Source organism: Gasterosteus aculeatus, chromosome 9 (genome assembly GCF_964276395.1).
Source record: "Gasterosteus aculeatus chromosome 9, fGasAcu3.hap1.1, whole genome shotgun sequence".
Classification (NCBI taxonomy): Eukaryota; Metazoa; Chordata; class Actinopteri; order Perciformes; family Gasterosteidae; genus Gasterosteus; species Gasterosteus aculeatus.
Window position 1 is genome coordinate 4,236,549 of NC_135696.1, and position 68,363 is coordinate 4,304,911.

At 40.0% G+C, this 68,363-nt stretch overlaps 1 protein-coding gene and 1 long non-coding RNA gene across 2 annotated transcripts; both read left to right on the forward strand.

Moving 5' to 3' along the window:
• Positions 1–6,078: 6,078 nt before the first annotated feature.
• LOC120825806 (uncharacterized) lies at positions 6,079–7,923 on the forward strand. The gene is made up of 2 exons (XR_005713151.2): positions 6,079–7,631; positions 7,721–7,923. It is a non-coding gene; the product is annotated as an uncharacterized LOC120825806 (long non-coding RNA).
• A 37,076-nt stretch (positions 7,924–44,999) lies between these two features.
• On the forward strand, positions 45,000–53,499 carry hand2 (heart and neural crest derivatives expressed 2). The gene is made up of 2 exons (XM_040187662.2): positions 45,000–46,168; positions 52,107–53,499. The coding sequence occupies exons 1-2, from the start codon at positions 45,551–45,553 to the stop codon at positions 52,230–52,232; spliced, it is 744 nt and encodes a 247-aa protein (XP_040043596.1). The 5' UTR covers positions 45,000–45,550; the 3' UTR covers positions 52,233–53,499.
• The last annotated feature ends 14,864 nt before the right edge of the window (positions 53,500–68,363 follow it).

The window sequence follows — 68,363 nt, forward strand, 5'->3', positions numbered from 1 at the left end:
GTTATTGTTTGTAATATCCGTATGGCCTGATAAAGCAAACAGCTTGAAGCTTTTCCAGCCTCCATCAAGCTGCTGATCTCTAATGCTAAATGTTCGTGCAGCATGAGGAATGTGCAATACATACATTTTTTCAGCTGCTGTGTTCTCAATGTACAATGTGTCCATGTTTTAAGATGTTTTTATATTGTTTTTACAATGTTATATGTGCAAAGCAACGTTTTCCCTCTGGTCTAATAAATTATGAACAAGAGCTGTTTCTGCCTCTTGATCATTTTTTCACACTCTGATTCAGTAAACTACGGAAACAGACATTACATGAAGGTCTTCACATCTGTAACTGATGTGTGTTACATTAAAGCACATTTTTGAGTCTATATCACGTTTCATATTATTTATAAATGGTTCGTACTGCACTTCTGCACATTCCTTGCAAAGGGTTTCAGGTTTCACAAACCTACTTTTAGAAATAACAGTAGTATTAGTAATAGTATTTATATATTTATGTTTCATATTTTTGGCAAGACTTGATTTCATTATTTTCAACTTCACAAACGCATTGAGTGAAATCCATTGCCTGGTGAAACCTTTCTGAGGAGCTTGTGATTGGCATATGAACAGCGTTGCATTGTGGCATCAATGGTGGCATTAACTATGTAACAACTAAACTATTCTCAGATGACATTCTTTGGGTGTTTCGGTCCGATGTGGATTTATTGGGTCCATGACAGTTGGGGAAAATCTGGTTTACCTCCACGGGTTGTCTCAGTGCCTCCTGCAACAGTTCCTTAATCAGAAAATAAGTAAAACACACACACACAATATGTTGCAGACCGAATAATGTAAAGAAACAAAGTGGATGAAAGCTGCACGCAGACAGGCTCCTATGTGAGCGCAAGGCCGCGCACCCGCGCACCCGCGCACCCGCGCACTGCAACCAGACCGGCGCACGTGTGCGTGCTTTTCTACGTGTACTTTTTTCCATTTGTAATGGACTTCCACTATAGGCTGTCATTCATCATCTTTAAGTTCTTCTGCAGGTACACATCTCTCTCTCACACACACACACACACACACACACACACACACACACACACACACACACACACACACACACACACACACACACACACACACACACACACACACACACACACACACACACACACACACAGGGTCAACCACTTAACCCGCTTTAATCACAGGCGCCATTAACATCAACACGGTATTTTGTGGAAATCAACGCCGAGACATAAACTTTCTGTCACTTTCATATTTCAAAAGAAAATGCTCTAATTATCAATCAGCCTCGCGCACTGATTGTACCACCGCGCATTTGGTCAGATCTCAAAACCTAAAAACGTTTGGGATTGACTTTTCAATATATGGCTCTGACTATTTCTTGTTTAGTTAATTGTCGTAATGCGGCGATCACGTGCAGCAATATGATTCACATCCTCTTTAGTTTGATGATCACGTATACGACTTGTGAAAAAATATTTTAAACACCTATTATCCATGAAATGCAAGCATTATACACATGTTCGTATAAACGTTAGAAGCTGTCTAGGTTTCAACAAAAGCTGATCATATTTTTTGTAGAATATTATATCAACATATTTTATTGTGTAACAGCTTCCACTCTATATGTTAAGGTCAGTGCATAGTGATGAAAATGCAATATGTATATAGTAATTAATGTATTGGACAGATTGTGAAGCCTTCTGAAGCAAATCTGTAATTTGTGATTTTGGGCTAAAGAAATAAATTGAATTGAATTGAATTGATATACATTAACATTTGACCGGCACGCTATGTCAATTTTTGGAATGTATTGAAGCTAGATGGTTATAAAATAGTGTTAATAATAGTGTTGATAGCGAATGTATTGAAATTCAAGGACAATTTTATTAGAAAATGATTTCCACTTTACATACGTATTACAATATTATATAACATGAAGCCATATACAACGGAAGTAATTTTCGTATTCAGAAATCCTTAATTTAAGAAGAGGCGTTTTTTTTCTTTTTCACCATGAACCTTACATCATAGATAAATGAATATTGTTGGGTAAAGACCTCTCCTCTTGGGCCTGCGTTTGGCTGCTCGCGCGCAGGGAACGCGTGGCTCCCTAAACCCACAGTGTCACGAGCCCGCTGATTCACGACGGATTAAACGGATTCGCGCAAAGAAATTCTCCATAACAGGGCGCGCGCGCGACCCCCATTTATACGCATAATTGGAGCTATTCAATTGTTCAGTAGCTCTGAACTGTGTCTTTCCGTGTCCTCTCTGTCCGAAAGCTCAAATGCGCTGCAGACACAGCACGAGCCTGATCAGAACGTTTGGGTAAAACTCTAAAAGCGTCAAAGGACCCAGTAGCAGAAAGATAAGGACAGTTCTCACTAGGAATCCTTCATGTATCCTCACGTGGATGTATGTTTAGATTGCATCCGTTTGTCCCACAGAATGAGTGCAGCCAGCTGGCTCATGAGTCGGTGTGGGACCTACCTGCAGTCCAGTCCTGGGTGTCAGAGCAGAGCTGCTGAGGACTGTGATTGGCCTGGAAGACTGTTGGACCATGCAGGGACACAGAGTCCACATTTTAACCACAGACACAGACGCAGGGACACTTTCTGCCCCAGATGAAGGAAGGAGCCGAACATGCAGGACTCCTCCGGACTGCAGTCTCTTTGGTCATTGACGGTAAAAAGCTTGTTGCTCCACTTTTTGCTGTCGAAGGATGGCCCCCACTCCCCACAAGTGAGAGGCATTTAAATAACTACTGCATATATAAAACATTTGGATAATAACTCATGTATCCAGATAAAACAAGTTGAATTACCAAAGTGTATACAGGGTTTACGTCCCAATGATTCATGTGACCACCACTGCATTTGTGTAGTGTCCCCGGGTCTCCAAAGTCAATATTCTTCTTTAAATCCTGAATCCTTAAATTCATACTTATTTAGTGTTTTGGACATTCGTGTCATTAATGTTTAGGGGATTGGCATTATTTTTGCTGCATGAATAAAATCACATTAACATTTATATATGAGTAATGGCTAACTTGGCCTCTTGAATGCATTTGATGAGAACCACATACTTTAGACGTTTGTATGATTTTCGTTTTTTGGTATATGGGGTAAAGTAATATTCTTTTACTCACATTTTATGTGTTCTCGATTTATCTTTCGTCAAATTATTTTAATCTATTTTGGACAATCTCGCATTGAATGTTTCAATCATAGCTCCTTCTACAAAAATGTGATTCCACACCATTCTTGTTTCAGCATTTCAGTTAAAAAACAAAAAGGATTAGAAGAATTAAGGATTAGAGTTACCTTTTGGATTGGATTTTGGAATATAAAATGACTTCTCTTGTTTTTCTCTTGACAGTCAAAGGGTTGACATTTTATATAATATGTGCACAATATTACACTGTTGTTGTTGCCCCAATTTTGAAATCTACTACCAATGGTCCCTTGAACGGGTACTCCTGTAAAATTCTAAAATACATTCTAAATAAATTATGCCATGATGTAGTACGCGCCGCCCAACCACAGACCTCGGCAACCAACATATATGGTATCTTTTATTCATTTAATTCTAGTGTCGTAAAAAGGTGTAAGCCTCAACATTTTGTTATCTTTAAGTCTTTATGCTACGCATGTTGATTCTGTCCCTTACATTCTCTGTTTCCATGTGTGGCTGTATCAGAATTCACGTATATGTATGTGTGTGGGAGGGGGCAAGGGGGGGGGGGGGGGGGGGTGTAAGGGATATCCTCTTGGCCTTGGGAAAAAAAAATCTGTGTGCACAAACTGACAGAAAACAGACTGTGGCATAGAGCTTCCTCTCAACTAATGAATTCCTGATCACATTCACACACACACACACACACACACACGCACGCACGCACGCGCACACACACACACACACACACACACACACACACACACACACACATGCACGACACATACATGCAGACAAAAGCCTTTTTAGCTGCCAGCCCACAGACCTTAGTCAAGGAGAGTTTCTTTCAAGGAGTAGTGAGATCAAATAATAATGCAGTATTTTTAGGTGGTTGATGTACAACTTAAAATACTTCTTGTTAATTTGCTGCTCTTATGGTGATTAATTATTGACTATTTATAACTTCAGCACTGCAAAATTAAAAACGTTTCAGTTGGAACAAATGGATTTAATTCATATTGTGTTGATTTTTTGAATTGGGTCCCAAATGTTGGATGCGTAAAACTAGTTTCATTACACATGAAAACATTGAAACATTGAAGGACATTATAAGTCGGCTCGTGCAGAGTTCAAGTAGGCGAAGGAAGACGGATCATCTTCACTGCCGGTGTCTTATGAGGTGGTTTTCAGTTCAGTTTGACAAGGGAGAAGACGGATGTTGTGTCAGTGTGCAGTGTCCTCTCTGTCCAGCAGGGAGCAGAGTAAAGTCCTTCTTAAGTCTACCAGATGACGTGAGAAAACTAGTACGAGAAATACTGCTGATACGACTAATAGTGCTGTTACTTCTGCTACTACCATGATGGTACATATTAGTGTTAGAGCAACTTAAAATGTGACCCCTTTTATCGATTCCATAGCAAATAGATGTTGGATGTTACATAGACGAACTCTGAATCCCATACATATTCTCCATATGGGCCTTCCATGAACTTAACTCTTAAGCAAAATAACCTCCGTGTCTGCAAACACGTGCATGCAAAATCTACTCAATAACCAATCAAAAGTAAGTGTAAAAAAATAAATGTTTAAAATAAGCCAGGTCAGCTTCTGCAATAACTTTAGCAAAATTTGGACACAGAGCTAAAAAAATAGTGGTAGTAGTAGTAGTAGTAGTAATAGTAATAGTTTGGCACAGGCTTAAAATCCACCAGAAAACGCTGAAACCGGATTTGAGCCCAATATCCTGTAAAAAAAAAGTAAATACAATTTGATAATCCAATGCAACTAGCAATATTAATAAAAGAATCACTGCAGTTTCAGGCTTTAAGGCAACCTTGGGGGGGAGGGGTGGGCACTCCTCAGAGAGTCCCAGTGCTTTTCCTAACAAACGGAAATAAATTGAAAATAAATAAGACATAACAACAGAACGATCCATTGACAGAGTTAATAAAAGGAGACATAAAACATATATTTTACATATTTTCTGCTGTATATTGGGGGGGACAAATTGGTATTTTCTCAATATTGGGGGGGACACAACCCCCCCAAATAATGCGTGGCTACACCCTTGATATTGTCACAAGGCTATTTACTAAAGTCAATAAAACTAAATCTGGGGTCAAATTGTCCCCCATATTTCGGTGTATATTTGTACTCAGTTAACTCAGGGTGAACATTCCACGTAACAAAACCCGATACAAAATGGAGTTGAAAAAAAAAATGGAGAAAAAAATGCAGAAAAAATGTGGGATAAATCTAGCTGCTAGAATTGGTTTGGTTTTCTAAATACAACCAAGCCTCAAACCACTGTTGTTCCAACCACTTTTATAAATGGCAGAGAGACTCAAAGTTTGAGGTTGATTTTTCCATCATTGCCCAGCGCAATAAGCAGTCCCGTTTTGCTACATAGGTGAAGAGAAAACGAAATAAATTGTTTTATGGTGGCGTACAAGTCAATGAGTCTCTCAGACTGCGCTGTAATCTGGTGGTACGTCAAGGGTTAATCCTTTATCTCTCCTGTATCAGATGGCAGCACCTCACCATGCCAATATCTCTGGTTTCTGCTTCTTACGTTTTTGTCTGCTGTGACTTCTCAAACACTCAGACTTCTAAAACGGAAATGTTTACTCTTAGTTGAAAAGATGAGAAAAAACACCTCCTCTAGTTTTAAGAAGGTTCACAACAGTTAACCTGAAGCCACATCCCTCCGTATAACGCAGTTCACCAGGCAATTTCCAGAGCAATTTCCAGAGCAGTACAAAGGCTGCATGCAGTTCCCATAAACCTCTCCCTCTCAGCACTTCTGAGAAATCTGAGAAAAAATGGAGCTTCAGTTGCAGGGCTGATGATTCCCCCTTTTTACTGACTTCAATATGCCCATCTGCCAACAAGCTGAACAAAAGGCAGACAATCAATCTAAGCTGGATGTGTCTCTCTGCCCTGAAAATACCAACAGTCCCCCCACAACACTATGCATGTTTCTGCTGTGGGTCTCGGACTGATCAAACAGGTTTTATGTTGGAGCCTCTAGTTTGAAAACCTTCTGTGTTAAGGTCAGTGATAATGAAGGAAATGAAATACCAGGATTATGTCTCTGTTTGAAGTTGCTTGGCACACAAACTATACCTACACGACTGAGGCCACCACTGTGTTTTTATAACGTGAGACCTGTCTACACACACACACACACACACACACACACACACACAATGTTTGGGAGGGTGGTTAGTAGCAGTGTTCTGGTTTAATGGGGTACTTACCTGAACCAGCCACCAATAAATCCTCTGGTACAAAAGGTTTTTCATTTTCAGCTTGAGAGACTAAACTGGAATGACTTAATTGACATACTAATGTTTAAAATAGACTAGCCTTAGTGGACAAAAAGAGACACCTGGACAAACCTGTCAGCCTATATGGATCAAAAAAGTAAATACAGTTTCATCATTGCTACGACAAACCAAGATTAAATTCCTTCCAATTTATCAGAAGTATCAGGAGTTGTCTAACTATCACTGATTTCAAGTTTACATGGCATTGGAATTTGTTGGCCTTGTGTTTTTTGGAAATGGGTTAGGGTTGTGTGGAAATCCATACAACTGGTTTGTGTTCTGCATGGTAAAATGCCTTTTTTTCCGTTAATGAAGTCAATTATTTTATTTTGTATAGCCCAAAATCGCAAATTACAAATTTGCCTTAGAGGGCTTTAAAGTCTGTGCACATGCAACATTCCCTGTCCCAAAACCCTCACGCAAGCACTGGAAAAACTCTCAAAAAAATGAAAAAACCCTTGATGGGGAGAAAAAAGAGAAGAAACCTTAGGGGGACCAGCAAAGAAGAATTCCCCTCCCAAGATGGACAAATTGCAATGGATGTTATGTGTAAAGAATGAACAGATGAAAGACATACAGTAGTTCAATTCATACGACACAATATTTTCAAATTTTGAGAATAGTAAGCCAGGTGTACAGCAGGACCACTGCAGGGACAACCACCATCATATACAACCACCATCAGATATTACATTACATTTAGCTGACGCTTTTATCCAAAGTGACTTACATTGCATTTTTAACAATTTTGCCCGGGTAGCAATTAGGGGTTAGGTGTCTTGCTCAGGGATACTTTGACTTGGAGAAACCAGGGCTTGAACCGTGATCCTTGCGGTTCCCAGCGGTTAGGGTTAGGCGCACCCTCTCTACCCCATGCGCCACCCACACAACCATAACCATAATAATGATAGTGATGGTGATAGTCATAGGTGTGTTTTGTTGTCATCTTATCCCTGCCTGTCTTTTTCCGGTGGCCATGACAACGGGGCGTGGACTTTGAGGACGCGCAGCTGCTTCGAATCAGTCACCTGACTCCCGTTCCCTATCAGGGGGGTATTTAGGAGCAACCCGGAGATCCAGTCCCTGCCGGATCGTTAGATGCCAATAGTAGGTGTTAGTGAAGAGATCGAGAGAATGAGTTAGTCTTGAAAGTTCCGTGGTTAGAGATTGATTTAACTCTCATTGTTCCCCCCCAGGGTTATACCTTGTACGACCATTGTTCACCCTGCCGGACTTCGCCTCACCTAACTTCGAATCACCTGACACGCCATTATCTCTCGTTGGGTCAAGGACTCTGTGAAGGGACCCACTCCAGGAACCAGAAAGTTGCAGACTACTGGTGGTTTTCTGCTTTGTTGTTTTTGTTGTTTGACTCACGGAATTAAACCTTTTGTTTCAACCCTCCGGTCTGCGTCTGGGTCCTGTCCGAGCAAACTGACACTAGAAGTAATAATCGCATGATTTCTTTTTCTGCATAACAGATGTTTGATTTGTGTCTGAGTTTAGCATCAGAAAGTGCTAAAGTTTGGGAACGATCTAATAAATACAACTTCAACCAGCTCGGTGCTGTTTCTTTAATACCAATCAAATGTTCTAGTCTCTGCAACAGGATTGGGGTCCAGCAAGACGACAACAGAGACAAGTCCTTTGTCACATGCAAGTACACTTGAAATCCTCTCTGAAAATCCTCATTTATCAGGGCCCACAGCTGCATCCAAAGTTCTCACACCCGAGGACTGGTTGCCATTGGTTAAAGGCAGGAGATCATCAATTTTCTAATAGTTAGAATCTTAATAAAAAAGTTCATGAAGTCGTTACTAGTCGACCACTGAGGTCCAAAGGAATACACGGCTCAACAGAGCTGTGGCTCTCTCAGTCTGGCTACACTGCTGAGAGAAACCTGGGGCTGTCTCGTCAAAATAACCTAGATTTTTTTAAATTGGTGGAACGCCAGAACTGTTCAAGTTGCTGCACAGTTTGCTCTAAGTTGCAGGCTTGGGAGGCTTTGTGTTTCTTATCAAAAAGGTTCAGTTGGATTATTATCACAAATTCTAAGCACATTTACGGAGCTTCATTAGAATAGTCTTTTTAGCAATTGCAGTTTTTGGGTTCGTTTTTTTTTTATGTCAATGTGATTGCAGAAGTTGTCGCAAAATTTTACACTGAGCCTCCAGCACCGACAACCGTTTATTGGTGATCTTACAACATTAGATGATAAAAAACTGTAGAACAATCCTCTATTTCTTTTTACCTTATCTTTGATAAAGGGCTTTCATATTTGAAGTGCCTTTCATCTGAATAATAGATCCGTAAAATGATTGCAAAAGCTGCTATGCTCTTGTGATAAAACTCCTTTATGCTACATCGTAGACAAAGACACACAGAGACTCTCAGTCAGACCTTAAACATCTGTCATCGGTACGTCTGTGGCTCGCAGAGCTGCTTTATTAACTGCTGGACATGCACTCATACACAAACACATACAGAGAGAGGGAACATATCAGTCACATCTTGGCCAAATTCAGTTAACCTTTGGTTTTGTGGGCCAGAGACACAGGGCCAGAGCCAGGGGCCAACGCACACACAGCCACACAGCCACACACACACACACACACACACACACACACAGTCACAGACACACACAGGCCTGTGGTACACAGTAAATGAATTAACGATAGTCCAGAACCTAGTCTGGACATCGTCACTGAGGCATCTGGTCAGCACGGCTGCTCTCTGCTGATGATCTCTTATTTGTCTCTTGTTTAGCCAGAGCTGCATTCTCCAAACAACAACTTTATCTTGTGCTAATGCATGCAGCATCTCTAAAACAAGCAGGATTGTGGAAGTAGCCATTTTCAGATATCAAATAGTACAGATTTAGCATGTATCGGTGAGTGGTTGAGGTGCTGGTAAGTGGGTTTTGTTACCTTTGGACCGAGCGAGCCAAACAATGTATCTCTGTTTCCAGGTTACATGCGGCGTGTGTAGCTCATTCACTTTTTAGTGTGTAATGTGCTTGACTGAAAGAGCTGTTCTTTTCCACTCACTGACCCCAGCTGTCCCAGAGAACTGCAGCCCCATAGAGCATAAATACTGCACTAATCAAGGTTAAGACGCTTTCTGTACTTGTATATTTTTAACACGTTTCTCACAGGTTTGAAGTAGGAGGGACTCGGCTGGAAAAACTGAATAATAAAACTGAACATAAGAATAGAAAAATAAATAATCTTTATTATTTTTTAATGAAAAAAAACAGCTGTTTGAAACAGCTAATTGACAGCTCTGAACAATGACTGCGAGGAAATAATAAATAAACTACGGGGTTAGGCATGGAAGAGTGTATACTGCTCATATCTGAATATGCGAGTTTCATGTCCATAAAACGTGTGTTTATAAATCCAGTGGTTGATTGAATTTCACTGCTTCAAAGTGCTGAGCAGCTGTCACTGTGATGCTATGCTTTACGTTGTTACTGTCTGGGTGAGGGCCGCCTTCCTTATACGAGAAGGGAAGGAGACAATGATGACACACTGGCTGATCCATATCAGCCCATATACGTACTTGAACAGTTTCACTGTGTTTTTTCACTTGCTCATGGTGGATTTCATGATGAAAATAGCCAAAATAGAGCAAAGATGTGTTGTAAAGAAATTATTTGTGAGACAATATATGTCTGCACTGTAAGTTGCCACAAAATACGGTATACAAACAAAACACATATGAGTGCATTTGGAATGTAATTTGATAGAAGTTTATAATGTAATATTCAGCAGGTAATTTAAGAAACCAACAACATAAACATGATTAGCTAAGAAATTGTGAAACTATTGCATGAGTTTAATGTTTTCAGTCACTGAAAACATCAAAAACATTTGTCTAAACGCCCTTGTATTTGTACACGAGGATACACTTTAACAATGTTCAACAGATGCTTAACCTTTAATTTTGTCAATCAAATATTCTTCACATCATATCACCTGCAGATATAGATCAGACACATCATTGGTGAATTCACCAATGCAAGCTGGTTTGTCAACTGAATGGTTGTCAAAGTGTATTTTTCTGGAAATAAATCAAAGTAGTTTGCATATTGTAAACCCATTGATAACGGTATAGCTTGTCGTGGAGTGAGATAACAGAAGACGTACAGAATAGGATGAATTTCAGGAGTTGGCACAAGTCGAGCCGGAACATTTTTTCCCCTTTATGCATAGCTAAATGTTTGATGGTTGTATAAATATAGTGAATGACTAATGAACATGGTAAAGCTAAATATGGACAGGTTTTAATCTGAGGCCGCCAGCCAACTGTAATATTTACACACTAACAATGGGGGGGTGGGGAGCATGTGAATGCCAAAGTAAAAAAGCTGAGGTGGTTATAAGTTTATGTTTCTCTCACTCTCTTTTGCTCTCTCTCACACATGCCCAGTGGCAGCTAAAACATTTTAAGTGTATATTTGTCTCAGTGCCAGTTTCCTTCCATTAAGTACGGAGCAGTTGGCATTCAAATCCTCACATAACCTGCAGTGAGCTATGGACAATCTCTCAGTGCCTCAATGTGGCATGGTCAAACACTCAACCATAACCCTGTACAACTTGTATTATTGCATGTGACTCTTACCCAGAGCCATAGGTAACCTGTTTAATGCTAAAATTGGACCGTTGCCTGTATGGAACAACCACATAGTCACCCATATCTTGGTGGACTGCCGTCTTTAAAGCTTTAATTGATTTTCTTCTGAAAAGAAATAACCATATTTGGAATGCCTTTATAGCTCTGCAGTAGCAGTGACCTGTTAATGACAGTACTCCTGCCCAGAAGCATACTCAATTTTTTGGCCCATCATGTGATGTGTTTGTGGATTATAAATTGTGTTTGCACTCCATTGCTCTGCTAAATTGAATATATCACTTACTTTTTCATAATTAGTAATTCATAACACTGATAATACTTGATAATGCACAATAAGGTAAAGTGTACAAAGAAGTCATTAAATCAAAACAGAAATAATTATTTCATAATTTAGACTTATATATATATATATTTGAAGAAAACTGTTTTAGATTTTCTTTGAAAATCTTATATCAACAGTTCCGTTAACTGTTTACTGCTAATAATTTGTATACATTAGGAAACATGACATTCCTCATGTCCATTGTCCCAAAGTATTGTGCATGATTGTAAACAAAGTAGATTTAGCTGAATAGAGCCAGAACTTGCCACAGTGCAGGTGTGCAGTTCCTTCAAAAGTTTGGACTCATCGAGTCACTCACTGATATCTGTGCAAAAGGTTTGCTTTTCCTGCACATCCTCTCTGCCTGTCTGCATGTCTCAGCAGCGCAGAGAAATGGCCCATAAGACGGTGGTCTCTGAATCAGCTTAGCGAATTGTTGGTTAAAGGTATACCTGTGTAACATGAAATCCGTCCAATTAGCCTCAAATATTTATTTATATTTTTGACGAATATTCTACAAATTTATTTGGAGGTAAATAAATTGTATAATTATTATTTGTATAATAATTACCTTGAGACTTTGGTAATAGTTAGCCCAAACCTGGGGGATTGTTTCCCCCTGATCCTCTGACAACATGTTCCTGTTTCTTGCCCTGCCATTACTTGGGGTTGACCTGTGATCTCAGATCTTACTGTGCTGAGAGTAATATCATCATCTCTTATAGACAACAAAAACACAGTTGTAATAAATCACAATTTTACTTTCAACTTCAGCTCATAACATTTGCTACATTTTGTAGTCTGTGTTTCTTTGCAATAGAGAACAATGCATTCTGAGTTGGTTAACAAACAATTACACAATTAGTGTTTGAACATAACAGCCTGAATTCACTTTTAAAGTTTAAATTTGTTGGTGTGTATGTGCTTGTGTATGCACAAGTATGCTTTTGTGTGTGTCCAATGGATAAGAAATGCTATCTTAACTTACTCTTTCCACGATGAGGTCACTGAAACACACAAGCGCTGTGCAGTTGTGTGTGTGCGGGCTGGAATAATTGAACAGACAGTTAGGCCTGCAGTCTGGTTCCCATGGTATTAGTTGTAGTGGAGCAGGGCAGGAGATATGAGTGTGTGTGTGTGTGTGTGTGTGTGTGTGTGTGTGTGTGTGTGTGTGTGTGTGTGTGTGTGTGTGTGTGTGTGTGTGTGTGTGTGTGTGTGTGTGTGTGTGTGTGTGTGTGTGTGTTAGAGAGGTGCCAGTATTATCAGCAGAGCAGTAGGAAGGTTACGCTACACTAACAGGAATGTCTCTCATCATTCCTGACACAGTCCAGCTGTCCCTCAGCGCACCTTCCACCCCTTTCTCTCTCTGCCCCTCTCTTTCTCTCTCTCACACATCCCCATTTCACAACACAATCCACAATAAGAAATTAATGAGATGAAGTTTTTCTGGATGTGTGTAATTTGTTACAATAACATTGTTTTGAAAAATAACCATACCTGACATTATCTCAAGATACTTTTCATAGAGCAGGTCTTGGCCAAACTCAATCAGAGAGCAAAAAAATACTCTTTAAGATGGTTATGCATCTACAACAACCAAGTGTGTAATTGGTTGACTGCCGTTGAAGCAATTACATCATCTACAATAATTACATAAACTATTTCTTAATTTTTAACATTAACATTTTAACAGTGATGAGTTTGTTATAGTATTTGGTGAAGGATCTTTGAGGTGTAATAAACACAGTTACAGTTTTGAGGTTTTGTGGTATTCTTTTGTTCGAAGATTAAGAAATTCAAGCATAATTTATAATCATTATGCAACACAGAGTTGCACTACAACATGTAGTGTTAGTCCATTTGCTACACAAAGTAGCGTTTTGCTGGTTGTTGATGTAAGCAGAATCCGTGCTTGCCTGTCAGGTGGATCTTGATAAGGGATGCCACAAGGTCTTTGTAAAAATGTGGGGAAAACCTACACTTCTCTTTCCAATGTTAAACGAGTGTAACCCTACATAGGCCTCAAGTACTCCAGAAATATAAACAAAGAGACCACATTAAAATTGAGACAAATTAAAAATCCATTCGAGCTGGGGGAACTCTGCCCCCTCACATTTCCTGTGTGTCTTAACTGTAAAACAAAGGATAAGTGTCTTCCAACACGGTCAATACCTCCAGTGAAGTGAAGCCAATGTGGGGTTACCTCTGTCATGCAGTCTTTCAAAAGGCAATCAGAGGAAGACCCCTCTGAAGCCCAGCCGCGTTCCGATACCATACACAGGTGCTGTTGTGTTTGCACCCTGAACCTCATACCAGTAGCTAATTGAGAATTATTATAATACAGCCCTTGTTTAGATGTCCAGGAAACACACCGACCAATACGATGCATTGTATTGGTCGGTGTGACATGACAATACCCGGCATGTCAAACATGTGTATTCCAATAATTATCGCCCATGACTCAATCGAGATGAACACACACACAGTAGAGACCCAACAGAGACGTTTTTTTACTCGGCCTTGTGGACAACGAAACCAGAGCCGTTAACCAGGACTAGACAAACTACAAGTGCAGTTCAAAAGCACGATGTGTCACTTGTTCAAAGGACCTATTGTGAAGTTCCACTACAAGACAAAGCACAACACTTTAGAGCAAATGTACCCAGTCAAACCCAAAATGAAGGCAGAGAAAATAAACACTCAAAGAACCCAATAGGATCAGAATCCAAACATAACATTTCTAACTGGTTCATTGAATTCAACTCGTTCAATGGCGTTAACAGAGCAGAATGGAACGGAAATAGAAGAATAAAACATAATTACTTTTTGGGAGGCCAAACTCTTAATTAAATTAATGAAATGAATTAAATTAATTTACAGTACAATAAGAACAATTCTGTTTACTGCAACTACAAGATTTTTTTACAAAGTTCACTAGCTATTTTGATAATGGTGGCACTAAATTGTAGTGCACGTTCGACATTATTGGAATCTCCTTGATCTTTGCATTAGGAAATGCTCTAAGTGGACCTTGTTGAATATCAATTGAATACCGCTGCCAAATGGCCTTCCTTAAAAGGTTATTAAGACGATAGATTAATTAGCATTTAAATATGTTTATAAAGGCAGTGTACTCATTCTTCAAAATCAAAAATGATCATTAGATGTAATAATTGAAACCAAATCATGAGCATTTTCACTTCAGCAAAGTTGAGAATATCAAAACATGTTTTAACGTGTTATACCTATCCATATCTTCTGAGAGGGGAAAGGGACCATGCTTTGATAAGTGTGTTCATGTGTGTGTCTGGCTGGGTGTGGGGGGAGGTGGTGGGGGCACACTTACCTGTTTTAGATCCATGAAGATGATGGCATCCATCAAACCAAACACAGGAAACTGATTTGGCTTAACAGCGTAATCACTGGCGCCAGACATGGCACAGAGGGCATGCGTCTGTGTCTTTGAGTATGTGTGGAACCTCCGCTTAGCAAACAAACAAAATACAGTGATGAAGATATGAGAGGGTCTTAGTCTTAGTCTTCTAGGTAGGATGCTCATAAATAATCTAACCTGCAATGAAGCAAAACACACATTTATTTCAGAGGTAGTGGCCCCATTTCTTTTAGTTGAGTTAATCATTATTGTTAGTATTAGTTGTGTGCTTTTGAAATCTCCTTAAATAACACCAGAAATTACCTCAAATAGTTCCTGGCAACAGTTTAGGTGCCAAATAGTTCAACTTTTCTCTCTTTGTTATCGAAAATAATTAAAAGAAGGATTATTTTTGAATTCCTAAAGCTTTATTAAGTGCCTTCATAATACAATCAGTGAAACCATTTAGTTTTGTTTTGAAATAGAATAAGATAGAATTCCCTTTGCTAAGAATGTTTGTTGAATGGAATTCAGACTTTATTGAGACTTTGCGCTTACATTACACGTTAGATTAAAAAAGAAATAGACTCATAAATAATGTGTTCTTACTCAGTAGTATTTGATGATGAAGGGAATTATTATAGTATGTAAGTATTTAGTTGTAAAATGAAATATCTGTGGTCAGTGTTTTTTAAGATGTGGCTCTTAGCAACCACCTCAATAGGGCAGGTAATGTGACCTGTTGTCATCAATTATCTAATAATGGTCAAGATGAGAGGCTTGTTTAGACTACAGAGACAAAGAGACAGAAAGAGAGGAGGGAGTGGAGAGCGTGTGTCTGTGTGTGAGTCTTTTATAATTTGCAGTGGCTCCAGTCTGACACCTTTAAATGGCTGCCATCAGAAACCACATGTCAAACACACACACACACACACACACACACACACACACACACACGGACACACAGGCACACAGGCACAGACACACAGCAGTGTTTAGCTGTAATAGGCCTCTCAGCAGTAATCTGTCTAAAGCTAAATCCTCTTCACTTTCAATTGGCAGGAACCCCAAACTGCCAGGAATTGCCTATCTTTATATTTTTGTCCATCCATCTAACTATGCAAAGGCAACAGTAATAGAGTTAAGTTACCGTTGGGGCCACATCATTTTAATATTTACTAACACACAATGGAGACAGTTTGCGTGGACTAAAATATGATGCACACGGCTGAGACCCACTTGCTGTTGTTTTTTTTTGTCTCATGCAGCTAATGAACCAATTTATCTGTGATAGCAAATTAGCTAAAATGTACATACTTTGTGGTTTATATGCATGATTAAGATCTCATAGCAGATATCGGATGTTAACCTAGCAGTCTTGTTTCACTTCCAAACTCTAGTGTTCCTTTGCTTACATATTTGGTTGATTTCTTCTTTTACTTGTTTTGTGTAATTGAAAACACAAATTCAAACTTGTTTGTTGTATTCTTATGGTGTGATTGCGTGCATTCGCATTGTGACATTTTTTTTAATTTGTGGATTTTTCTATTAAAAACATTGACATGTTTGTATCTTTAAAGGTAGTCGCAGTAACTTAAAAGTGTGCTGTTACAATTACAGATAATGAACCATAGATTAAAAATACATATATATGACATTTTTGTAATATTGTGCGAATAATCCCTGTTCACAATACTACAGAAATGCTTTTAAATGCACAGACAATGTAATTTAAATATTTTGCAGGAAAATGCAGGACCACTGTCTGGTCGATATGTGCAATGCATTGAGTGGGCAGGGCGCCCTGTATTGAGTGGGCCAGTCTGACAGTAACTCCTGGGCCACTTTTTCCCCCGAGTCCGTCCCTGGTAGCGTCTCAAATCAAGTGGTGGTCAGTGTCCGAGGAGGCCAACCGGACCCACTTATTGCCGAGAATACGAACCCAGCTCCTACTGCAGTCATACAGTTCTTGCGAATCCCGTATCCGTCTGCAACGCTACCAAGATTTCTAAACTAAGTTCAGTCAGCGTTCATATTCCTACGAGGATTTCCTCCAGCAATACCAAGAATTAACTGATCACAACATTGAACATTTTAGAGCAACCAATTCCAAACCAGTGCAGATATGTTTATTCGTTTTTTTCAAAACTTTCAATTTGACACATTATCATGTTACCCATTAAAACACATATTTATGTGATTTAACCAAAATGCAATAATTACTTAAAACCTAATTATTTGCTGCCAGTGCTTTTCATGAAGCACCGAGGAGGGGCTCACTAAAGGTCTGAGGCCTGCCATATGACAGGGCCCCCGAACTCCCACCTTATATGTATGCAAAAACTAAGAGCAAAGGGATGCTGCTTCTACTGGTTGATGAAGAAGGCCACGTTTGGTATCTCTTCACCATGTCACAAGTTCTAACAGGCGGTAGCGCTAATGATGTGCTGCTGTGAGTGGCTCTGGCCCAATAACCTTCAAACAAAAGATTGTTAATATATGTTGATAAACTAAAATACAAACCACTATTTTGAATATGCAAAACGAACAACAATGCAAACAACTGAAACTTATATCATATAACTATATATTATGTATGATATCCTGAGTATATCCAAATGGCCATTAAATATCTGGAACTATGAAGCTCTTTTTCACAGTTTGCACCAATGTTTTTGTCAGGCCATGTTGGTTGCTTATACAAGTCAAAAACTAGGTGAGGCTTTAACTTTGTCCACAGCAACTGCACATGTGAGTGTGTGTGCATGTTTGTGTGTGTGTGCACGTGTGCATATGTGTGTGCTTAGAGGGCACAAAGGTTATTCCAGTTCAGAGGGTTAAAACAGATAGACGGAAAGTTTGTGACCTTTGACCCTGGCTTGTGCCTAGGTCAAAAAGTGTATAGGCTTCCTGTTGAACACACACACATGCAAAAATACACACCTCCCTTGTTAATGGCTATGTTGTGTGGTCTATTTCTAGGCTGTGTCTCTGGTATAAATAGACTCACCTTTGCCCTAACACACAGACAATAAGAGTGACTAGAAAACGCATTTCCTGCTGAAAATGCGTTGGAATGCTCAAATGAATTTCCATAAAATGGTGAAAATACAGACATGAAAAAAGCTGATAAGAAATTAAAAAAAACGCTGCTAATTCAGAAATGAGAAAAGTGGTGCAAACAAGTAGCGGTAACCAAACAGAACAACACCACTAACGTTGCATACCGTGAGAGCAAAAAAAATCAATATAAAAAACAACGAGCCTCTTAACTGTCAGAAGAAAAGGAACCTTCACAACCATTCCAGACATTCCTGGTCATTACCTTCCTCGGATGACTTGCACTGATTGGAGTCAGCCAGGGTTGCTTTTGAATTAAGTTAAATGTGCCGCCCGTTAGTAAGCAAGGATGGCTAATTATGACTACCAAGTTTTCCATTAGCTCCCGCAGCCGACCGCAGTTGCGTGATGACCCGACGTGATTTTCTTTCCAATTGCAGGCGATCTACCGACCGCTGTACAAGGCTATGAAAACAGGGCAATATGGTACTTATATGTTTGCTGCCAGTTATCTGTTACTGACACAATGGGTCATCGTATGTGAAAGTTACATAGTTTAGAACTACATTGTTGGGTTAAGAAATAGTTCAGCTAAAGACTAATGCAAAAAAGTACTGCGACATAACAAAAGAAAGAAAGACAAAAGAAAGGGGGAAGTGATGACAAGTGAAATGAATAGAAAAGGGCCAACAGGCAGAATGTCAGTTAACTGACTGACAACTAAGACAGAGATCATTTTCAGCCTCATTACTGCAGACATCACCTGCCTCAGCTTGAGGCATACACACAACACACTCACACACAGATGAATATCTCAAATAGCTCACGGCCAAAGCACTTTCCCATGGCTGCTCACGCTGTTGTTTAAACCGTTTCTGCTTTAGCACAGTTGTTGAATGACAGAAACCCTTTTAAAATAACTTTTATCAGCAAAGTGCTTTTGTGTTCAACTGACCAATGACTAGCTCTGACTTTAGTGATCTGCAGCTGTTGTAACACTTTACATTCTCCTAATCAGGTGGATTAACTAATCGCACTGTTGCATCAAATCACAGTGGTGGCTGCTTCTTTGACAAAATCGCATCTCCCATAAAGTACTAGGCAGCAAGACTAAGTTGAATACTCACGGTAAGGTTACATGTTGTTAATCTTGCAGAAATCCTGAACTGAGACGTTTTTTTAGGCCTTTAGACGTGATGTGTTTCATACGTAGGAACAACAAGTGGACCGTGTACTGCTTTCAGGAATGGCAAAGAGCTACCTGTACATCCCAGCAACAAGTGCACTATATCTTTGCATCCTCCTAATCAGGTGGATTAATTTATCGCATGTTGCATCAAATCACAGTGGTGGCTGCTTCTTTGATGGACTGAATTGAGGGTAATGATTACAGTAAGGATCCTTATCGCATCAGCCAGTAATAGAGATGTACATCCCTAATGTGTACAGTTCTTCTGCAAAGACAAACAAAGAACTGGAGGCATCTCCATGCGTGGTACACATTACAATGTGAGTCACGGTTCATTTTGTCCAAAACGTTAAGGTGCCATCAGAAGAGCACTTGAGAGCGGACTGCGGTGTGTGTGTGTGTGTGTGTGTGTGTGTGTGTGTGTGTGTGTGTGTGTGTGTGTGTGTGTGTGTGTGTGTGTGTGTGTGTGTGTGTGTATGTGTGTGTTGGCCTATTGGTTTTCAATGGGTAAAAAGGGCTGGTGCCAAAGATAAAAAAACACTCTCACGCAGTCTTGAAGAAAACAAAACATTCTGGGTATTCCAACTAGCAGATAACCAGTAAAAACATATCTGTGTATATATGTCTACACCACTGGACTGGAAAGAATTTGACGAAGCAAACTCTTTTCTTCTTTACAGTATGACTAGCATCATAATATTTTTATCAATTATTTTAGAATACAACTTTGAAAGGGATTGTCAGGGACAAAGATTACATTAGATCATCAATATCTTATTATTAACAAACAAATTAATTAATTAAATTAATGAATAAGCAAAAAGTAAAGATGTGTACAGTATACTGACTTGATAACCAGATGAAAGAGGGTTGAGAAATCTTTATCAGGATTTATTATACTATGCTGGATTTGAGAACTTCTACTAATGCAACTGATTGTCAGTAACGAAAGTACAAATTCCCTTCTTTGTATATCCTCACTGGAAATAACCACTACAAGCAGTCCACTCATACTATGTGTCCCACTATAACCAGTCCACTCACCCTATGTGTCCCACTATAACCAGTCTACTCACCCTATGTGTCCCGCTATAAGCAGTCCACTCATACTATGTGTCCCACTATAACCAGTCCACTCATTCTATGTGTCCCACCACAACCAGTCCACTCATCCTATGTGTCCCACCACAACCAGTCCACTCATCCTATGTGTCCCACCACAACCAGTCTTCTCATCCTATGCGTCCCACTACAACCAGTCCACTCATCCTATGTCACCCAGAACAACTAGTCCACTAATCCTCCACTCCAGGTACTGTGCAGTTGACAAGAAAAAAGTGGCCTGCATTGGGTAAACAGAAATTGCTGGAAAGTGGATGTTTGTGTACAGTGCATTCAGAAAGTACTCAGACCCTTTACTTTGTCAACATTGATTTTGTATCGAAGCCTCATGTTAAAAGGATTTCAATACATTGAATGTTCCTCTCAATGTACACATTTTACAATTTGTTTATCTTTATGTATATTGAAAATAAAAAGCTGGTAGTAACCAGTTATTTAAATCAAAGGTAAACTGTTGAGGATTTCAACTAAGTAATTTACTAAAAGTTAAAACCTGTAACACACAAGCATCACCAAATTGGGTTTGGAACGGAGCCAGAACCAACTTCCAACAGGAATATCATGCACTCATCAGGAACAAATATATGAATGAACATTAGAGGCTTGGCTATAATTTCCACTTATTCATTTGCTCTAAACACAACTCCAATAAGTTATAAAATATGTAGTGAAAATTAATCCAAATAATCACCACACGGCAGTGCTCATTTACACTTTTTTCATTGAAGCTAGAAGCTGACAAAGATTAGCCCAGACGACGCTAAATCAAATGATTTCTCCATCATTTCTCTCAGACAAACCTTGCCAAAACCAGAGCGATAATAACCACCAAGCATATGAATCATAAATGCCCCATACTTTTGACGTTTTGAAACAAATTATGAAATGAATCTTTTTATTTTTTGCTAGATATGAGCATCACAAGCAATTTTGGTGCCTTCCGTGCCGGTTTTGGTGGTTAGGGGTTGGGGTTCTCAGCCAGTCATCACTTTTGAGGGTCTTTTTACGCAATACCCTTTTTGGCTTCTGAGTGGCCATTGATGCTGTTGGTTTAATTGGAATGATCAGATGATTCGAAAAAAAAGATCTGAAAGAAGTAAATCTTAAGCCTGGTCGACGCACTCATTTCAATTCATGGTTCTAAAAGTCTTGTGTGTGTTGCAAAGCAATTCACCGCCAGAACAACAGGTGGAGTAACGTTTTTTGTTGAAGACGACCTGGAGAGTCACGTCTTTGTGTGTAGAAGTCGTTGGTTTATTTATCTATTTATCATAAACTTTATTGCCCCGTGCATCGCCACTGCTGCTTTTCATCGCCTTTTTTTCGCGGACATATTTGTCCCGTATTTTCCTCGGCAAGTTTGTGCACCCCTCGACCGACAAACCGACGTTTGCGGAGATCTCCCTCCATAAATTGGAGGCCATCCGCGCGTCTTCATAGTCCGCCAATGACGGGTTGTATAACTGGTCATATTTTAGTATTTCTTCCGACAAAAGCTCTTCAATCTGATTAATTTAAAAAAAACTTTGTTTTAGTAATGGCGGTATTGTGCTATGAAACCAGAAATGTGAGACTCCGGAAAGGAAGTAGTTAGCAGACCAATCACAGCCTTGCGGGCTGCGTGAGGCTTGCATAGCTTTTGACGCTCGTCTAGAAACAGCAAGCACACAAGGAGGTGTGAAAAGTGATTTTGCGTATGCGTCCTTGCGTTTCTCTGAAAACGCAAAAGCATAAACTGGCTTTAGACAAAAAAGATTTTGACTGTGGTTTGTCTGCCGCGAGGCCTGTCCTAGAGAGGTTTTCAGTACTCTGTGAACTTTCTATTGTGTCATTTCTATTCTTTCTATTCTTACTGGCATGTTGATGTGGTTTTTCAGGATTTATAGGACTTAGAAGGCCGTTAGTGATTTTATTTCAGGCTATTGACAAAGATATTTTGCCCGTAACATATGAACTTTTACACATCGGAACACCCACAGGGGATCCCCTTTATCCTGACTAAAAAGAAAAAAATGTCCAGATAGACAAAGTAGTAACAGTTATTGCACTTTTTATAATGATATTGCCGTTACTAAACAAAAAAATACAAATACAGATAAATAAACTATAACAATGTTTAAAAATGAATAAACCAAACCACCCAATCACACATCTTGGTGTAACAAACATTTTATACAAAAGTAACATTGTAACTTCAGTGAGATTCAGAAGGTTCAGAAGAACCTCTGTTGGTCATTATGGGGTGGTTGAGAATGCTTCCTGTATGTCGTCTTTATGCTGTAAAGCTGGCTGCTCGGTTGATCATCCAGACAGGACATAAAGGCTGGGTGGCCTTCGATTGGCCTGGTGTCTCCTCCACTCGAGATCAGGGGCCACCTGATCCTCATAAAAAATGGGTTTATTACCTACTCAACATGTGTGTGTGTCTGTGTGTGTGTGTGTGTGTGTGTGTGTGTGTGTGTGTGTGTGTGTGTGTGTGTGTGTGTGTGTGTGGGCACCATACTGGTGTTTTCTTTGATATTCTAGCATTTATTATTGTTATTGCTGAATGCAAAAAAAGATAACCATGGACATTTTTTAATATTCTCTTCAAAATGCACTACACAAAGATTACACTATGTTTGATTTCCTCTTATTTTAACACATGTCAAGATCAGTATATTTAGATCATAGTATTAGCAGTATAATTATATCCATCCTGAAATAATACACATAAAATAAACTTCTAACATTTAAAGCAAATTATTCTAACTGGTAACAGTGCTATTAAACCAACTATGAAATAAGACATTTCAGGGCTACACTTGGCCAATTATATATGACTGTTGGATAATGTTGCGTTTTGAGAAAGCAAAAATATTTTGAGCAGACCATTATGATATTTCTCATGTTATCCGTTCTCACATAGAATCCAAAAGGAAAGGAAGATGAGGATAGTAGGCGGTGGGCCATATACTATCAATTATATAAATAAATGTCCTCCAACAAATACAGAGATTCCAAAAGAGAGGAAAAAATATGTAAGGGGTGTAAGATGATAAAAGAGAAATAATCAGAGTTACCGTTAAAAGTAAATATTAGTGAAGCAATCTATGATTCATATCACTTCTGGAAAAGGTCAACTCATTTTAAGAAAAATATGTTATGCTTCCTTCATCAGAGAATAGAACTAGTCTGTTACTGAACAAGAAAGGACCCGGAGATTCCACACGTGTGGCATGAATAAATGGCATCAAGCAAAGACCTGTTCTCCGCATTGGGCCGAAAGGGGAAATCACAGAAGCAACTCCAGCAGTACCTGTGTTTCTAGCACCAAGTAAAACTGTGTCATTCTTGGCTGAGCCTTTTCGTTTAAATGAAAAGAAACGCTAATAATGCACCGTTTTATACAGTATATATGGATATATACATAATATAATTACTATCATTATTGTTATTATTATCAACAATGCTAATTGTTGGCAGGCTTAATTTTGGCATGTAATTCTTGATGAGCAGCACAGTGCTGAAGAAAAATAATAAATAAATAAAATTTAAAATAATAATCAGCAGAAGCTTTCAGTTGCCGATTGTGACCATGGAGACATTGTGTCCTCGCAACGCAAAACAGTGAAGTACATTATGTACGCATTGTATAACACCTGCCAAAGTAATACACTATGTAATCTCATAGTTTGAATGCAGCATGAGGAAGTGGCAGTCTTTTCTTTATGGTAGAGGTAGATAAGAACATGTGTATTGTGACAACGTGATTTGGGCCACACATCCACAAAGGTGACCCCTAGCTAACCCTTTCACTAATACCAGCTGACATTAACACTGGCTAGTTCTGTGTCCTAATTGGTTGTTCAAACACTTTGTTGTCCAGTCAGATTTAGGGGCGGGATGAGGGTGACACACAGACCAACTGGCAGTGTAATTACAATAATAACACTAATACTACTACCGCTTCTTGTGTGTGCCTGTATGTGTGTGTGTGCGTGTGTGTGTGTGTGTGTGTGTGTGTGTGTGTGTGTGTGTGTGTGTGTGTGTGTGTGTGTGTGTGTATTTCTGCATGTACGTGTGTGTGTGTGTGTGTGTGAGAGAGAGAGACTGCAGCTTTAAGCTATTACCAGTCTTTTGGGGATGTATTTTTTTCTCTCAAGACCTTGACCTGAGTTGTGTCCCCCCCCCCCCCCCCCCCCCCCCCACCCCCCCTCTATTCCAAAACCACATACAAACACTCACACACACACACACACACACACACACACACACACACACACAAACTCACACATACACTGACACACACACACACACACACACACATCCAGCAAAAAAAGCAGTATAAAAGGATTCAGTCCAATCCAACACCAGTTGTGCAAGTCCCGTTTTATTCCACTATATGGTTGTTAATAATTTGCCATTACAATGTTTTTTCCATTCTCCTACATGCACTCCATATAAACTATTTATATTTTCTAAAATGTCACTGTTGTTTTTGAATTAAGCATATCACAAACACGGATTACTTGTTGAGCAGCAGAGCACATGAAAATAAGAATAAATCATGTGAATAATTTAGTCATCTAAAACACTGTTTTGTGTTACCACAGTCGATGAGGTCTCTTAAGACCATAATGAAGTGCTAAGCCTGCTCAATGCCCATCATCTCCCTCCCTTGCCCTACTGGGGGTTTGAGTGCCTGTGCATGAGTAAGAGATGTGTGTGAGTGACAGATGTGAACAGTTTTATCTGCCTCCAAACTTCAGATAAAGAGACAACAGGGGAGTGAACAAGGAGTGTTCCCTCTATACCAATATTCTGGCTTCAGCTGAGACTTAATAGCATCAGTTTCATTTAATACAAACTTGAGCTTAAGTCTATGATATGCCAATTCAGAGATTTAGTCCGTAAATAGTCTGTTGAGGCGTGGCACATTTGATGGCAGTGAAGTTTAGCTGGTCTACAACCTTGTCCAAAACTAAAATATTTCCACATCAAGTCATTTTAATTTGTCCAAAATTGGACAAGGTTGGCTTCAGATCTGTATGGGGTCCACCAAAGGTACTGTTTTAGACTTGCCATTGCTTTAGAGACCCCAGTCAGATCCAACCATGTGTTATGTTCCATACTTATTGGGAATGAGCAGTAAGATACATTATTTTTTATGTGTACGAAATGAAATTCTACCTAACTTCTTTTTGGAACATTGGAAATAAGCTAATTCCTGCTCTACAGCACCCAAAGGAAAAGACGGCTATTGTTATGCTTGTTTATAGTTTTATCACCTTGTTTCCTGTTTGTGACATCGATCAAGGTAAGCAGCGAGCTAGACCGCGTGCAGTTTGCTAAAAGGAAATAGTTGGCTGGGCTGTTTTTGTATAGAATATGGCTTTATCCGACCAGTAACGATATTCAACGGATGAAGTTCAGCCCCTCCGCGGAGCCATTTGTTAAGTTAATTTTCTGTAGACTGACACCAGTGGGCTTCGCAGACAGCGTTTTCAAAACAAAAAACAGAATTGATGTTGTTTTAGTATGGAGTTACCATTGAAAATAAGTCAATGTTGTGGGTAAAAGTTCTTAGACACACCCTTTCAACCCAGACTGGATTGATTTGGTTTGTATGTTGAATTTGTTGGAAAAAAAGCATTGCTCTTCTTGGATGCCGCATGCTTGTATTGTTTTGTCTATCCGTCTGATATATTCTACTGGGAGAGAGCGAGTACTTGTATCTGCAGGCCACATGTTAAAAACGAACATTAACGAAGACAAATGATCCTTTTAGCCTAAAATGTGCTATATGGCTGCACATGGACACACACACTGGACATGTAGCCTAGCTCATCAGTGTGTGAATGGCTTCTCTGACATTTGGGTCTTTCTCTGTTACAAGGGACTTGGACACTAATCACTAAGGCGGCGCTGCCACACAGCACAATAGGTTGCTGTGAACGCGTGGGTGTGCGCGATGGTGGTCTGGTGATTCTTTCATGGCTTAATGAGGTAAGCAACAACATGCCTGAGGCCACGCTGGAGACAGGACACACACACAGAAGCTGGGCTAAAGATAGTTGCTATTCGAGTTGTCAGACTTCAGGGGAGTGAATCATGGGGTCAAACAGAGTTAGCCTCGTTCGACAAGGGTAGGCTGCTAGAAATAATTAGTGATACGTTTTATTCACTATCATACGCTTTATGACACGGTTATAACACCTGATGACAGCTCCATTTGAACAAAATACGCTTGCTGCCTTTTTATATTTATTATGTCTTGCATTATTCCAGCTACATAGTATATTACATAGATCACACAATAAGTGTGTATTTTTGGATTAACTACATCTATCCAACACTACTGTTTTATGGGTGAACAATGATCTAAGTGTTTATGGTGATTAAATTATCTCAACGTGCTGCAGTCATAACACATTGAGCTACAGTTTAGCTGCGGAAGAGTAAAATGATTTTAGTAAATAAAAAACAATCCATTCATTCACACTGAGGATAACAGCTGAACAAATGAAAATGTTTACTTGGGATTCTATTGTGCTTACTTCATTAGCTTTGAGAATAGAAAGAAATCCCGATGAATCTCACAGTAAAAATAATTGAATCCCACATATGAATCCATATCCCTTGTGCTATAACACAGCCACAGCCCCACCACAGGGGAATTGATGTGACTTTTATCTTCCTCCTGCACAACATGTGTTGTGATGATGTTATGGCAGCAGGGCAGTACTCTATAAAAAGTTGAAATCATGAAATATGATGAAGAAGTTTGTGGGGGGCATTGACAATTCCATCTGTAACTCCTCCAGTCCTGATGCCTAAGACAAATTGAAGGGTGTGTGAATGTGTGTGATCATTTAGATTGGATCCTGATGGCAGGTGGCACCTTGTATGGCAGCCCTTAGCATCAGTGAATGACTGTGAATGTTGGCATTTAGTGTCATAAGACTAGAAAGGAGCCATAAGTGTAAGTCCATTTGCTTGATATCAAAGCTGCACAGTAACCTTCCCAATACTGACAGAAAACCATTCTTATCTGGCTGTGCAACCCTTTTGGGTCAAACCATGCACACTCGTACACACACATACATAGGGCTGTGAGGACATTAGGGGTCATTAGCAGTGCCGGCGCTGTCCTGTGCCACAAGGTCAGACTGCTAATTACATTGGCCTTACGATGAGACACAGAGCCAATACAGTAGTCCTATACAGCAGGCAAGAATGGGTAATGTGATTATGATAATGACTGGACATCAAACATGAAATATGACTCAGTGGACCACCAAGGGAGAGACATAGACAGCCAAAGAAAGAAAGAACAAATATAAATGGGAAAGTATAGTGAGACATGGAAGTAGACAGAAGACATACAGGACCCCAGAGGGAGATTTATTGATAACATGTATTTCATGTTTTATCTTGATACTGCTATTATTTGTATTGCCCCAGATAGCTAAGGTTTTAAAGAATTTGGACCCAGAATAATTAACAGATTAGAGCTTTATATTGATTGTGACTGAATAACTGTCCAAAGGCCCTTTAAAATTGTGAAAATAACAAAAAACGAGCATGATTTTAAAGCTTTCAAATGGGGGGGCATCCAACGTGACCTTCTGTTCTGTTTGATTAGTTCAGTGTTTACTGAAGTTTTTGCAGAGCAGACGTATTCCTGCTGTCAGTAGCTTTGGTTAAAAGCTTGTTACATTTTCTCTATTGGGTACTTTGGCCTGTCCATGGACTCAATTCAATTCAGTTCATTTTATTTTGTATAGCCCAAATTTACAAATGACAATTTTTTACAGTGACATGACATCCTCTGTCATGACCCCTGCTCTCTGAGTAGGGTTTCCTGGTCTGTTGCTTTGTTCCGGTTGCCAAGCAACGACAAGATCAACAGCGTCGGCTCCCACCTGTGCCCAATCACACACCTGGCCCTGATGAGCACCACCACAGCATTTAAGCAGAGACCTGACATCCAGTCCCTGCCAGATCGTTAACCATACCAGTATGTTTAGCTTGCGTATCAAGCCGCAACCAATGAATTGATCTTACTCCTTGTAGTAGTCGTTTGTGTACTGACCCATTGTTCTTCTCCGTCTCCAGTCACTCACCCCCTGGATTCCCGTCACCCCCGCCTGGCAACCTGAACCTTTTCCCTCACCACGACATCACCAGCATTCTCCTGTCTGCACGTTGGCAATACCACTTCGCTTGTCAATAAATATTCAACTTGACTATATCTACGTCTGCTTTTGGGTTCTCACTGGAGAAGTCGTGACATCCTCTGTCCTGAAACCCTGAAACTGCTCTCAACTCTTACACTTTGAAGAGGTTTTTCAGCATTAATACTGTAGGTATTACATCAACTACCACTAAGATTCATATTCAAGACGTTTTCAAGATAAATATTTAGAGCTTTTTTTCAGTGGAATATTGCCGCAGTACATCGGGATGCCATGTTGGTAATATGTTTGATTATTGAAATGCGTTAGTTAGTTAAGTTTATGTTTTTGTTATGTTTGAGGTTTAACTTTTTCACAGTTCTTCTATATGGGAACAGTTCTGTGTTTGCGTTGAGTGCAGGTGTCGACTGGATACAGGGGTAGTGCTACCCAAAGGGAGAGAGGAGCAACGCTGACTGTGGTGGACTGCAGCAATAAATCATCAGTGTCATTGTGTTTATTGAAAAGCCTGCTGCTGGAACAAGAATTATAAACACTGTCTTTGCTGTGGTGTTAACCCACGAGGAAATCAGTCTATTCTATTCTGCTTTATTCGGGTCCTCACCATCAGCTGGCCTTGTAAGCGATATTGTTTTACAAACGTTTCACAGGAAAGGTTGAACACTTCTTTTCTGGCTGTACCAAATAAAACACATCTTCATTTGATGTAATTAACCTTCCTAAAATGTGAATTGTTCTCGCCCGAAGTTGGCTGGGATAGACTCCAGCTCCCCCGCGACCTGTGTGCAGGATAAGCGGTTTGACAATGGATGGAAAATGTGAATCGTTGAAATTGTCTTTCATTGCTTTGGGAGCCATGCAATTCTGTTTTCCACTTCCACTTTTTATGTCTCCAGCTATTATGAAAGTGAATTCAAACAACAATGATTTGCTGTAAAACCAACAACTTTGATTTCAGAGTCTCTGACCAGTACTTTAATACACTATCCGTCAAACTTTTCAAGTGTATTTGAGCATAAGTTGTTCAAGACTGAAACTCAGCATATTAACTGCAATAGCATTTAAAATAAGTGTTTTGTAAACAAGGATTATCATAAGGATAGTTTCTTAAATATTTCAACAATTTTTTTAACTTAAATCTCATCAAATTCCACCATAAGAAAGTAAATAATCATAAGAGAGTTGTCATTGTATTTACGCTAATATGAGTCTTTAGTACATGAATGCCTGATGGAACCTGCTGGTCCTGATCTAAAGGACGTCTAAAAACTAGAACCAAACTATGCCTGATAACATAAAAGTCTGACTCTACTACTGTAAATATTCCTAAATATCCCATTTATGTTTCAGTCAAGAGATGTCATTGTTCAGAATTGGCATTGTCTCTACCCGGTACCAAAGAGCCTCGTATTGAGTCAGTTCAGTCAGTTAATAAACATCTATACTATTTCCACTTCATCTCTCTCCCCCTCTCTCTCTCTCTCTCTCTCTCTCTCTCTCTCTCTCTCTCTCTCTCTCTCTCTCTTAGCAGAGGGATGAGATTTCCATTTTTTAAAACTTTGTTTATGGGGAACCGGCCCTCCGCCAGGATCTCTAACAATCACTCACCCAGCTACCCACACACACATGCTTGTCTATCTGTGGCAAGGCTTCCTGTGGTTTTAGGAGAATGTAAATAGAGGGACATGGGAGAAAGGGAGGCCGAGATAGAGAGAAGAAGACGAAGAGCTCAGAGGCCGAGATTCTTTCTCTCTCTTCATAATTCATAATAATTTCACCTTTCTATTTAAAGTACCCTATTTCGCTTATAATACTAGTATAGTAGCATAATTTGTAACATAAAATACAAACGTAAAGGGAATGTGTCGATGTAAGGTAAGTGACACCAACATAAAAAAACAATAACATTATCCTATAACATTTATCCTAAGTGTAAAGACATAAGGATCTAGTTTAAGACAACATGACTGCCTCAGAGTGCACTGTGCTTCACACCGACCAGCTGATTCAGCACAAGTGCAAATCTCGTCTAAGATGTTGACTTAAGGACATAATTCATGAAGCACTCAACATCTACCCTGAACTATATATGATTGGAGTTTTAATTTGAAGGTGGACGATTAACTTCACAAGCATCCACCACTCCCACCTGCACCTTCACCTTGTGTTGTGCCTCATGAAATACCTCTGCCTCTGAATGTCGGCAGTCACTATGACTCAATCACGATTCGAAGTTAACATTCAGACAACAAGCAGGCCATGCATTAAATGATACAAAGAGCCCCCCCACCATCTGCGGTTGGCGTGTTACTTCAAGTTGAGGTTAAACAATGCTCAGTGATACAGAAAATCTAGTTACAGATCCATGAGTTTGAGGCCTTCATAGATGCATAGATGTAGTAGTTTTGGAAACTAGGAGGATTTTTTTGCGCTGGAAAGTAAGCAGGGAAGTTTTACCTAATTGGAAAAATAAACATGCTCTGAAGGTTACAGTGTCTGCTATGAACCTTTTTGAATGATTAGGCAGCGCATATTGAACAACATGGTGGTGTGCTCTGAAAGAAATGTAGTCACTTTTAACGTCTTTGGTGGATTACCCTGACTTGTTTGGCCAGAGCCCTCTGCATTGGCACCTCTGCTGATTCAAAGAGCAAAAGGGTCCTCCGTGTTTACAGTGCTGCTGAACATGGCCTTACTTTGTTCACAAGTGTTTCTGGCTCTCTCCTCGGAAAATCTGCTATGAAACATAAACATGTTGAAGTGTTTTAAATGGAAATTTAGGTTGAACACCAGCACATTCTTTATGAAAATGAGAAAGATCATATAACAACAGTTTATATAATTCTGCATTGGTATATAGACAATTTTTAAAGCAGGAAAATATTAGGGGTGTTGTCAGCCGGCTATTATTCACACGATTTTCTGTTACTAATTTGTTTTCAGTAAATATCTTAACCAGATACGGGCTTATATTATTATATTCATATACTGACTGGAAGGAAATACATTGTTTTAAGATAACTGCATGCCTGATATTGACCTTCAAAATGAATAATAACCTATATATAAATTAAGGCACGACAGAAATGGGGAAAATGGAGTCAAGACAACTTCATTCACACAATCTGAAGGTTCACCTGGTGCCACAATTTTTTTAACTAAAGAGCAATAATTTACCAAAAACGTCCTATGTTGATATCTAGAATGTGGTTTATAATCCAATTGTGCCTTATGTAACAAAGTGCAGATACTACAAACACATTCTAATACTGTATATGTTCATCCCATTCGTATCGTTTTGAATTCTAATTTATTTAAATCCTGAGAAAAAGACACATTTTGTATAAAATCATGTGTCGCAGTAATTTGAAATGCCCTTTTTGTTAAAAGCTTCATCAATTAAGTTTTTGGCCACTTGGGTCAGCAGAAAAAGCAGAAGACAAAACATCTGACATATGATCTATTTGTTCAGTTGTTAAGGTGAACAACTTGCTTATTTAACATTTAAGAAGACACAGAGCAATAACGACAATCATTTTAAATAATGTTTATTTATTTAAGTCCAATATCTACTCTTATTTGAGGCCATCTTTGGGCTCCACCAAAAACCAAACCAAATAATTGAATCGATATGTAGAACCAAGGACAAATGAATACTTGTGGCAACCTCCTCAAATCAAGTAATAAGTTGGAAAACTTTTCCAGCTTTAAGTGTGACTTCTAATCATCGATGTGGCAATTTTCCTTGTAAGCCAAACATTTTGAATTTTGTGCTTTCAAGTTTATGGACAACTTAAAGTGTGCATAAGAAAAGGTGTTTGTGACTTCTAATCATCGATGTGGCAATTTTCCTTGTAAGCCAAACATTTTGAATTTTGTGCTTTCAAGTTTATGGACAACTTAAAGTGTGCATAAGAAAAGGTGTTTGGAAATATACCATGTAATCTTCTTTTAAATTAGAGTGGAAACTCTCATTTAAAAGGACAGACAACCACGGAGGATGTTAGGACCATGCTGTCAAATACTTGCTATGTGATTTTCCCTGTTCCTGGTGCCAAATACCCACTAAAGCCTGGTCATCAATTTCCCGTTGTAAAACAGATAGAAAGACAGATCCGAGAAAACATTCACAGTGAGCTGGCTCTCAGTGCAAACTACGTAAGTGTAGGACTTGATTCAGCTTTTAACAGTGTAGAAATCTTACTTATCACTGTCCGCAAAGCAAACTGAGACATTTTTGTGTAATTGACCAGCTGACAGGGAGTCCCGGCTACCTATTTACTTCTTCGTTACCTATGCCACCAGCGGAGAAGAGGTGGCCCCTTAACTAAACTGGGTAGTTCCATAGCCTAATACTGCTGGGGTCAAAAAGACAAGCGGGAGTCCCCATGTCCACATAACGATGGCAATTGCTGTTTGCTGAAAAGAAAACTATAGTTAAGTGGGGTATGTTGCCATATAAACTGTGGCGTCCACGTGTGTTTAGGAAGTTATGTCCTGATTATCTGGCTAAACTTGCGCAAAATTTGGTATGCTCATGAATAGAAGACAGTACTACCCATTGGTTAGGAGGGCTACAAACCCTAAGGGTAACCCTAGTTCTATGAACCTCTACCAATGGGAACCTGTTTCTCTCTGATGCTCGCTGGAGAGTGTGAATGTCTGAGCAGCAGTCTGTGCTGCCTGAATACAGCGTGTTCATTCAAAGTTCAGATAGAAGTAACATGTTGTTATTGTTAATGATGACTAATTTACAAAAAAGAAAACCACGATGCTGAAGGGTTTGCCTTTTTGAGGGAGTGTAATGCAAATGCCACCAACATGAAATTTCCTTGAATACAGTTCTTTGGTTGTCAGGAATTTCCGCCTGGAACAATTCTTGGCAAGTGTTTTATGAACATTGTAGCTTAATTCATTTATTTTTAAAAGTGTATTTAAACTTAAACAGTAAATTTTGAAAACATGCACTCACAGATACACATACACGCGCACACACACACAAAGACATAAACACACATACTTGTATACCCTGCATAGGCCAAATTTTTCAAAGCTTTGAAATGATCAAATTAACTCGAATCCATTATGCTGCACACACTAAATTACTGATATGTTGTTTTTAGGTAAATGTAGGAAATGACGGTGTTTGTGTGTGCGTCTGGGTGGAATACTTAGTTTGGACTACTTCTTAATGAGTACCTGATTACCTACACACATGCAGCTGATGGGATTCATCAATCATGGTGTTGTTGAGGTTTTTCTGGCAATCTAAACGTTTCTGTCAAAAAATACAAAAAGCAATGGTCATTGCTACAATAACAAATGAAAAAACTGCAATTATCGATTCAAACATCCAAGACAATCAATGACGTGTAATAAATGTGTCAATTCCATCGGGTTATCCCTGACCAAGGCATTCAGGTAACAGGTAACTAAACCTGAGTTGTGATGTAAGGTCTGTTCATCTTCTCCCCTGTCACAGTGTCATCATTGAATGGTATGTATGTATGTATGCCCTGGTCTCATCCCTGAAGGTTGCATGGCAAATGCTTCTAAAGAGGAAGCAGTCTACCTTTTTGCTGTTCAATTAATTATCATGCCAGATTGCTTTTTCTTCAGCTGAATATCCAAGTATTGCAATAGGTTATCTACTCTATGCTCAAAAGAGCTCGTGCACTAATATTTGTTTCTCACACATTATACTATTATACATATTACTTCTAAAGATAGAGGTTAGGTTGGATACAGGCACATTTCCTCTTTAATATTATTGTCTTATGTGAACGTGAATGTATGTGTGCAAATACATCTTCCTTCCACACAAAGGCAAATTCATCTGGTAACACTTATGGACCACTCACAGCTTATTGAAAGAAAAAACAGCATTTACACACGCATTAAAAAACATTCTTCACAACATGACCATTGTCATCCACGCTACCTCCTGAGCCGTGACCAAGTTATACAAATACAGGTACACAAAACACTTTAATGCGTGCACTGAAACACAAATAAACATACAATACAATAGTTCACCCATTCACAATAAAAAATAATTGACTGAACAACCTTACCGAAGTGCAACACCATGCAAACATAAAATAGACAATTTACTGTCAATAATATTAAACTTCTTTTAAATCTTTATTTTATGAATCCCTTACAAATGATCCAAAACTGGTTCTCAACCCGGCTTCAAAATGTCACCACAAAAAGATTAGCCGCCCATCAGCCACCTGACGGACACATTGACATTTGGGCCGTGTGGAGCTAAAAAGGGCCAATTTGTTCAGTTTTTATGCACCGTAAACATGTATTTTGAAGATGCATACCATCCCCTGGGATAGCGTAACGGGTGTACCACCGATACTTACGTCTATTGATCCAGTGTTCAGCCCCTTAGGCCTGTTTCTCCACTTACGAGAGAGAAGTGTGTGTTTTGGCCGTGTCAAAGTGGGTCATACGTGTCTTTCGCTCTATGAAGGGTTATGAAGTGTGTTGTTTTCTCTGTTTACATATTTCTCAGGTTTCATCCACAGTCCTTCTCAATGTTTTAAAAGCTCTGACTTTTATAAAGCCACTAATCCCTTAGATAAACTGTCCCCTGATCTATAGAGGGAAGTAACTGACCACATGGAGAGGACCTGGGAAATCTTTTTGAATCACTGACATATGAATAACCATGAAACAAAAGAATCAAGTCCCACTTCACTTTAAAGACTGTAATGGTTTTGAAAACAATGACTAACGTGAAAAAGGTCTTTTCCGACTGTATGCGTAAGTGTGTCATCGGGCAAGAGCTGGTGTCTGTCTGTTTACTCCAGTAGAGGAAAAGAAAAAGAGAGAGAAAAAGAGAGAAAACAAGAGACTTTTTATGTTTTAAATCTAAAAGTAATTTCCAGGCTACCAACTTTGCAACAATTTTTGGTTGGCAAAACTGATATGGCACGTTAATAAGAGTCACCTTGTATTTTGATTAATTAAGATACCATGCAGTCATCAGCTTAATTAGGAAAATATGATAAAAACATTACTTAAACACTGACACATACTTAGACACTTATACACTGCCTTGGGGACAGCAGATGGGAAAAAGCCTCTCTGGCCAACTCTGGCTCACTCACAGTACAACTGTTGATTGGTGTGCATTGTCCTTGCAAAATAAATGAATAAATAAATACTTACACTTACAATGACACGGATTGCAACCTAATGCCAAGAATTAATGTATTACTGTAAAGTAAAATATACCGAGCACACTCACGCTGCCATGATCCCTCTGCTTTTGATTAATCCCATCTTTACATTTATATTGTGGATGCTATATGTTTTTTTTTAACTTTTAGTTTTATCAATTTACAAAATTTAAATCAACCATTGCATATATACATAATGTAGGATAAATGACTACAAGTTGTTTTAAAATGAAATAAAATTATAATCCTGTCACAATAACTGTTTTTGTTTGACAACATATAGTCCCACAAATAATTGTGATAAACTGTATCCTTATCATTTATGACCATTTTTGACACTGAAAAGGCAACAACCTTTGAAGAATTCAAAAAAGTTTTTTTCGAATATTCAGATTTTGTAATTGGAATGTGAAAAAATGCAATAAATAGATAAATCACCCAGGTCTTGTGCACGTTTGATTAGTGTATTACTCCAAAAGTATTTTTTGCCGATCACAGGTTACAATAACATTACAGGTCACGGCTTTTATCCAAAGCGACTTGCATTGCATTTCTAACCGATGGTTTACATTTTGCCCAGGGAGCAGTTAGGGGTTAGGTGTCTTGCTCAGGGACACTTCAATATGGGACATGGAGCAGCCAGGGTTTGAACCGCCACCCTTGTGGTTCCCAGCGCACCCTCTCTACTCCATGCAATGCAGATGTAATTTTTGCATGAAGTCAGTTGAGCTCAGCACACGATGACTGTTCACTCCAAAAATAAACTTCCGCTGCTCTGGAATGTACCTGCACGTCATCACACAGCCCGACTCTGTCACTCTCTCTCTCTCTCTCTCTCTCTCTCTCTGTCTCTCTCTCTCTCTCTTTCACACGCACACACACTCACACAACACACATGCCTTGCTACTATGTCAGGTTTATTTATACAGAGGAGGAATGGCTGAGATCAGAGGAGAGGGCAAATGGTGTGTGTGTGTGTGTGTGTGTGTGTGTGTGTGTGTGTGTGTGTGTGTGTGTGTGTGTGTGTGTGTGTGTGTGTGTGTGTGTCGGCCAGCTTTGCGTAATCCATCTATGTGAATAGAAGCTGTTGCAGTAATTTAGATCGGTTTGTGTCTCCTGATAATGATAGATAATTAGACTGTAGGTCAGTCGGTCAGGCTCCTGATCTCTCCCCTTCTCTCTCTCTCTCTTTCTTACACACGCACACACAGACAGACAGAATACAACCCCCCCATTCAACACTTAAACAAATATAAATCATATGCCCTCCTCACAGAGAATTCCTCTTCACATTCCAACCACCGCTCTCTTTTCAGACATATATCACAAAATATAGCTAGTACTATAACATTTTATATATAACCATCAAAAAAAATCTTCCTAAAGTCTGTTTTCCAAATAAATGTTCCTTGTGTTCTTGACATGGGGTTTCTGTTTGTCATTTGTCATTTCAGCCTGATCTCCAAAACATGTTCGTAAAAATGTATACGAAAATCTTGAACATACAAATTCGTAGTGATACATACGAAATAAATACAACTGATGACGTCACTCTATTCAAAGTGAATGGGGACCTGCACCCCGTAAACAGACATCTAACGATGTAAAATAAACGTGTTATAATTGCATTTTTAACGAGAAATCAATGTTAACTTGTAAGAATAGAATACTAACCCTAACCCCCTCAAAAAATCTAACAGGGTGGAGAGACGTTCACTCAAGAATCCGACATGGTCCGCCATGTTGTTCACTCAAGGGGCGTGGTTAACCACCGCCAGTTCGTATGTATTGTTACGAATTTGTATGTTCAAGATTTTCTTATACATTTTTACGAACAGGTTTTGGAGATCACGTTGGTCATTTCGGTGGTACGCAGAAACACAGTAGGCTGCAGTCCTTTTGCAGGTTTATTTCATCATTGCAAACAAGTTTTGTATTCATGCATTCAGTCAAAAAAGTGTGAAAATTCATTGATTGTGAAAGGGTCTCCAATGAGATCCCACCATTGAATCAGCATGAACATCATTTGCCGGGGCTTCCTACACAGCATCACCCTCATACAATCTATATTTATGAGTAAATGCATAAACCACAAAGGGGTCAGTTTGAAAATCTAGCAGTCCAGGCTTTAACACAGAAGGCACAGGAACCTTTTCTGACTGATTTACCAGGTGAAATGCTAAACTTTAAGAGGGAGTTAAAACTGTTGAAAAATTGTTTGCCTTCAATACCAGACAGGCAGTTAAAAAATGCTTGTCATTGTAAGCAATTATTTGAATTGCGTTTCAAACCACCCTATTGTTATACTTGGCTGATTAGACTGCATTAGTAGGCTACATATGAAGCCATGTGAATGAATAGCAACAATTAAGTGAATTCAAAGAAATTCCATTGAATATTTAATATAGAAATGGAATCCTCACCATCAACCTCTTACTTAAAACCATTTTTACAACCATTTGGTATCCCTATTTCTTCTGAGGTCTAACGGCAAATTCACGACAGTGTTAATCTGACATGCCAAAAGAGAGCAAATGTTGGAATTAAATTCACCAGGGCACAAACGGAATCTGCTGAATAATCTGTTTGACTGTTTTGACTGTAAGACTGTTTGCTAAACTGTTTGCCTCGATGAGGTGTTGTTATGTCAGTTCTGCTGCCCCAACATGTCTGCTCAAAGTATTTACATCCAATTGATTCATTTGTCTTTTACAGTTTTTTTCGATTGCTAAACGGCAGTGGGCACAACTGGAGTCACATGTGCAAAACTCTAACTACAGTCTGCACTACCAACAGTCACCTGAGCTAAACAGTTCACATCACCTGCAAAACTCACTCCAAGCAACACAACTCTTAACACACGGTTCAAAACAGGCTCAGTGCAGCCAACACTGTGCACAAGCCTCAGTGAGAGAACACACACTGTCACTCAGAACACACTGAGAGTAAAAACACCAGCATCAAACACCAATACACAAAATACTAACTGTTCATCTTTACAGTTTGATCCATTTCAGTGACTTCATACAAAGTAATATTTTCTTCAATAAAAAGAGTGACATTCTTTCACATGATTTATTGAAATTTTTAGAACATAACAATTCTTTAAGGTAAATAAAAATTAGAAGTTTGCTTCAATAGTCTGTAGTAATTTACGGAATTACAGTAATGAGAAAAAAAGGTAGAAACTAAAAGTACATACTGTAATTGGAACAAATAACTGAGGGGCCAATCCTGCCTCTCTAGCATCAGGCCACAGGTTTTCATCACCATCACATCTAATGTTCTCTCTGCCATGAACCTGGGGAAGAACCTTCTGAAGGTCCTCATCCATCCCTGGCAGTCCTCTGGACTTGTGTCCTCACATCCGGCTTCCAAAAGAGACATTTGGTCATGTGGGTGGTGACCAAACACTTTCCACCTCCAGGCAGAGAAAAACTCCTCTCACCTGTTTGTATGATGGACAATGTGCATTACAGATGCCACTGTGGGTCTTTGCAAATCGGGTTGCACCCTCAACTCTCTCAATGAGAGACATAGTTCACCACATGGTCTATAAGTGAATCCCTTATTTCATCTGAAATAACAGCTCTTTGTCTTCTTTGTCTTCCTCCACCAACCCGTCTTCCTTGTTCCATTTCCAAAATAATTCTTTCTGAGCTCTATCTATATATATATATTAGGGGTGTAACGATTCATCCACTGAATCGATTAATTGATTTATATTCCTGCGATCCAACTGAATCGATCTGTGCTCCGCAAATCGGCATTCCGGACGACATATATCGATTACAAATCGATTGAAATGGTACATAATCGATTTGTATCGACACTTGGAAACTGCACATTGGATTTAAGCACAAAAACGGTATGGATGTGTGTTTGTTTGTTTGTGTTTTAGCACTTTAGACACGTTAAACGTTACTTGATTCAGTCTGCCTGTCTGTGACGTCATCCAGTACGCAGCGGCAGCCGCGCGAAACTCGGAACAACAACAAAACACAGCGTGGCGGAGACAACTGCGAGCAAGACATTTACAAACCAACTTATCGATCCAGCGTGTGGAAACATTTTGGCTTTTACAAACACGGAGGTTAAACAACACGCCGACAGTCAGGCACCTCTAGCAGCGTTACCGCTGCAGCAGCAACAGAAGGTAACTCCAGCTCTGCAGACACCTCAGGCCTCGCCAGCACGAAACTCAACATCACAGTAACAATTGCCAAGTTTATCTGTAAAGACATGCAACCCTACAATGTGGTTGAAAATCCGGGGTTCTGTGAATTGATCCAAACATTGTGTAATTATTGTGTAATGTTTATATTGAAAATGGCACTTGATTAAAATAAAAGGTTAAAACATTTGCCATTGATTGTTGTTTGCTTGTTTATAATATCCATAATTAATTTAAACTTGATTTCCTTACAAGAAACAACAGGGATCTCGGAAACTTTGCCTGCACTGTCCAGTAAAGTTACTGAATCAATTCGAATCTAATCGTTCTAAATTACAGTTTTTACCAACTGCTTACACACAAAATATTTTCATGTCCCACGATTTTTGAAACCTCTGACTCAAAGTGCAAAACTTCATGCCAAATCTTCAAAACCATAAGCTATTTCTCAGCCTTTGACTCAGTTTTCAATTGCATAAAACACTTTTTTCAAAACACACTACACACAATTCTCTACCTAAAACACAAAGATCTATCAGGAAGTGACTTGCTTTCCTTTTCCAAACACAACCAATCAAGATGCTACACTTATTCACCAGGTCACACAGACACACTCCTCACACTAATTTCTTAACTGATCACTAACTGCTTTAGTGGGCCTATAAATAGGGACAGCGTGGGGGTAATATAACCATGTGTGCTGCCATCACTCAAAATGGGGTCCTCCATCACAATGCCACACTGGGTCCATACAACACCAGCCATATACTCACTTTTCTGGATGAAATTCACACAATGCTTGTCCCTGATCCAGATCAGATGCCTGCTAGATTTGTGGTTATATGGGACAATGTTAGTTTTCACCGGGCTAGTCTGGTCCAAAACTGGTTTGCCACCCATCCACAATGTGTAGTTTTGTACCTACCCCCATATTCACCTTTTCTAAATCCCATAGAGGAATTCTTCTCAGCCTGGCGCTGGGAACTGTATGATCGCCAACCCTAAGCCAGCATGCCGCTTCTCCAGGCAATGGAGGACGCATGTGGGGACATAGAAGTTGCCAACCTCTCCAAGGTTGGATACGCCATGCTAGGAGATACTTCCCTCGATGTTTGGCAAGAGAAAACGTATCTTGTGATGTGGAAGTATTGTGGCCAGACCCAGCTCGGAGAAGAGATGGAGCTTAGCACTGGGGACTGCGCCCCCTATCCCCCCCTGCCAATTCCTCGACCGTTTTGTTGTATGCTAATGTATACAACAGTAATGTTTACAACAATACAATACAATGTATACAACAGTAATGTTTAGCCTAATAATTATTTTCTGTTTCTACATTGCATTGGGGTTTCCGGTGTACTTGTTACCCCTCTCAGCACAGCACTTTCACTGTAGAACGTTGTATTGAAATGTAGATATAAGCCTATGAAAGACCAGAGCTTTAGATTTAGAACAGCAGTGTTCACATGGTATATCCCAACATTTATATTATAAATATATTATATATGTATTTATATTTATTTATTTGTGTTATTTATTGACATGTGTTTATGGCATTTTGAATGCAGTGTTGCATTTTGAAGGAGATGTGAGGCATTTTGCATTTTGTGTGTGCAGTTTTGAGAATTGTGTGTAGAGTTTTGAAAAAAGGAGACTTAGTTTTGAAAACGTGTGTAAGCAGTTGGTAAAAACTGTAACCCTGTGTGTATGTATGTATGTATGTACATATATATGTTTGTATGTATATATATGTGTATGTATTTATGTACGTATATATATGTATGTATATATATATATATGTATGTATGTACACACATATATCACATATATATATATATGTGTGTATGTATGTATACATATGTATATGTGTGCGCGTGTGTGTGTGTGTGTGTGTGTGTGTGTGTGTGTGTGTGTGTGTGTGTGTGTGTGTGTGTGTGTGTGTGTGTGTGTGTGTGTGTGTTCACTAACAAGTCTAAAACAAGACACCTGCTTTGCCTTTCAGCTGAAATGCAATCAGCAGTGTTTGAAAGGCACATTCCGTTTTAGATGTGTGGTTCACAGTTTTGACAGCAGTGTGTTAGCATTTGAACAAAGTGCTGTAAATCCACAGTGTTGTGCAGGTTGTGGATAAGTCATTGGATAAGTGTGTAGAGTTTTGAAAACTGTGTTCAAGCAATGAAAAACAAACTAGAGTTTGGTCCACATGAACTGCTGCTGTGCAGACTGTAGTTAGAGTTTTGCACATGTGACTCCAGTTGTGCCCACTGTTGTTTAGCAATCGAAAAACACTGTATTATTGATGTGCTTTGCCAAATATTTTTCTTGACTGAAGTAAAAGATCATTTTCCACAATTTGGAATTTGGAATGTTGTGGCTTGTCATGGATCCACATAGTTGTCAATGCCTTTTCTAGGCCCACATTGTTTCATGGAAATTGTAGCTATCCATAATAATTAACTTATTAATTACTAATTAATTATTTATTTGCATTTAGTGTGTCCTCAAATTGTATCTCCGGTATATAGCCCAACTCTCAACAAGAATTCAATTTTTCTGTGCCTTTTCCAATTCATATTGGCTTGTCTCCAGTTCTGAATCTCCCCCTGCCCAGGGCTTTGTGTCCTAGTCCATAAATGGGGATTAACACCAAATGGAAAGGTCTCTCTGCAGGGAGACAACTATATATATCTATATATAGATATAGCTTCCTCTGTGTACGCTTCTAACATGTTCTTGTGAAATGCATGCTAGCTGTGTCCAGGACCTGGCTTTCAATTCCCATATAAAGCAGCAAAAATAACAACCCAAACCAAGCTAAGCCTCCTTACTTTTTTATTTTTCAGGTCGACAATTCCGAAATAGTGGAGTGGACTTTTTTTTTTAAAGGAGGAGGGCCCAATATTATTCAATTCAAATCAATTCATTTTGTGTAGTCCAATTACATATTACAAATTTGCCTCAAAGGGTTTTACAGTCTACACATGATGTGATCTGTCTTGAATCCTCACATCGGCACAGGAAAAACTCAAAAAATGATAAAACCCTTTTATGGGGAGAAAAAATGAAATAACGTTAGGGAGAACGGCTGAGGAGGATCCCTCTCTCGGGATTATCTGTGTGTATTCTTTCTGGACACATCAGGGCCGTTGCCTGTTTTTTTTAAAGGTCTTTAGAGATCCTTAATGGCCCTCGGTCTAGCAAATACTTCCAAGCTTCCCCAACTATATCATTATTCAGGCAAAATATTGTATTAAGCGTGATAAAAAAAAGAATTACAGCATTTTTGAGAGTGCTGGTTGTATAATTTGGTATCTTGGAAATGTTATTCCTAAAAGCTGCTGCTTCGCTCTGGGTTAATGAGACTTTTGTTTTCGAAGGACATGAAGGCTAAAGAAAGCCAGGAGGTTCGGGTTGTTAATACTAATTTATAATAAAACTAAAGCTTTATTAAGAAGACCACTGGGTTTATTTGTGTTTTTCACATCTTGACAATACAACCACAGTTCTGGGTTTGAAGGTTGAGAGCAACTCTCTCTCTCTCTCTCTCTCTCTCTCTCTCTCTCTCTCTCTCTCTCTCTCTCTCTCTCTCTCTCTCTCTCTCTCTCTCTCTCTCATTGAGGGGAGGAATTCCTTACCATTCGAATACATGTTTGCTGGATAGGGTTACTCTTCGTGTTTATGTGTTAGCTGTATACGGAGGATAACAAAAAAAGATAGACGTAATGTAACGTACGTCGTGCAGTCTCTTTTCACAGCCTCGGGGACGCAGCGGACTGTCGTTCTTATGGAGGCCGAGGCAAGTGGTCAGTGGGTCGGTCACGTTGTCAGAAGCAGTCCTCACATTTTCAGTCCAATAACCAGTTTTACCCTTAAACCAAAAGCTGACCAAGCCGTTCACCCTGCTGGGGTGCACACGAGTGACGTCACAGACTAGGTTAACGGTCACTCATGGACTGACAGCGATTGCTGACGCCTTATTTTTATAGTTACAATTATTATGTTTATTATATATATTATTATTATCATACATCCTTGTTACCACAATAATATGTATTAAAATGAACGCATCAATCACGAAGTCTTAAACGTCCAAACGATAAGCTCAGACCTATTGTATTAATTACTATTGTCTTCAGTCAATAAACAAAAACAGATCATTTGGTCTAATAGCTGCTTTGCACAGTGGAAGCAGCAAAACGATATTCAATCATTGTCTCGACGTCCATTTGAATGCAAAATCAGGCAAAATATCCTGTCTACTTCGTTGTAAACAGATGCTGTGAACTTGTGTATTTTAAAGGAAATTATGCTTTGTCGTTATTTATGGAAATTGTGCTGAAAAAGAATGGCATATGCGTTCGGTAATTCCTTGAGTCTCCTCCGCTGTTCGTCGTGTCTGAGGCGGGCGAGGTGTGTGTGTGTGTGGGGGGGGGGGGGGGTTCTCCACCACTCAAATAGTTCCGATACCGCAGCTTCCTTTCCGCTCATCGCCACATTATTTCATCAGCTGAGTAGTGCCACTCACGCGCCTCACCTCCATGTGTGTGTGTGTGTGTGTGTGTGTGTGTGTGTGTGTGTGTGTGTGCGCGCGTGTGTGTGTGTGTGTGTGTGTGTGTGTGTGTGTGTGTGTGTGTGTGTGTGTGTGTGTGTGTGTGTGTGTGTGTGTGAGGGGGGGTGCTTGCTGTCTGTGAGAGAGAGAGAGAAACCCTGTGCTTTTACTTGCAACCAAATGTATTAAAACTCACAAGTCAGTGCTAGTGTCGCTATCTGCAGCCTTTGCAGCTGTAAATGGGCCTTTGGACTAGTGGTTGCTCCATTAGCTCTGGTAGCACGCAAGTTATGCCAAACGAACACACAACCTTGTATGGGTACCCTTGTTAGATACACGCTCAAAGCATTAATATATATATATATTATTATATATATATATATATATATAATAATATATATATATATGTGGTAGATGTAGAATATAAATGTCAGAACCGAGGACAGGACCTTCTTGACCTTGCAGGCTAATTGATGCACATGTGTGCGTGCCCCACACATGTGTGTGTGCGTGTGTTAAGAGAGCCTGTAGGTCTACTTACCAGACCCATTGACATTAAAGAGAAGTAAACAGAGCCTGCAGACGGGGCCAGAGGAGGGGGTAGGGGGCTCGCCATTGGTTGACAGATGCTAGGAAGTCGGTTTCTCCTCCCCGGTAAAAAGATGACGTATCCGACTCTCCCTCTCTCATACAGACGAGCTGGTTCTACCATTGCTCAGTATCTAGCCAGTAGAGACCCTCTGAGGCTGACAGCGGCTCACTGACTCACTGAGAAGGATGACACCCAGTATGTTACAGAGGAAAGGGGGAGAAAAGGGCTGCGCATTGTGAATAAGTCTCTAAAAGAAGAGGAGGGATACAACTGCATGACTTTAGAGGGAAAGAATCATGTCTTAGAGGAGGAGTTGTCTGGACAGAATTGAGCGGCCTCTGTAGACCGGACCAGCCCGGGTTTGGCCTACTGTTGCACGGAATACCGACCGTCACGCGCGCTGTCTCTGTCGGAAGCCGCTCCGCAGATTATTCAAGATGCAAACATCTGGTCTGCAAGGCCGTTAAACCAATCCACTGCTGCATCTTCCGAGAAAGACGTGTTTGTGCGTGCACATCTGATTGCATACAAGAGAGAGAGACGGTGAGTGCGCGCGCGTGTGTGCGTGTGTGTGTGTGTGTGTGTGTGCGTGTCTCTGTGTTTGCGTGTGTGAACGCGCGCGTGATTGTGTGTCGCCATGAGTCTGGTGTCGGGGTTCCCTCACCACCCGGTCATGCACCACCACGACAGCCACCACTACTCCTTACATGCGGCGGCGGCTGGTCGGTGTCACGAGGACACCGGGGCCCCTCCGTACTTCACGAGCTGGTTGATAAGCCACGCGGATATGTCTCCCACCGAATATAGCCTCGCACCCAGCTACAGCCCAGAGTACCATGGCAACAGTGGCGGCGGGTCCGCCGGCGGCATGGACCCCCACCATCACCATCACCACCATTACGGACCCGGCGGCTTGGTCCCGGGGGCCGGGCCGATCTCGGTGAACGGAACCACGGTCGGCATGCACCCCCACCACACGCACCCTCGGCCCGTGAAGAGGAGACCCACGGCCAACCGGAAGGAGAGGCGGCGGACCCAGAGCATCAACTCGGCCTTTGCGGAACTGAGGGAGTGTATCCCCAACGTGCCGGCCGACACTAAGCTGTCCAAGATCAAGACGCTGAGGCTGGCGACCAGCTACATCTCCTACCTGATGGACATCCTGGACAAGGACGGACAGCAAGGAGACACGCTGGCCTTTAAGGCCGAGCTGAAGAAAACAGAGGCCCGGGAGGAGCGGAGGAAGAGAGAGGCGGTAAGCGCGCGGACCGTGAGCCGCATAAATCACCTCATATAGGAGGCTGCCTGCGACCTGTTAATGGAGACAACGCGTCGTGTTCTCCGGCTTAAACCTTACAGTAAAGCATAAAGCGTACGGAGAGATTCAAAAAGTCACGCTCCTTCACTTCGGCATTCATGCAACATATTTTAGTACTTATTATGCCCATTTTGTCAAATGAAAATGTGAGGAACCAATAGCTTAAACAGTCGAGGGTGTAGCTATATTTTCAGAACCCAAAGTGACGGAGAGATAAACTACCGCTTCATACGAGTGGATTGTAAAATAAACACATTCATAACTTTTAAAGGTCAACTGTTTTACTTTTATAAATATGCAAAAATACATAAAAACATCTGTCTGGCTGACACAAGTCATGACCGAAATTCATAGTGTTTTTAGGGGGAAGACCATATATTCTTAACTCAAACGAGGCCTATTTCATGTTTCTTAGAGGGGTTCATCTAAAAAAAATGAAGGATAGAAGGTCACAGTTGACCATCCTCTAAATAACTTTGTTCCATAAACTGTTCTGCTAGGCAGCGTCCAACAGAAAACATACATGGAAACCTTTGAAAAGAAACTACAATAATTCCATTGAAAAAAACACACAACAATTTGGGCTGCATGTTGTAGATTGCATACTTCATTATTGGATTTATGGAATGTATTCCATAAATCCACATTTATGGAATACATTCCATAAATCCACATTTAGAATATTTCATCATATAGGCCTACATACATTTAGAATATTTCATCATATAGGCCTACATTTAGACATATAATGCACAACATCAAACATAACAAAGTTACAAAATTACAAAGTCATTACATAATGCTACTTCGTGAATCATAGATGTCAACTGAATATATGTAGGACCCTGAAGGTCGAGGGTCATCGTTGCCTTTGCGGATGATGATCAGGCTGCTGTGTTGAGTCATTCCAGGTACTCGAATGACAGAACCGTCCAACTTTGCTTTAATCTGTTTTTGTTTCTTTGTTTTTATGAAGTGATATTCCTGAGCTATAAATAGTTCTGCTTGATGACACGATAAAGTGAAGCTGCGTTGCGGATCTGAGTTGATCAAGATTCACTAACAAGCCAGGAAAAATTATTAGAATTAGTAGCTGTCATTTATGAAGGAGCAGACGGACTATGAACAATTGTCTCAATTTTACATCTGGTCCGAACCAACAATGCAATCAGATTCAACAAAACCATAAAATGTAAATGAGGAAACCGTTGCCATGAGCTATTTATTTTAATATGTTTATAATGTAATAAATACATGTAATTACCTGTCCGTCTTTATGGATACTGTCGAGCGTGAAAAGACGATTTAGACCCGCCAAACTAGCTTCTTATAAAAATACATGCAATGTTCGGTCATCTTTTACTGAGGGTGGAGGCCAGAGCGTAATGCACCCAGCTAAATAAAAGCTGACAGGTAAACGGGCAACAAAGATGTTTCCTGTCCTCCGGGAATTATGCACACACAATGTCATCTCACAGCCCAATTTATTTGGAAATAAAGCAAATGGGCTGACCACTAAAGAGAGACTAAACCATTGAACGTACGTGTCTTCACCCACTTTTATAACTGACCCATGATGTATTAACCATTGATTAACAAGGTTATGCACATATAGTCCAAATAATCGTCTATGAGAGGAGCCAGAACATTGGTTTCCATCCTCAGACAGCTTGGAGCCAGGAGGGGCCAGGTTCAGCATGTAGACCCTCCATTATTCCCAGCAAACCCTTTTGGATGCTTTCGTCTTACAGCGTGCTACATTATGCATAATCATCTGTGTCCCAGCGCTGCGCTGCCCACCACAGTTGCTAAGGACTTATAGTTTGGCCCAGACATTTAAACCCATTTCAAACACAGTGGAGGAAGTTTCAAATTGCTGTTTTATTTATACTTCAGTCACCTATCCCCTTTATGATCACTGACTAAACGGAATCATTTACACTCACTTTATTTACTATGACATGCAAACAGAACTAAGCACCATGTAATTGATTTTACATGCTTTCACTAGCAGTCGGTTGTTTTGACGCACATTTATCTCATAATAAAAGTCTAACATCAAGCTTTAGTCCAGCAGGGGAACTACAAACAATAATCTTACAGAGCAGGTCAGAAGAAACTAGAAGGGAATCAAACACTATAGTTTTCCCGTCCTGGGAAGTGTGGCAGAATAATTGAAGCCAGAAAGGAATTTTTCCTCACATTTCAAACTGCTCTCTTAGAAGGATATTGTTAATAATTCACTTCAACCCTGCGATAAAACAGCAGTCCTACGTTCTAAAACACTCCCTTGCTGTAACGGAGACACCACAGATAAATATATAACGGTTGCTTCATTTTCTCCTTCATATGAGACATGTCAGACTTAGTTAGATGTGGCTTCAGTCTAAAGTAAGCACTCTGTGCAGCTTATGCTCCTCACTCTGCTCTCACATTAATGATGCAGTGGTTAACCCATGAGAGAATTCAAAGTGCATTCATGAGAGGGCCCTATTTGCGTACAAACAAGGGGGGAATTGAAGTAATAAACTCTCAACTCGGGACTTGTATACGCTGAGATGATATAGTTTTATCAATTTTAAGTCAACAATTTGATACAATTTTTCAATTAAAAATATGTGCCCAATTTAAACATAATTGTTATGTAATTTGATGAGACTGCAGTGCCAAGCATTTGGATTTAGATTCAGACCCATTATCTGATATGATTTGTGAGAGAATATGTTGATCTTATATAATCCTCAGACCTGCATCTTACTATATTACTGAATTGTTGCACCTTTTTGTTGCAATTGGTGAGATGAAAAAACGTTGTATATGTTACGTGTTAGAATGTTCTCATCTGCCTAACTGAAGATATATGGAAATCTAGCCTGACTTCTGTCTGACAAACGATCAACTAAACTGATTCACGAGTGGGCTCATAAGGAACTTCAGAAATCCTTAAATTAAGCTTGTGTAAATTATAGTATGTTGACAAATGTTTAGTTTTGCTTAAGCTGAATGAGAGATTATCAAAAAGGGAATTGTTGGCATACTATATTTGTATCAATATATGTAATATACTTGGCATATATGCTGTAGAAATATGTAGTTAAAACTATGGTTGTGATTTTAAAATGTTAGATCTTTATCAAATCGTTATTAATAATGATTAAAATAAAAATAATATATTCTTATAACATTATAAAAGAATAATTCATATTGAATTATAAGTGAATTAATGTGTGGTCACTTTTGACTATTTACTATATTTTTTTTATGTTGTTCTTGTTATTGTCCCTTTTGTTGTTGCTGATTTAAAATGTGCTAAAACATTTACGGCTTGCTCCGATTAAAGCACACAACGTCCTGTTAGATTTTATGACGCATCTGCTGAAATGAAATAGTGTGGTTTTGATGTCCCATCAGACGCCTCCTCTTCGCTAATTAAACATGTTTGGTACCTAACGGCTCTATTAACACACCTGGACCAAAGGGGTAGTTTTGCTAATCAAGTCGACATTTTTGGGTTTGGACCCAAAATGATTAATTTTGGGTTTGGACCCAAAATGTCACAAACATGTTACTTTCTTAAAAGGTATGAGCAACGCATTCAAACGGGTCAGAATAAAAGTAAACGCACCACCGTAGAGAGTAACAAACTACTGGTGCGTTCACGTGTCGGTGGGCCGCCAGCGCAGCTTAACGGTCCGGCCTGAGCAAGGCTGCTGCTCAACGACATTATCCGGTTTCAAATCACATTATAACTCAAGTCAAAGCCTCCGGCTGCTTCACGTGAAACGTGGGCCTCTGTGCTGCCTCAGGTGCACTTTAGTGTTTAGTGAACAGTGGGACCGCTTTACCGTCCGCGTGGTGTTTCATATGTTTATAATAAATTCCCAGACATTCAGCGTGAATAAACGGACCGATTAGGGGTGAATGCATTTCCTAATGTGGAAATGTTTCAGAATAGATATTTTACAATAATCATTTTGCTCATTTCCATCCCCTCCTGTTATTGAAGTTCTAATGTCTCATCGTTTCCAGTCTTTTTGAATTATCCAGACAACAAATGCACTTGAACCAGGGAGAGTTATTGTTATTATTGTTATCCTATTGTTAATTTTGTAGCTTTTTTTATCTTTATTATGGACTTGTACACTCACTGTGACCTCTCGCGTTCATGTCGGTGGGGATTTGTGGAAAGGGAAATAACTTATTTTAAAACTGCTTACATCGTGAAATAAAAACGAATTATTACGCTATAACTATTACGTTATTATTGTACTTATTATGTTGATATAGGAGTATAGTTAAAGGAAACGACATGTCCTAATGAGTCGGCTCTGAAAATAATATAATATAAACAAATAAAGAGAATACAGCAACAATAATAATTATTACGATGATAATAATAATAATTTTATAAGTTATAGTTATTGCTAATATTATTTTATAGTAATAATTTAATAACAGCAATACTTTCATGTGATATAGTGCTTTTCTAAATACGCTTTACATAGGAACAGGAAAACAGGAAGAACAACAACAGAAAACGAAAAAATGAAAGGGAAACGAGCAAACACAAGAAACAAACAGAAAGTTTGAACATGATCTTCACAACATTACACCCTTTAACGTATTTGACACAGTCGGCGGCAAAATAACAAATGGACCATCAGCCAAATTGCGTGTGTCCCAAATACAATATCATCGGACTAAATCTTCGGACCCATTAGGGTGACATGATACACACACACACACACACACACACACACACACACACACACACACACACACACACACACACTACTGATCTGTGACTTCATGTCACCAATTCGACGTGCTCTATTGGCAATAGAGTGAACGGTGCACTTTAGCCTATGCCTCATGCATATGCATATATTTATATAACTATTTATTAACTTAATTTCTAAATTCAATGATGAAAGTGAAACCATTTCCTTTGGGGATGAAATCTCTAGCGCGATGTTATGTACAATGGAGCCATTGATCTGAAGAGCAGGGCCGAGTTTCTGCCGATGGCAACTCCGCGGCAGCAAGCTGGGTGGGCGGAGCCACATTTTGCGCGAACGGCCGCTGTTTGTACGACAGGTCAGCTGCCGTAAATCAGTTTCATGTTTTTAGTTTAGACACCTGAGCCACTCTTAGAGTATCCACGGTGTATTTTTTGTTTCTCATTCATTAAATTTAAGTTTGATTTTGCTGGTTTTGCAACAAAAGGGATCATAATACACTATTTCCATACAATTACTTTTTTAGTGATTTGCAAAAAAATACTGAAAATAAATCACCCATTTAATCATAATTTAGAAGCATATTTATAACTCTGCTTATATGTAGGTGTCAATATGTACAGTAGTCATTACTTACTTACTGCTTGCACACCCCTTATACTACTACTACTACTATACATACTACATATAAGCAGAGGAAAAGTGAAGATATTTTCCAACATATATTTGTGGTTTGGACTTTTCATGGATTTTAACTTTAAAACGTTTTTATTAATATATTTTTATGATAATTAAATGAATGATTTATTCTTAGTATTTTATCCGATTGTTGTATATGACGTAAATAAACAGAATGTATTTGTGATCCCTTCTGTTGCAAAACCAGCAAAATCCAACTTAAATGAAATGAGAATGAAAAACAAAAAAATACACTGTGGAAAGTCAACGGGTGGCTCAGGTGTCTAAACTAAAATCGTACAACTGATTTACGGCAGCTGACCTGTCGTACAAAGAACAGCCGTTCTCTGAAAACAGCCGTTCTCTGAAAATGTGGCTCCGTCCACTCAGCTCGCTGAGTTGGACGGACATCTCTCGATTTGAGCATAATATGAATAACAAGCATCATGTGTCTGCAGGTGGAGATCCCGAAGACAACGTTGTCATCATCCTCCTCGTCATCCTCCTCGTCGGCGAGCGATAAGAAGAGTAAAGGCCGTACGGGTTGGCCTCAACATGTCTGGGCTCTGGAACTCAAACAGTAGCGCCTCCCTCCCCCAGAAGCCTTTACCTTCTCTAGCTAAGTCCTCGAGGGGAATGATGGGACATCAATGAGCCGCCCGACTGACTGGTGGCACCCATCGTGATCTCTGTGGACCTCGAGGCTGCTGACTTCCCACACAGCGGTGGACGCGGTGGTGGTTGTAGCCTTCAGCTCCTTTCCGTTCTGCTATTGCAAGGCACAAGGAAAGTGATTCGTTGGAGTTCTTCATAGAACTTCATTTCAGATGTATGACACACACACTACTTTCATCAGCAAAGGCGCTTTCTGCAGGTTTGCTCTCTACAAGGGTTTGACTCTGAATTTGGATTTAATCCTTCCATTTGACCCCACGATAGTAACCCAGAAGCAAAAATGGTTAATTTTATCTTAGATACATACAAATAGAATTGTCAGTATGGTAAATTCACATTCTAGATGGAAATGATCGATCATCATGGCCATGTAATGTCAGTGGGAACTCGGGATAGATCTAAAATAGGCTATGCCATCCATAGGGCTGCAGGGGATGAAGATGTGAACATTACACATCATTTATACATTTGAGCAAGTAAATCATAGGATCCTCTGTGACACTCTTCCAGCTTACCAAGCGTTGATAACGTATTTGGAGGTAATGGATGCTTTTGAGTAATGTCATGTGGAATTAGAGTGGTCTTTTAAAAACTGGGGCTACAACAGAGAAGCTTCATACAGCGCAGTGCAGCGGAGCCCGTCTTCCTGGAATCATTCCTCATTCTCTCCTTCACCCTCACACACACGCACACACACACACACACACACACACACACACACACACACACACACACAGGCGTGCGCGATGTTGACGTGATCCTTGCTTTATTTAACGGAATATATTTATGTGCAATGTGGCCATTTAGAAGGACCCGAATCGGTCTATGAATGTCATTATGACATTTACTGGCCTTTGATTAAGCCGACAAGGTGTATGTGAAGTTCTCTCCCTCTCTCTCTCTCTCTCTCTCTCTCTCTCTCTCTCTCTCTCTCTCTCTCTCTCTCTCTCTCTCTGTCACGCACACACACACAAACACACACACAAACACACAAACAGACACACTAACTCTCACTCTCTCTCTTTTCCCTCCCTACAATTTACAGTTGTAAATGTAATGATGTCACAATGGTGACGAAGTGTAGATGTTGTGATGTGTGTAGACAGTGCTTTATGTGGGCTGTAATCAGCGTCATGAATTTAATAAAACCCCTGGTTACATGGTAACTGAAGCAAACTGTACTAATGTCTTCATTTCAGTTTTTATTTGGAAAAGCTTTTGTGTCATGACAAAAAGTGAGCCTAGGTTTAGTATAGCATTTTTGGACAGGCACAGCAGACAATAATTCACTTCACATAACTGTATATGATATATATATATATATATAATATAATATAATAGCCTTTAAATATGTTTAGTCATATAAGATGATATTTTAGGAAAAACTGTAAATTTATTTTACTACATTTTTTATGGCCACCTCCTTTTCTTGGTTCATTTAAAAAACTTTCTGGACAATTTCAGTTTTGGTTATAGAAAAAATGAAATTCAACTGTTTAATATAATTCCCTTAATATTTACTTTCTTATGTAAAAATTGTTTATCTCAACCGACCGCATCAAAAATAAGAAGTTGAGTCCAAGTACCATCTGTCTTGTAACATTTGAATTACAAGTATGGCTTTAACAGGCTAGCGTTTTTCAAAATCAAATCTTTATTTGGATCTTGCAGACTCCACATTTTCACATTTCTCATAGTTGGGATGCATACAGCATTACATCAGACATTTAATTCATTTTACCATTGAAGTAAGCAGTTTAGATGTCTCGCTGGCAAAACTCTTATGCTAAAGCTTCTGTTTCATGTTGGAGTGTTTTTCTAACAACTCTTGATGTGAAAAAACAAAAAGAAAATAGTCAAAAAAATAAACAATGTATTGATCTTATCTTTAAAACAGTACCTACAAATTATATTTAAAGGTGACAGGGATATATACACAGGCAGGTCTGGTATTTTCATAAATAAAGCGCGACAAATGGGAAAACACATTCCATTGATTTTGCATTGAGTGACGGCGAGTGGTGACGAGCACTGCCAAGTTATAGAAGTATAGAAAGACTCCACAACTATGTTAAATAAATAAATGAAATAATTTGAACATTACACTTTTTGCCTCAATGATTTCTGCGGACTTTGTTACTCTATGTTATGAGTGTGTGTGATTTTAACTTAACTAACTAGCTACTACATTCGCTACAAGTGCAACATTTCCCACGTCAATAGTGAGCAACAAACAACTCACCCGATTCAAATAACTATCAAAAATTAGCGACTAGATGGAATACTCACGCTTGCTTTGGATTTTGCACCTGATATAAAAACACAGGTCTTAATTGGGAGAAAGTTCTGTGTTTGTTTAAATTATGTTTAATGTTAAGTAACCCTTTAACATTTTGAACACCAACATTTTTAGCTGCAGGCATTTGGTTAGCGTGTCGGCCCTTGGTTGCATATTGTGGATTAGGGTTTTATGTTTGGTTTTGATTTCCGATAGAAAATCTTGCCACATTCTAAATAAAGCTATAATAACAAACAGAAGCAATCTATTTCGGCCTGTTGTAAAGGGCCGTTTTGTTTTTGGCAACAACTCACAAACTTGTACTGATCAAACCCAAAACAAATAAACTGTAGATTTGTCATGTTGACAGCTGACACACAAACACAAATTTAACAAAACATAAAGAGCATCTATGACATGCTTCACATTGCCACGGTATCTGATGGAGCTGTCACTCACTTATCGTTTGATAAGGCCTTATCTGGCATCCCAGTCGGTATGTCATTAGTGGGAGACTGGGGAAAGAGATCTTGAGAGGATATTTCTTGTCTTGACAAGGACTAACGGGAGATTTAATGGCCTGAGTCTGGCCTCAGGTGAAGACAGGAGAAAAGATCATTAGCGAGAGAGCTGGCTTCAGATAGAGTTCACTATTCAAAGGCCGGGACACAGACACATACATACATACACAGCAGGTCCATTCTGAGGAGCCGTTGTTTTGGAGCAATGGAGCAGGTGAATTTACAGTTGATATATGGTCATTATTTTCTACTACAAACTACGGCTCAAAATCAAATTCTAATTCTTTTCACGGAAACCAGTGAAATGAAACCTACTCTTTTCTTCTGTGCTTGACATCCAATGACCAAGGAAGCTTATAAAAACATAAACATACTGACTCAACATGCTTCAGTGAAGTAACAAGAAGAAAGCAAAGTTGCAACAGGAAAAAAAGGCTCCAATCAACATTATAAAAAAAACACCAGGGTACATATATTAATGTTTAGTGAAATTAAAGTTGAGCAAAATGAGAAAAAGCACTGTCCAAGATACTGTAGTTAGTGTTGGGGAAGGAATAAATACTTAATCACAAACAAGTTTATGATACTTTTGATTTCTCACAAGGGCTAAATCCCTAATTTCCACCACAGTTGGCTTTTATTTCATTACCGTTACTGTTTCTTTACAGCCTAAATAAGGGTCTATGCTGATTGAAGTTAAAGCACTCTGCAGGAGACCCCCATATGTTTGCACCGTTAACCCCTCATCTTCATACTCATTGTCTTTCGCTCAAAGGCCTGTGATTGTGAAGATCCCAGTGCTCCTCGACCTACCTGGATAGCTGATTGTGGCGGCCTGTGGTTGGCTTTCAGCTGTGGGGTAAACGGGAGGGGAGTGGTTCAGGGAACAGTACCGGGAAGAGGCTTCATGAGTCTCACCTAGTGGCTCTCTGATGATGGTCTTCTCTCCCTATATGTTACGACTTTGGGAAAATGGTGGAGACAGACGATCCACAGGGTGCTGCTTACCTGGAGAGTGTATGTATCTCGGGGGAACACTCTGACTGGTGCACCATCGGTATTGGGCTCGGCGAACCCACGTGTGACGCAGAACCTGTTACACGTCAATACACCTTCATCAGTGTAACAGTTACACGGATGAACCTCTCCAAGCCCATGTTGGTAGTGATGTGCAAACAATGAAAAACAGTATAGCATGCAGGTGCATAAAATGATCCATTTTACAGTAGAGCACAGAAGTACGGAGCTGCCAGGGGCTAGTCAATCTGTCTCCAAGTCAAAGTTCACTTCATAAGTCACCTTTCAGAGACCATCTTTCCTTTGCAGACAAAATCGCAGTCCAGACGGACTGCATTTTTTCCTCTCCATCTTTTCCCCATGCACCTCATCCTACAAATGAAGGAACATTATACAAAAAATAAGGATCATTTTCTGAGCTAAATCACAGTAGAGGAACTTGCCCCTCTGTCTCCAATTTCAAATGTGACCATGATTGCTTCAGTCTTCAGAAAAAAAGATTTTATGTGTGACAACTCTGTCAATTGTAACAATGAATGTGCCTATTTTTATGTGCACAATACAATACTATTCATAGAGAGAATAATAAGACTGGGTCAACAAAGAAACAGAACAACACAAATTTGGGGCAATACTTTACTTATAGCATGTGATTTATTTTTGGAACCCAAATTTTAAAAAAACTAACTTTCAAGTGGCACCAAAAATTCCAATATTAATTAAATTTGATATAATTCCGTTTTCTCTTTTTCCTGTATATCGAACCATCAAGTATTTTAAGGGAAAATACATTATATGGGTTTAAATTTTAATATATACATATATATATTTTTAAATAATTAATACAATTCCCTAATATAAATAACAATAGGTCAACAACATTCCATGAACTCAAACAACTATGTTTTGCAGCATAGTATTCAACAGCACATACCAATATCTAGGTTCATATTTACATACCTCCACCAAGCACCACACACACATCTAACCATACACACAGCTCTCTTTGTGTCTCCTATCTTTCTATAGGCCGCCCTCTAAGTGCAGTCGACTGGCAAACATGATAGATGACTGCGGCTGGAATAGAATTTTTCCCTGCGATACCAAAACATCTGGCAGCCATTACTTCAAGCAGACCCCTCCCTCGTTCGCTCGCTCACCCCTCCTCCACCCCGTCCTCCTTTTCCACCTCCCTTTACTTTTGTGCTGTTGTGTTTCCCTTCCACTAGGAGGCCACATTTCTACAAAGTGATCCAGATGGGTTTTTTTCGTCTTGGTTTTTTTGAAGGTCCAATTGACCCTTAATGGAAAGATATAGGTGATGCTGAAGCAGCGACTGACTCTTAAATATAGAGAAATGTGCATCAGCGACAACAGACAGTGTACTTGGGTCTACACAGGGAATCTCTGCAGGCTTCTTTTCACTGGTTGTTTGGTGACTATAGTGGTGCATTGCACTCTAATAGTGAAAACAACAATACAACAACAAATAATCGGGAGAAGGGAGCACATACAGCAATTAGTAAAGCATGTGATGGTGTTTCAATGTGAAAAGGCAGATTTTTTAGGGTAGATTGGAAAATACTGAGGAGTCTGGGAAGGAGGAGAAAAGAAAGGAGTAAAAAAAAGGGTGGACCCTTGGCAGCCTTTGAAAAAAATCCCCCAGGTCACACTATGTACCCTATAACAGCTATGACGCATCACTTTACGCACACACACACACACACACACACACACACACACACACATATGCAGGCCTGACTCACACCACGGATAGACAGATCGGGCTTTCCTTCAAAAGAGACTATAACAGAATGTGCTTTTTTCTTTTGTAATCAGCCCTTTCCATGAGGGGAAGTATTGGATTCATTAGCGGCCAAACCAAAGACAGACAGACCATTGTTCACATTTTATAGATTATAAAGAGAAAAAAGAGGAAAAGAGAGAAAAAAACTCAATCCGCAGAATTATATGGTTTCTTACCATATGGAGCCTTCTTTCAATTTGCCCTGTGGAGAGCAATCAACACCACTGCACGTCTCCAGCTACTGAGGTACATTGCCTGGGACACAACATGGATCAACATTGCTTTTTCCAGCACAGTAATAACACAAGACACATAGTTATTCTTCACTGTTGTTTGTATGTGGTGCATCATTCATTTATTTTGAAATGATCTTTAAGTTTCCAGGATAGAAAAACGCAAACATTAATGAACTGGCAGTCAAGAAAAGAATCCAAACATCCAGGTTCATTCTACCTGAATATTTTTTCTCTTTGCTCTTCATCCAATACCCTCTCAATTTGGGCCTCTACGTCGCACCAGTTTGGCTAGTTGACCAATTTTGGCCCTCTCTATGATTGAGTTTGACACCCTTGTACAGTTTCTATACATTCCGATAGATGTCCTTTGTCCTTGTTTCAGTTTTAGTTTATTTAATTTAATTTAATAATTTAATATTTCTATCTTATTATATTGTATATAATGTGTATCTTTTTATTCTATTTTCTTCCCTGTACATGCTGCTTTGATACCAAAATTTCCCTCTTGAGGGGTCAATAAAGTATCTATCTATCTATCTATCTATCTATCTATCTATCTATCTATCGATCTATCGATCTATCTATCTATCTAATTTGTCCTTTGTCCTTAATTGATTTCTGTACAACTAAAGTACCAAAGCTCTCTTGCTTGTAATAGAAATTGTTAGTCCTTGTGTTTTGTATTGCCTTTATGAATTTGTTAGTTTTTACATCTCTGGTATGTCAAACTTTTAGCACATCTTACATGGCATCACAAGGTACAGGTAATACACAACCCATCGTCATGGTTTTCATCTCTTTTCAGCTAAAAGCTGCATTCCACATTTCTCTGTAAAAAAGCAAAAATAAAAAAGTAAATAAGATTCCGCTGTCAATAACCGTAACACCAAACATCCGCCGCTGATATTGTACATTATAATATCACTTAGTTCTTCATTTTTTAAATGCGTTCATATAATCTGTTGCTGTCAATACAACTCTTTTATTTTGTATGTGAATATTTCATGTAGTTGTTGATCGATAGTGCTTATATACATTCATATAACATTGATAACAGTTCTCCTTTTGTATTGAGAGAAGTGAAAATAAATCATTGACGCAACTAGTTTATCTTTCGTCAACACCATTATATATAAATGAACAGCATACAGAAGTGATTAATGTATTCCAATTGTTCACATTGTTGCCTGATCAAGCATTGTATGCTCTTAGAACCATTTGTTCAGGCTTACCTCACTGCGGTCACATGAGCCAACATGTGTTAATGAGCCGGACTTCCACATTTAACCATTTAGTGTCACAGACTGGAACGCAACACACCGCCTTAATGCATTTAACGGCAAACCTTCCTCCAGTTTTTGTGCTATCAATTAACTGTATATTTGGGAAGGTTCAAACAATATGATGACAAATTTCTCCTTCTAAACCATAGACAGTGCGGGTAATACGTCATCAGTCGTGCTAATATTAGTACAACTCTCCTAATGTGCTGTGCTTTAAATTAAATAAATATGTGGTTTGAGAAATGAATATGTGGTTAGGGTTAGCTCATATAGTCAGTCTCATAAATATTTCACAACCAAATTTATTTTCAATAAAAATGTATTTAATATTTCATCCAGCACGAAGAAAAAGAGCATTTGAGTATTGACAATAAACACATTATATTTGTGTTAACAATCTATGTTTACAGAGTACTGTATAGAAATACAGTTTTTTATAATACTTTTTTATATTCAGCACATCAGTGCAATCTTGCGTTGAGGGTCTTGTGTGTGTTACATTTGCTGTGTGTATCAGTTCTGTGTATTTGCCTCTCCCGTTTATTTTATAGTGTAGGCTACAGTGTGAAACATTGAGTTTAGCCTTGAAAAAAACAGATCACAGACTCACACAGATACACACACACACACACACACACACACACACACATTGCCAAAGTGTAGATGTGCTGCAAAACCTCATATCACATTCTTTCTATTACTAATAGATGGAAAATGACATCAGAACCAGAATCAGAATCAGAAACCGTTTATTGCCACGTATGTTACACAAACAGGAATTTTAAAGGAAAGAGACAATATAAGTAAAATAAAACAAAAATATACAATCACAAAAATGAAACATTAAATATTAGGTGCGTTACAGTAAGACACGTACGTATGGGGATCGGGATCAGGAATCAGGGACATTTATTACAAAAATATGTCAGACATACAAGGAATTACATAAGACAGTAAGACAATGGACAACAAAACAGATCCTGTTAGACAACAAAGTGCAAGAACAATAAAGGAATTTAAATGAAAAATAAAAAGTTAAAAACAAAGTGCACCAGCGGGGCAGAAAGTGACAGTGAAAGCATTTGGGCATGTGGAGCGTGAAGGGAGTGACCGGTGGAGAGGGATGGGGTACCCGGGCTCTGACCACTGCCCACGGGAACAAACTGTTTGTGTGGCGGGAGGTCTTAGTCCTGATGGACCTCAGCCTCCTGCTGGATGGAAGGGGCACAAACAGGTTTTGTCCGGGGTGAGAGGGGTCGACTACCATCTTTTTCCTGGAAACGAAAGTCCTGCAGGGACGGCAGATTGCAGTCGATCACCCTCTCAGCATGTGCGTTATCATGTTAACTCTACACATGAAACCAGAAACATTTACAAAGATTACATTTGATTTTATGTTCGAAATCAAACTTGTCATTCTAAACTATTTGCTCTTCTAAAGAAATTGTAGTTTGCATCGAATCTGAACCCACAAAAACCAAATTATAGAGTCTTTATATTCATGGCTTGCTGTCAAAACACATTTTCTTTTCTCCCAACATTTTTTGAACAACTGCTACTTAAGACACCAGTGTTTCCTGTTCCAGTTGTACTTCAACAATCCCTTTGGTGTGATTACAGAACAAGTTTATGATAGTCTTTATTCAAAATGATCATGAGAAAAAAAACAATCAACAACGCAAATGCATCACCACCATGCACTCTCTTCTCCTCCTCTGCCTCCTTTATATTCTCCTTTTGATTTACTGCCGTGTGAGCAGGTCAGACGCGCTGGCCATTTATTGGTCATTAGCTGCCATGTTGGCAGGTCTCACACCTCTTAATCCTGGGTGGGCCTCTGCTTACCTTTGCATCATGGTCCATCCCAGGAGTTTGTCTGAGGGGAAAGCACATCTTAGGTGCTTTATTTCATAATTTTCATGAAACAATTGCGTCAGTCAGTGTGACAAAATGTGTGGGACAGAATTACTGGTGTGTGTTCAAAAAAAGCTTGGTGTAAGTACGGACCCACAAAATAAAGGGGAATGACAATAAAATGCCCTAAGACATTTCAACTGGGTTTAGCGGGCTGCAGTTGGTCGGACTTTATCTTTCTGCCGATATGAATGAAATACTCATCAATGTTCCTCTTTATTAATTTGGCTGCTCTCCTCAGGAATGGCAACACAATCAATCAATGAATATAAATGAAGCAGATGATGCAGTGGAAATAAAGACAGGTAAGAGGCAATTCCAAAGGGCAGTACTAACTGTTTCCAGGCACAGAGGGTGCTAATGACAAAACTTCAGTCAAGTCCTTATCCTGGATTTAAGAACAGCGGAGAGTTCCTGTTGGCGGATCTCAGGGCAGAGAGTGCTGGAATTAATCTCATTACGTGGAAGTAAGTGCCTACTCACTTGTTTTCATGTTTGACCTAAAATGGAAGGAAATGTGATCATTCAGCCACACCCGGGGGTCTGTGACACCCGTCCTGCACACATGAGCTAAATATTAAATCCTTTGCAAAGAAATATACATTATCCAACAACACTTGTAACAACAACCCCCCCCAACAACCCCGATCTCCCCTCCTCGCTGAAAACACACACATCATGCTATAAATCCTTAGACCACCCGGGTCCGGACAGACCACCAGTCCAGCGCTGCATGTTTTTGATCAGCAGGTCTGGGAACAGACATTAAACCTGGTAAAAGGTGGACACACACACATAGGTTCAGTCATAACGCTGTCACACACACAGCTACGCACAGAAACACACATGGACAATAATGGAGCCAGGGTTTTATGTTTATATTTATGTCCGGCTGTGAGTACGTACTCACGTGTGTGTGTGTGTGTGTGTGTGTGTGTGTGTGTGTGTGTGTGTGTGTGTGTGTGTGTGTGTGTGTGTGTGTGTGTGCATGCCTAACACCATGAGGGCTGTGTGTGAGATGATGTGAACTAATGGTCCGACACAGTAGGGGAGTGGGTATGTAGATGGGGATTGACATGGGGACACCAGAAACATGTCAGGGATTAGAGTTGAGATGGCACAGGTCAATGCTGAGATATATTTGAATTAAATCTTCTAGTGAAACATTGTTGATGTGGTGCAATATAGTGACAAATTGGATCAAAGTTCCTTCAGAATCATGCAGAACATTTGTTTGTTTGTAAAAAACAAAGAAGTTTGCTTTAATGGGAGGTACTTAAATCCAAGATATTTGGAACGTGGTAAATATTGAAACTTGTCTCCAGGTCTGTGCAGCAAAATTAAATTTGATCATAATGGATTGTTTACTAATGTGAAGCAGCTAACTGTTTTAGCTACACACATTTAAAGCTGTTTACATATCTATAAAAAGCTATGTAAGGAAATAAATGAATTGGATCAAATGATGAACAGAAAAGGAATGAACTGAGGAAGGAAAAAGTAAGGACACAGGAAGGCAGAAAATTATAGAGCAATCCAAGTAAGAAGGGAAAAAAGCCAGATGGAAAGATTTAAGCATGTTTTGAAAGAATTCTTGAAAGGAAATGTACAGAGGACAGGAATAGGTTATAGGTTGCAAGAAATAAGGAAGCAGTGCTGTTGCTGGCCATTTGGTTGCCCTAAACCATGTCTGAACACGCAATTTTACCAATGTTATTGTCAGAATCATTTCAAACAGATTATAAGTACAAACGGAAATTCAAATACTATCTGAAAAAAAGTATTTCTTCAATAAAATTAAGTTATATAAAAGAAATAGGTTTCCATTATGTTGCTGGTATTACATAAAAAGCCACTATACAATTACCATTTTTCAGCAGTTGTGCGAGGCTCTTGTCTACAGTGGTACATGCTTATACTTCCTGCCTCCAGAACAGTTAATCAGTTCGTCACATGAAAGTTACTGAGTGAGTGCTGATAATGCCAAGAAAGACCACGGAAGTCCCTGTCCCTATTGATGAATACAGGAATGTTTAAATGAGCTTATGGTTAAAAAAGAAATCGGACTCAGCAAATGCAACTGCAAGAAATACAACGTAAAGAGCAATGTTATGGTTTGGATAGTTTGTTAATTTTTTTTGTCAATATCATCCGTTCCTTTTGCAGTCAGTGTCTTCTGTGCACTTCCGTCCAATGCCCTTTCCGTGCAATTAATGATGTAAAACAAAAAAAGAAGTAAATTACAACCAGAAAAGATTTTTAAAAGTGTACAAATCCTAACTGTATAAGAAGTAAGACATGCGGTGCTGTATGACTGCAGTAGGAGCTGTGTTCATATCCTCTGCAATAAGTCAGACATGTTCCCGGTGGGTCTTGCCAGGATTGCCCTTTATTATCGGCCCTATTGCCTCTCTGCTGTTGTAGATGATGTGGTCCTGTTGCCTCATCAAACAGTGACCTCCAGCCTTCAATGGGCGATTTGCAGGTTAGCACCTCAAATGTGAAACTGGTGGATTGCTCTCTCTGGTCTGCCTGCTGCGCCTGCTGCTACAGTGGCCTGACCCAAGGTAAGTGGAGGAAAATTAGTATGAAATTGAGATTTTCAAAAATATTAGTATTAAAAATGATGTCAGCTACTTTCAACAGCAACTGTATCAATAATTGCTAAAGTTCGAAAGTTGATTGCAAGTAATGTTTCAAATGTTTCAGCTGCCCTTCCCGCAGAAGCGGAAGGAGTTATATAGGTCTATGGCTACTGGTAGAAAAGACTGCTGTGGTATTCTGTGATGCAGTTCAGTGCCAATGGCAAATAACAGATAACAGCACCTTTCGGACTTATGGGCTTTAGCCCCATGTCAGATACATGATGCTCTGCAAGAAATAAACATGGTTTATAAATTTAGCTGTAGCAGATGGACCTGGACAACTGGTTTTCTACCTTCTATATTAACTCCATTGTCATATGCATACCCTAGAATGCAGAGCTCTGTCAACTGGTCAAGAATGACATTTGAAAGATGAAAGCCAGTTATTTCCACAACATCCACATTCCCAAAGATGTCATCCTATTGTTCAATACATGCCTGTTTAGAATGAATTAGTGCTTGAACTATGGTGTTGCTGCTTGCAGCTTTCTCAAAAAAGGCTTACTTACAAAAATCCCATTTAGCACTGATTTCCTGTGGTCTTCAGCAATACACCTGTCAGAGACACCCATAGTCAGAAACACCAGTGAAATACAGTGATGTTAAGGAAAAAGAAAAGAAAGCTTTTTGAATTCTGGAGCTGCAGCATTTCTTGATGGGTTAGCTATGGCCTACGCTGTGCGTCTACTGCCACTAGACAATTTCACAGCAAACCTCAGCACACCTGTCTGCGCAGCCCAACCCCCCTTGAAGAGTGCCAGGCTTTGACGCATGTTTTACATAGTGATAAAATGGTGGAATAACAAATGTGGCCTTTAGGGCCTTAAAGCGGCACTCAGTTACCTGCATCTCAGGAGGTTGTTGTATCCGTACTAATTCGGTGCCACACATCACATACCACTCTACCAAGGCAGTGAGATGAAATTGATGTGGCCTGTGGTTGTGGGCCTCAGAGCACCTGTTGTTTCTTAAGGCTCTTTACGTAGCAGGTAACTGGATCTGTTTGCCAAGTGATTCAAAACCTGATGCCTGCTATGGGATTTCCTGCAGAACAATCACTGCCTACGGATGGATGCCTTTCCACACGTGCTAGGACCAAGAATGCTGCTCTAGGGGATTTCTGCTGCTCTATCTCACGCTTCCCCCGTTTGACACAGTAAGGCGGTTGTTGGCCTTTCTGCTAGCCTCAGGTTAGGACAGAACTTACTGAGATCATTATAACCCTGCCATCGACTGTGCCTAGCTCTCCCAAACCCTTTGGCAGGCAGAAAGACTGGGGTCCTCACCAAGAGTGGTTGTTCAGTGGGGCCAGTTTCAAAGACATATGTACGGCGGCAAAGTGGTTGATTGTTTCTCTGTCCATACGGTTCCCCCTCTTGGACATGCCAGGCTTCTTTTCAGTGTATTTGCTCATCCAAACAACTCTAATGTGCACTTTACAAAGATTATTTTCTCACATGTCAAACATGGTGATTGTGGGTGATTGCGGGTGAGTGTAGAGCACGGTCGTCCCTCAATCGTAGGATTATTGGTTCAATTCTAGGCCCTGCTAACCTGTGTGTTGATGTGTCCTTGGGCAAGACACTTAACCCAACATTGCTCCTGTAGCTGTGACTACATCGTGTGATCGATGTGAACGCTAGTTACTGTTGTGAATGGGTGAATGATGACATGAAGTTTAAAAGCACTTTGAGTGGTCAGAAGACTAGAGAAGCACTGTACAATCAATTTGTCTTTTTGACCCCTGCAGTATGGCCATGGATCTACCCAGTTAAGTAATGTCCTAGCTGGATTAGCTGGGGCCCCCTTCATCTCCGCTATGTTATAAACAACATTTCCGTTCTGGACTTCATCAACACCAACATCAACAGTGTCACTACACTTAAACGAATCACCACCTTCCCCAACCAGAAGCCATGGATGAACAAAGAGGTCTGTCTACTGCTGAAGGTACGAGACACCGCTTTCAGATCAGGTGATGCTCAAGCCTACAGTGCATCCAGGGCTGACCTGAAGAGGGACATCAGGCAGGCCAAGCACTGCCACAAGCTAAGGATTGAGGAGCACTTCAAGGACAACTCGGCAAGGCATCCAGGCCATAACAGACTACAAACCCACCAACACCACCCCCCAAAACAATGATGCCTCCTTCCCAGATGAGCTTAACAGCTTTTATGCACACTTCGACAGGGACAACCAGGAGGCCGCCATCAAGGCTGTGCTCAATTCAGAACACCAGCCCCTCACACTCTCCTCCACCGACGTGTGTGCTGCACTGAGCAGGATTAATGCACGTAAGGCTGCTGGCCCTGATGGCGTCCCCGGACGCGTGCTCAGGGCCTGTGCTGGGCAGCTAGCTGAGGTCCTGACTGACATATTCAACCTGTCACTAGCCCAAGCTACTGTCCCCACGTGCTTTAAAATCACCTCTATCGTGCCAGTACCAAAGCACTCCACCGCAGTGAGCCTAAATGACTTCCGCCCAGTTGCACTCACTCCAACCATCATGAAGTGCTTCGAGAGGCTGGTCGTGGCTCACCTCAAAACCTGCTTACCACCCACACTGGACCCCTTCCAATTCGCCTACCGCAAGAACAGGAGTACGGAGGATGCCATCTCCACGGCATTACACTCCGCCCTTTCTCACCTGGACAATAACAACAGCTATGTGAGGATGCTGTTCATAGACTTCAGTTCAGCTTTCAACACTGCAATGCCCTCCAAACTAATCACGAAACTCAGTCACCTGGGTATCAACACTTCCCTCTGTAACTGGATACTGGACTTCCTATCCAACAGACCCCAGTCTGTTAGGGTAGAGAACCACACCTCCTCAACCCTCATCCTGAACACCGGCGTGCCACAGGGCTGTGTGCTAAGTCCTCTCCTCTACTCCCTCTTCACCTACGACTGCACACCTGTACACGGTTCTAATACCATTGTCAAGTTTGCAGACGACACAACGGTGATTGGCCTCATCAGTGACAACGATGAGTCGGCCTACAGAGAGGAGGTCCAGCACCTGGCGGTGTGGTGCGCCGACAACAACCTGGCCCTCAACACCAAGAAGACCAAAGAGCTAATTGTGGACTTCCGGAAGAAAACTGGCACACACATCCCCATCCATATCAACGGGATGGTCGGTTGAGCGTGTCGCCAGCTTCAAGTTCCTGGGTGTTCACATCCCTGAGGACCTCTCTTGGACCCTCAACACCTCATCCCTGGTAAAGAAAGCACACCAGCGTCTCTTCTTCCTGAGGAGACTGAAGAAGGCCCATCTGTCTCCTCAGATTCTAGAGAATTTCTACCGCTGTACCATAGAGAGCATCCTTACAAACTGCATCTCCATATGATATGGCAGTTGCTCTGTCGCGGACCGTAAATCACTGCAGAGGGTGGTGAAAACTGCCCAACGCATCACCGGTTCCTCACTCCCCACCATTGAGGCTGTCCAGAGCAAGAGATGTCTGCGGAGGGCACGCAGCATCGAAAAGGACAGCTCTCACCCCAGCCACAGACTGTTTGGCCTCCTCCCCTCTGGGAGGCGCTACAGGGTGCTCCGTTCCCGGACCAGCAGGTTCAGGAACAGCTTCATCCCTGCGGCTGTCATCTTACTGAACTCTGCCCCCCCTGAACTCTGAACTCTGCCCCCCACCCCCACAGACACATCTCCCTCAATGACTGTACTTCCCCCCTCCACCCTGGCTTGACTGCCACACACCCTCCTCCAACCACTGAACATTTGCACTAGTTATTGTATATCCATTTCTTACTCTTCATATTGCACAACTATTTCTTACTGTACATATCTATTTATTCACTTATTACACCTTACATATGCACATACTCTGCACTTTTTGCTATTTTGCACTCTGGTTGGATGTTAAACTGCATTTCGTTGCCTCAGTACTTGTACCCTGTGCAATGACAATAAAGTTGAATCTAATCTAATCTAAAATCTAAAAAAGTAGGTAGGTTGCAACCTGTGAATTGGAGCAATGTTATGACCCAGCAGGATTTGCATTCATTGTCCCTCCCCCCCCCCCCCCCAGCACTTTATCCATTAAGGGCTCAACCTGGGCTCATGGAGCCAGGGTTACATTATTGTAAGCTTTGTTCTCTTTCAATTCCTTATACGCCATGACAGCCCCCCCTAGAGGACATGAAGCGCTTCACATTAACCTGGTGTAAGCAACATTATCAACCATTAAGAGCCCTTTGCTCTCTTAAGCAGAGCAAATAAAATGTGAAAAACAGATGCAACACAATATACTTGGGCATGCATCAATTGTTTTATAGCTCGTTGAATTTTCTAGGATGCGAAAATATTGTTGTAGTG

Bases quoted from the DNA above. Each gene is read 5' to 3' on its own strand.
- hand2 (XM_040187662.2), top strand. From the start codon at position 45,551: ATGAGTCTGGTGTCGGGGTTCCCTCACCACCCGGTCATGCACCACCAC. The intron at 46,169-52,106 runs GTAAGCGCGCGG...ATGTGTCTGCAG, and splicing joins AGCGGAGGAAGAGAGAGGCG to GTGGAGATCCCGAAGACAAC.